This window comes from Cucumis sativus, chromosome 3 (genome assembly GCF_000004075.3).
Source record: "Cucumis sativus cultivar 9930 chromosome 3, Cucumber_9930_V3, whole genome shotgun sequence".
In the NCBI taxonomy this organism is placed as follows: domain Eukaryota; kingdom Viridiplantae; phylum Streptophyta; class Magnoliopsida; order Cucurbitales; family Cucurbitaceae; genus Cucumis; species Cucumis sativus.
The window spans coordinates 15,874,881-15,935,828 of NC_026657.2; the positions used below are offsets into that span (position 1 = coordinate 15,874,881).

Here is a 60,948-nt window from a genome sequence, read left to right on the forward strand (position 1 = left end):
AAGTAACAACTATCAGTCATAGAACAGCCACCGACTTTCCCAGCCTACCATTTTCCATGAAGCAAAGATAAAAGAAGTCAATCGTGAAGAACAATACCCTTTGAACTTTATGAAAAGAAATTGCAAAGTAGTGGGCATGAATTTATGGTTAGCGATCTGTATCACTGTGCTGCAATATTTCAACCTTGTTGTGTCCCTGTTCAATTGTAGGAGACAAGTTATCAATTTGAAAAGAGAATAAAACTTTCCAATGGAAGCTATCTTTACCTGCAATTTGTTTTTATACTTTTACTACTTTCTTGAACCAAAGAATCGATCTTGTGTCCAGTCCGACATGAAATTCAATTATACATTGTTGACTGCCATACTGGTACCAGCTTTATGGCTTCTGGATGGCTTACAATTTTGGTCTTCATGATCTTAAAATTTTTTTGGCTCATGTGTCCTTTTCCTTGCAGTTCTATCATCAGTTTCAGGTTTACAAGTTACTGAAGCAAAATTGACCAACGGTAATCTATTATCTTTACATAGGGCTAACTATGATGCTTAAGAGTAAGTCATTGATCATAATATTCTGTTCTGATTCTCATTTAAGATGATCTATACTGTAGGGACACTCCTTCTGATTGCTTGTGCCATATTGGTTGGTCTGTTTGCTCTGCAGCATTGTGGCACCCATAAGGTTGCATTTATGTTTGCTCCAATAGTTATCATCTGGCTGTTGTCAATTTTCTCTATTGGCCTGTACAACATAATACATTGGAACCCAAGTATTATTCGTGCAATCTCTCCTCATTATGTTATCAAGTTCTTTAGAGTCACTGGTAAAGATGGGTGGCTTTCTCTCGGAGGGATTCTTCTGGCCATAACTGGTATGTGGAATTTGGAATTGTTCTATGTGTCTAGTTTTTTCTTCATTAGCGTTATGGGCCTTTTCCTTGCCAATTAGTAGAGTTTGGTGTTAGTTTTGTTAGGAAGCTGAGTGCTATAGGAATCTTGTAAGGTTTTGTTTCTTAGATAAGATCGTAATGTTAAATATTAGTCTTTTTTCAAGCTCATTAATGGGAATTCTTGCGGTTTCCATAGGTACTGAGGCGATGTTTGCGGATCTTGGTCATTTCACTGCTTTGTCGATCAGGGTGAGCTTTGCTTTTTGACCATTTTGAGTGTTCTGCAGCAGAATATAGACATGAGATTGGGGAATCGAATTCCACCATGAGTGGAGGAGGAGCTTATATATTCTATATTCACCTTTTTTATTTTGCTTATAGAATAAAAAATATTGTAGAGATAATTGGGTCATCCATGTCATTATACAAGCTCCTTTTTGCGGGATTTTTGGAATATTATAGTCCTCTAGTGACAATGACTTGTTTTTAGATCTGTCCTCTGTGCATGAAGCCAATGACTAATTGTCTCATTTATCAACAACTAATGAGTGTTTTAAGCAACTAATACGGAGTCTATACTCTTGCAGATTGCATTTGCATTTCTTATCTACCCTTGTTTGGTTGTACAATACATGGGTCAAGCTGCCTTTCTGTCTAAGAACCTTAATTTGTTTCCAAACAGTTTTTATGACTCGATACCTGGTTAGTTCATCAAACTTGGTTCTCCTCCACTGTGGTTTGAATTTCAAGTATTCAAGTCTTAACCATTGTCATTACCGTTGTTTCCTCTTGCAGATCCTGTATTTTGGCCTGTTTTTGTTATTGCCACTCTTGCAGCTATTGTGGGGAGCCAGGCAGTCATTACTGCTACTTTCTCAATTGTTAAACAATGCCATGCCCTTGGTTGCTTTCCAAGAGTGAAAGTTGTCCACACCTCTAAACACATATATGGGCAGATCTACATCCCAGAAATAAACTGGATATTGATGGTCCTCACTCTTTCCATTACAATAGGATTTCGAGACACGACACTGATTGGAAATGCTTATGGTAAGTGCTTTAGACTCTTGCTCATGCACATTGCACACCTTCATCTGCAGGCGTCCCCATACACTGCAGATTAGTTTTTGGTGGAGCTTTATTACTGACAATTTTAGGTCACCTAACAGTAACACTATGTTTATAAGTGGTTATAATTACCAGCTTCTTTTAAGGGAAGTAATGTTATGACTTGTTAAGTCATAGCGTATTAAGGATTTCTTTACAGAATAGTATTTTTAAGCACAACACTTTTCTTTTTTCTTTTTAAATGTTGCCAAACCTCATGTAATTCTGTAAAATGTTCTTAATTAATTAAAAATACTTTTGAGATATTGAAAGTCTATTTCTAAAACATTACTAGTCTCTAATTTGCAATTGTTTTGGCCACCTGAGATGAGTTTTAAACTACATACATGAGGATCAATGCACTGCATTTTTTTAAAACCTTGTTCCACTTGCAGATTTAAAGTAATGGGGTCACTTCTAAAGTTTGCTAAGGATTGCTTTTAAGAATAGTGTTTTTATGTACATCACTTTTTAAAATGTTGCCAACGTCATATACCTTTTGTTAAAAAATAGTTAAAAACCCTTTTCAGATATTAAAGATCTGTTCTTAACACATTACAAGTCTCTCTAAATTGCACATTCTTTGCCACTTTTGATATTGTTTTAAGTTACAGAAAGGTCATTGCATTCTTGTAAACCTTTTACTCATTTGATATGTTTTTGTACTTAAAAGGCTTACACTTGAAATTGGAAGCCACTTTAGTTTGCATCCAAACAAAGTGTTCAATGATATAATGTTTTCGAAGCTCATTAAATGAGTCCAGCATGCAGCCTTTGTTGGGCATGGGTATTAATATGCCCTTCACTAAAATCTCTTGCATTGATTTGTGAGAGAGAATTCTGATTTTGTAAGTAATAATGAAAATGAAAAATTTTATATAAGAGCTGCACCCTCTATACTTTTTTTTTTCCTGATAATCGGGTGTGACCTAGCCAGCTTATGCGTCCCTCAATTAATCTTACCAAACAACCCGCTTGATCCTACAACATTTGGGTGTCAAGAAAACTCTTAGGATATTAATTCCTAGGTAGGTGGTTGCTATCAATTGAACACATGACTTCTTAGCCATCTATTGAGAGAGACTGTCCTTCCTTTTACTACTAGGCCAACCAAACCTGTGATGGTTTATTATACCTACTAACTTCTCACTCACTCTCACTTCCTCCCCTATATTCCCAGGTCATTGGTGAACCATTAGCTCCCTGCCACCTTTCTTGTTCTAACTTATAACCTTCCGGCTAGAAACAGTTCATGTAACTTGGGTTTCTAAAACATGTCGGTGGTGATTCAAATTGACCTCTTTTAATTTAATGTCTTTAAAACCTACCTCAGTTTATTTTTGCATTAGAGGTATTTTAATTTCTTCGTGCTTGCAAATGTCATGCCTTTCCTGTACATAACTTTGTTTTTACTTCGTGGTTCAGGACTCGCCTGCATGACAGTTATGTTTGTAACAACATTTCTTATGGCACTTGTCATAGTATTCGTTTGGCAAAAAAGTATCCTGCTGGCTGCACCTTTTCTTATCTTCTTCTGGTCTGTCGAGGGTGCCTACTTAACAGCAGCATTCATAAAAGTGCCTCAAGGAGGGTGGGTTCCGCTTGTGCTATCAGCCTTTTTTATGATTGTTATGTTTGTCTGGCATTATGGCACTCGCAAGAAGTACAACTTTGATCTACACAATAAGGTTTCACTGAAGTGGTTGCTTGGACTAGGCCCTAGCCTCGGTATAGTTCGTGTCCCTGGGATTGGTCTCATATACTCAGAATTGGCTACAGGAGTACCTGCAATATTTTCTCACTTTGTGACAAATCTCCCTGCATTTCACAAGGTTTTAGTCTTTGTTTGTGTAAAGTCTGTTCCCGTTCCATATGTCTCCCCCGAAGAGCGTTTTCTCATTGGGAGAGTTTGTCCTAGACCATATCGGATGTATCGGTGCATAGTGAGGTATGGCTACAAGGACATTCAGAAGGATGATGGGGACTTTGAGAACCAACTGATACTAAACATTGCAGAATTCATTCAAATGGAGGCAGAGGAACCACAATTCTCAAGCTCCGAAAGTTCTTCAGTCGATGGGAGGATGGCAGTAATAAGCACTCGGAATATACAATCAAGCATAATAGTGTCAGGGCATGAAGAAACGGGTACCAGCAACTCCATCTACAGCAGCAAATCTGCCACACTCCAAAGTTTACGATCTGTTTACGAGGACGAGAATCCACAACTAAGAAGGCGCCAAGTGAGGTTTCAGTTATCTCCCATCCCTTCAATGGACCCAAGAGTTAAGGAAGAGTTAATAGACTTGATCCAAGCCAAAGAAGCTGGTGTAGCATATATAATGGGACACTCATATGTGAAGGCAAGACGATCTTCGTCATATTTGAAAAAGCTTGTAATAGATATCGGATACTCATTCCTCCGTAAGAACTGCAGAGGCCCGTCTGTTGCACTCAATATCCCGCACATCAGTCTAATTGAAGTGGGCATGATATATTATGTTTAGTACTGTGAAGAACAATATATATATTCTGATTGTTTCAAGTAGGGATGCCGTGGCATCTGTAGGCTGTTCGCAGCAGAGGGTAGTAGGGGAAGAACCAACAGCATGATATTGAGATATGTGGTAGCATCGTCCTGAGATCGACTGTAGATAAGATTCAAGACTCAATATTACGTTTATGCTATAAGCTGGCTAAGATTTGGATAATGCTTTTTCCAAAATGAAGAGTGGATATGATGTTTGTGGGAGCAGACATTATTGTGAGTTGTTTTAGAAATTAGGAAAAGGCTTAAACTCAACATCTGAAATGGGTTCTTCTTACTTGGAAACGGGAAAGGTTTGGAGTTGGACACCTTTTTTTTTTCTTTTTTCTTTTTTTCTTTTTAAATTTATTATTATCTCTTACATCTTCTGTAATCGAATTGTAGGACAAAGTATAAAATAAACCAAACTGTTCGTAGTTTAATAAACTTTTCAGTATTGCCAAATGATTAGACTTGGTATTTATTTTATTCATTAACGATTATGATAGAGGAGAATTGTCAAAATGTATTATAAAATCAAAATAATTGCCCTGGATGATATCTATCCCTTTAATTTGAAAAAATATTGTATTATTTTATAATACATTCTTCTCTCTCATATTAAATATGTTTATTATTTTAGTATCTATTAAGGTCGGTTTATATTCCGTCAAATGCCAATGTAAGATTTGTTTACGACAGTCATTATGAGCTATTGCTTTCGAAGGATATTTTTTTCCACTTAATTTTCTATATATGTTTAAGATCTCTAATTTCAATGGATTTTGTTTAATGCAAAATTATTGTTACAGATATTCGTTTCTATATATGTTTATACGAGGTTTAACTTCAAGTATATATAAAGTTATTTCAAATATATCAAAGTTTATTCCATAAGTAGAACTCAAGGGAAATTGTTGTTCATCAATCACCCATGTCCTTCGCTCATTCATGGAGCACTACAATGTCAGATTTGGCACAACTCATCAGATCTAACTTCGCCAGCCTAGATCTAGTGTTGATCAACCCATATCCATCGTGAATGTACGTTCGTGGAGCTCTGCAATCTAGGACACAACTTCATATCCATCGTTCTGACCTTTGAACCTGCTTCCTCTATTTGTAATTCGTTAGTATCATCTATCATCTGTTCATCTTAGGTCCACCCAGTGGATGGCTAGTAATTTTGTAGGGGCATAGTTCATAGAAATAGAATTTTAGGTGACATTGATATAATATTCAAATCATATAATATTGTCAAGGCAACCAAAACTAAATGACTCGCACAACTTCATGTAAAGTTAAAATTTTAGTCCATTGATGTTAAATTTTTTTTTTGTCACGTAGAGTTCTTAGAGCTTTAAAAAATATATACTAAATCATTAATATCTTGACTAGTACTAGACATTTTTTTAAAAAAGAAATAATGTAATTGTTGCTTGTTTAATTAAAAACAAAATTATTTTTTAGTTAGTTGTCAAGTGTTTTAATATTTTATGAGATTTTTAGATATAGATAGTTTATATATCTATTATGAGACATCTTTAATGGTTAAAATTGAAAGTTGGGATATTTATTAGCTAACCATTAGGGTTGTACTAACTTGAGCATTACTAACTTGAACATGTAATGCTAAAAAAATGAATGTGATTTAAAAATAATGTTTAAATACTTTATTTTTGAAAAATTAAAATATAATAACCAAGAGGCTAAAATTTTAAAAATAAATTATACAAACATAAACACTTAGCTTATTCCTAATGAGTGGTGTTGGCGTTACACAAAAATGGGTGTCTCTACGTGCAGTGCCTACCACGTTTTTGTTAAGCTTAGGGATCATGCTTCTTCTTCAAGTGGGAATTATCATGAATTGTGGTGGAAACAACTATGGGGCTCCTCCTCTCCCTGCCAACGTAAAAGATTTCCTGTGGAAGTCTTCCTACAAGTTGTAATCTTGCAATCCCAAAAGTCTCATGGCCCCTTGGTTATTGTACTTCTGAGATTGTCGGCCATGAGTTTGGGGGGAAGAGTGTGGGTGGCCATTGGGACTATGACTGGTGGTGTGGTTCGGAGGCAGAGCTTTCATTCTGCGTTGTTGAGGTCATGTCGATGGTGTCCGCCGAGGATGGGTATTTTTAAAATGAATGTGATTGGAAACAATGCTAGTGATCTTATTGTTGCATATGCCTGCTTTCAAGAGGGTTTTACTAAAAGAAATTTGACCTTTTTGTTGCTAACCGACATCTTTACTAACGTTATTAAAGACATTTACTGTCGGTTTAAAAACAACATTAAAGAGCTCAACAATGTCGGTTTAAGTCTTGCTTATGGGTCCGATTTTACAAATTTATTTTTACTAAATTGTTGCATTATTGTCCATTTTTTTTACTTCGTCAAATAGTTAAAAACAAATTAAACATTATGAATCCGTATAGGTAAATATTTTTTCTTCTGCTAATAAATATACAAAATTAATATTGTTTTATAAACTATAATATTTCTCTTTTACATGTATATATACATAATGAAATCTTAATATTGTATTTTGATTTACATTCTACAACAATACATAAAACAAGATCTTAGTATAAGACTTAAATAAGAAATCTTAAACGTTTTCACAGTCTTCAACCTTCAACGATCACTTGGCAATCTATAGAATCACTTAGCTTTCAACCCGACATGACTTCAATCATTCTACAAACAATATCTAAATCAACCATTTAATCTTTAAAATTTTAACGAGGCAGCTTTGAAAAAAAAAAAAAAGTGGAATAAAAATGTTTCTAAACACTATTATATAATTCAAGTAAAAGATAAAAACGTTTGAACCTAAATCAGTTAGTCAGGTACATGTAACACAAATTAATGTTTATCTATCAATGTTTGCTTTTATGTATACATTTTGTTAAGTTGGAAATCTCATAACCAACTTCTTAATTATATATATTGTATTTCAATAATTCAACCATTTATCTCTTGATCCCTTGGATTTGAATCTTCCCATGGAGACTTCAATTTTATACCAAGATGACTAAGTAAATAACCCTCACAAACTCAATATACTAAATGGAGTGCATTAATATATATCTACAAAATGCACAAAACGTATATAATGTTTGAGAAGAAAAGAAGTAAACCCTTTAAACAATCTATGATATTAAAAAACTACTCAAAGTACATAAATTGTTTACCATTAGAAATATAGTGTAATTCGGTAAAATAAACCATACAGTCTAAATTTGGCAAAAATAATCCTTAACGATTATATTAACTTAATATATAAAAATTTGTAATATGATAAGGAATAAAAATTTATTATATGACAATCCCTATAAAATAATAAAAATCAGGTCAAAATAGTGTCATTTCGAGGATATTTGGTTGAAGGAAGAATTGAAACTCTGAAGAACTGAAATTGTGAAGAATTGAAGACTCAAACTTCTAAAAGCTTTCAACACGTGCAAGTTTTTATCAACTTCGAGATCATTATTTTCTGAAAGATTAAAGACTCGGAAGATTAAGCTTTCCTTGAATTTTAGAAGATTGAAACTCAAATAAACTTGCAACTACTTCCTTAAGATTGAAGATCGAAAAGTCATAAGTATTAATTTGTATTTGAGAGAAAGCATCAAATGAGTAAATATTAGAGACTGTATCCACTGTATAAATCAATATACAAAGTTCAATTCCAAGAATTATATTTTTTTGAAAATCTTGTGTGAACAATTTGGCATGCCCAGTAGGACCATCTCTACCTTTCATCTTTTTCTCTTTTTGAAAAAAATTTAAAGAAATTATGACATCTCAAGGCAACACTTCTAAAGCTCTAAGCAAGCGGTCAAAGACTCGCAGCTGCTCAAGGAAAATTCAATCATTTGAGGAAATGTCATCCTTTAAAGTCGCAAAGAACATTTGAGAACAACTATCCAAGCCACCAAAAGGTGGAATTATAGTAAAAGAAAATCATGTGATTGACGAACAAATTTCCTTCTCTGAACACTCAAATGAGGAGATGCCTCATCCAAATATAATGTCAGTTATGGTGACTAACATGGATACAAGTGAAGATAGAACGACTGAGCTTGAAAAGAAAATCAACATACTCATCAAGGGCATTAAAGAAAGTGATTATGAGATTGCATCTCTCAAGAATCATATCAAGAGTCGTGACGCTACTAAATTAAGTCACACACATTCCATCAAGAATACTAACAAAGGGAAGGCAGTTATGCAAGAAAGTCAGCCACAAAATTTGACTTCAATTGTATTGTTGTATGTTCAGCAGTTGTAGAAGATGATTGCAAACTCCATCAAAACTCAATATGGTGGACATGCTCAAAGTCTCTCTTTGAATTCCAAGCCATATACTAAAAACATTACAATCTTAGAATGTCGAATGGATACCAACCACCAAAGTTCCATCAATTTGATGGAAAGGGTAACCCAAAACAACATGTTTCTCATTTCATTGAAACATGCAAAACTTTTGGTACGAGAGGAGATTTGTTGGTAAAACAGTTTGTTCAAACTCTCAAAGGAAACGCCTTCGACTAGTACATCGACCTTAAGCTTGAATCCATTGATAGTTGAGAGGAGTTGAGAGAGATTTTCTCAATCGCTTCTACAGCATCCGATGTATCGTCAACATGATGGAGTACTTGACAAACACCAAACAGCGGAAGAGGGAGCCAGTCATCTATTACATAAACTGATGGAGAGCTCTAAGCCTGGATTGCAAAGACAAGCTTACAGAAATGTTTGCAATTGAGATGTGCACCCAAGACATGCATTAAGAATTTCTTTATATTTTGCAGGGAATAAAACCCCAAACGTTTGAAGAGTTGATGACTTGTGTCCATGATATGGAACTGAGTTGCCAACAGAGGAGCAAAATATTTCTTGGTTCCAAAAATTAGGAGTGACAAGAATGAAATTGATGACACTAAAAAGATCACAAATAGTGTCATAAAAGAGTTTATGGTTGTTCATGCAACTCCTTTGAAATCTTTATCTAAAAGAAAAGAAACAAAAATTTAAAGAAAGCGTGATGGCGACGAAAAGTGATGCCCAACTCTTAGAGAAAAAAACAGAAAATTTTATCCATTTCCTGACTCTGATGTTGTAGACACGTTAGAGCAGCTACTAGAGAAGCAACTTATTCAATTGTCAGAATGCAAACGACCCAAACAAGCAAGAAAAGTAGATGATCCTAAATACTGTAAGTACTATCAGATCATTAGTCACCCTATTGAAAAGTGTTTTGTGTTGAAGAAGTTGATTCTAAAGTTGGCTCATGAAAAGAAGATCGAGCTGGATATTGATGAAGTAGCTCAGACGAATCATGTTTGTGATCGAGATGACTTCAAATGTTCTACCATCAACGTAGCTTTATGATCAAAGAAAAAGCTTAATTCAATTTGGGACTTTCGAACCTATAATTGTCCAATTTCAACAATAGATCGTGATAGACTCCTAAAACAAAGTAGAGCATGTTAAGGATGATAGTGACGGATGGATGGTCGTGGCTCATTGAAAAGGGAGACTAGAAAATTTCATTGAAAAAGAGTCGTCATTCTATCAAAAGCATGCGAAAGGAAGCATCTCTTATAAAAAGAAAGGGAAAAAGAAACAAGATGTGAAAGCCTAAGCCTATCAAAGGAAAAGACAAGGACTTCCTCCAACCTAAACGATCGATAACTTAGACAGAATTCGTTCCAAGAAGCTTCCTTGATTATCATCCAAAGAAAGTATTAGAAGTCACTGCATGTCATATTGTCAATATATCAGAAGTCGACAACAATTATGCATCTTCTGAAGAAGTCGATAATTCAAATGAAATTAAGCAAATGACTTCTGTTATTAATCGTATCAAGATTTCAACTACTCGATCTTCAATATTTTAAAGATTGAGTATGGCCACGAAAGAAGAAGAAAACCAATATCCAATGTCTACTTCTAACTAGAACTTCAGCTTTCAAAGGACTAAGTATCTTCATATCAAAGAAAGATCAACCTTCAACATCTGCTTTTGATGGATTAAGGATGACAAGTGATCAACATGAAAAAGAGATGAAAACTTTGAAGGCAAACCCCATTTCATGAGGAAAACAATGGCGAGAAGGTTCACAGTCGTGTTCCATCACGCATGAAGATAAATTTTTCTATTGAAATAAATACAGAAGATTCCTTGACGGTGAAGCTAAGACTTATTATATTCACCAATTCTACAAACGAAGGAGATGAACAAATCCTTGATATAAATAAGAGCTACTAAATATGCAAAACTCCCTATCGCAAAAGCCTAAACTGCATGATGCTCCTAGTCCACAAGAGCTTAACAGGTGAATAGTAAAAAAAAAAGTTGAACTAGAGACCTACCCATTCATTTTGAGGATCTTTGGTTGAAGGAAGAACTGAATTTGAAGAACGGAAGATTCAAATTTCTAAAATCTCTCAATGCATGCAAGTTCTTATCAACTTCGACATCACAATCTTTTGAAAGAGTGAAGACTTGGAACATCAAACTTTTCTTGAATTCCAGAAGATTGAAGCTCAAATAGACTTGCAAGTACAACTTCCTAAAGACTGAATATCGAAAATATTTCAAGTCTTAATTTGTATTTGAGATAAAGCATCAAATGAGCAAATATTAGAGAATATCCATTATATAAATCAATATACAAAGTTCAATTCTACGAATTATATTTTTTTCAAAAATCTCGTGTGAACAGTTTAACCAGCATCTAAAATAATAAAAAACAAATATGGTAAGAAAAATGTGAAGATATATTATAAATTAAAACTAAAAACGTGGTAAACAAATTAATTACTAAATAATTCTAGATACTTTAAAACATTAGCTAAATCAAAACAAATTTGATATCAAACCAAGAAATTAAATTTCAAAATAGAGAAAAAGTCGATGGTTTTATCTTAATTCAATTATGTTGAAATCTCATCAGCAAGGTTTGAATCACCTCTTGCATCTAAACTTCGTTAGGTTTGAATCACTTATTGTATTTTGAAAAAAAAACAACCAATTCAAACCTTTTTGGTGATATTTTGAAAAAAATAATTAAATCTTCAAGTCGGTTAAATATGTATTTTCAGAAATTGCGACAAAAACATTTTTAAAAAAATAGTCTATGACACCTCTTTTTTGCATATTACCAATATGACAAATATGACAAACAAGTAACTAGTGATATTAAACGACTATCATAAGGTTATTAAAGGGTTATTGACTCTTAAATTTGCTACTTCTACTATTTAGAAAAGTGGTGTGACATGGGTCCTTCAAACAAATCAAATTATTTTAAAAAATTAAAATAAAACAAATATTTTGATATTTTAAAGATCAAAATAAATCATTTTTTCGATTGAAGTAAATCAAATCTAATATGAAAAAAACCAATTTAAATTTTAAGTGGGAGCAAATTACGACACCAAAATCTCAAATTGGTTAGATTACAAACGCATATTTGAAACTTTCTATTAGGCTATGCATGTGTTGAAAACTGATGCATAGACTCGTTTTGAATGATTCTATCAAATCTAAATATGAATATGGCATTTGTATAGAACATGTTTTTGCTATTAAACTTAAATTTTGTCACTTCCTCCAATTTTTCAAATTTTTATTTATTTGAACCTAACTCAAACAAAACAAAACCAACGAGCGTTAGTGAATTTTCATACCATTTTGTTTATGAAGGGTCATAAATTTTTTGAATCATTCTTGTATTTATTTCTTATATGTTAGTCTTTTAAGTCCATATTATTAAAGAGTTATCAATTATGTGATTGACTAACATTTAATTATTAAGTGTTTGGTGAATAGTAGTTGAAAAGGGAATGAGGGGAGTAAATTATTAGATTTAAAAAGTTTATCAGACCAAATCTAAGAATCCAAAAAGAAGAAAAAAGACTTGTAAATTTAATTTAAATTAATCATTTAAGGGTGCATTTAGTAGACCATTTATTTTGGAAACAAACATTTAAAAAACCCATAAATACTATTTCATGTTTTTAAAATATGTGTTTTGACAACAAATTCATAAATTCAAAATATGATTTAAATGAAATCTTAAAATGTGTTTAAAAATAGATTAATTTTCATAAATATAACAAAAATACACAAATATAACAAAAATACACAAATATTTACTGTTCATCTAACAAAAAGTAAAAGGTCATGATTGTATCGTAAAAGGTCATGAAGTCGATACAATGTATTTAATAATTTTTAAATTTGTCCTCGAATATTGGAGACAATTTGCCTTCTTTCTTTCTTCTTCTTTTTTATTTATTTATTTTCTCTTCCCAGATTTCTTAGTCTTCTCTTCCCAGATTTCTTCATCTTTTCTTTCAGATTTTATTTTTTCTATTTTTAAACGGTTTATTTTTCTGTTTAAATCTTCTATTTCATTTTCACCGTTTTGGACAATATTCTTTGAAGCTATTTCATCTTCCACATATTCGAGAATATCAAGATCATTTAAATATCATTTTGACATGATCTAAACGATCGTTTAAATTTAAAGCCATATTTTCATCGTTTAAAACTAACTACGAGATCATGTCTACGAGATCATGTTGATATGATCTAAACGATCACTTACTAGTCAACACGATCGTTTAGATTTGAAGCCATTTTTCCACCGTTTAAAAAGAACTACACGATTGTGTGGATATGATCTAAACGATCGCTTACCAGAGATTAAGCCTATTTTAATGAAATGATTGTGTTTATGAATTGTGTTCCAAAAGGTTTTCTTAAAACTTCACTCACTTGAGTTTATTGACATATGCTTTAAGTTTTTCTTTCTCGAGGTTGTAAGAACTAAGCAATCAATTAGAAAAGTAAGCGATCAGGTTGAAAGCTAAGCGACCGTGTTAAAAGGAAAGCAATTGTTTAAGAAACTAAACTATCATACTGGAAACTAAACGATCATTGAAAGTTGAAAACTCTAAGGATATTTAGGTGAATTCCTTATTTTCCTGTTTAAGAATTTGTATCTTGTACTATTGTAGAACTCTTGAGCTTAAGTGAAGTATTGTGTTTTGTTTTGGGTGCATGGAGAAGGAGGAGAGAGAAGGAAAAAATGGGTAATCGAAAGGGGAAAGGAAGAATATGAAATGTCATTTTTTAGTTGCCTGTACGAAGTGCCTTGTACGTTTGAATGAATATGGTTAGTTTTAGTACTTCTTGAAATCTCTCATTCAATTATTGAATTTTGAAAGCAACTTTATATCAGATAAACTTGTTTGCATTTGAACTCAAAAGAAAACAAATATCAGAACACTGTACCAAAAATCTTAACATCGAACCAACGAACCAACCTTGTATATAATACAATAACTAGTATCAAGTCAAACCTATCATTCGATAGATAAGCATTTATCTATCATTGTTTATCTATCACTAATAAACAATGATAGACTAATATCAGTGTCTATCTGTGATTGACAATGATTGAACTCCATCAATGTCTCTCTTTGATAAGAGTGTGATATAATATGATTAATGTGTCTGTGACTTATCATATTGTCTTTTAGTGATATATAATGATAAAGCATTATATATCACGTTTATCACAAGTTTGTTTTTACTTTAGGTTGAACTTTCCTTTGTTTCTATCACTAACAGACACTAATACACTTCTATCAGTCTTTATCAACGATAAACTTATTTTTGTCTTAATCATTAATAGACTTCTATCAACCTCTATCAATGATAGACGCTGATAGTAATATCTATCAACCTTTATCAATGAAAGACTTGTATCAAATTTTGTTACTATTAAGATCAATCATATACTTCTATCAATTTGTATCATTGATAAACGTTGATATTGATTTATCAGCATCTATTAATGATAAATATTGATAACAATGTCTGTCACAAATGTCAATGTCTAAATGTGTATAATTGATGGCAACAAAATTTTGAACAAAATCATCATCTCTTGATAGCCATTGATAGTAGTAGTCTATAATTGTTTATTACTCTATCCATGTCTATCACAAATGGATAGTGATAAAAGTGATTAACTTTTTATTGCTGATTAACTTCTTATCTATCACTATCTATCGTTAGAAGAAAGTTGTATACTTTTATTATTGATAATCAACAATAGATTTCTTTCAATTTCTATCTATAATAGAGCAAAGTTGTAAACTTCTATTATTTATATATGTTGATAGACTTTAATTTATCACTATTTATCACCGATAGAAAGTTATAAACCTATACAATTGATAAAATTCTATGACATTCTACTTTATATAGGTTTCCTTTAATATTTCAATTTCTTGTACATCATCGTAACATGGGATTGGAGATTACTTTTGTTGCTTGAAAAAGAATGTTTTAACGAGAGTGACAATCATATGTGTTCTCTATTGGTAGACACTAATGTCTATCATTGAAAGACCGTGGTAGAACATTATCGATAGAACACTATCATTATATTTCAAAATTTCCTTTATTTTCTTAATTCTCTCTTTCTTTTTTCTTTTTTCTTTTGGCCTTTTTTCATCTTTCGTGTGTTCCATTTTCTTATGTGTTGATTAACATGAATTAATGTGTAGATTGTTACTGAGTTAGAATGAACATGGTGTGAGTTAGGTTGTTTGAAGCTCATGTATGTGGATTGTTCTTTTGCTAAGAATCGTCACTACTCTATCGTGTTGGAAAGCACTTTTTCAATATAAAGGAATTATTTTCATAATTTGTATTATATAGATCATAAAATACGGCATTAGGAAAACACAATTATTCATTCAGATTGTAAGCAGAACACATTTCTTACTTTTTGTTTATTTGAGAATAAAAAGTTTCAAGAAATGGTTCTCTTGCTTCCATTGCATATATCTTCTTCAGCTACGTACAAAAGAGAGAATATATAAAAAGAAAAGCAAAAAGGCGTAGGTTGAAAAATAGGAGAAATGTAGAAGAAGAAAGTAAGAAGGGTTAGCTTCACCAATCCAATCTAACAACCATGAGATCAGAGTCATCAACAATCTCAAAAGTCAAAAACAACAACAATAATCCCTCATACAATTCAAAATAATTAAGTTGGATCACCCACCCCTACACCCTTTCTCTTTCTTTAACATAATTCTTCCAAACATATGTGTATATATACATATTGTTATAAATTAATCCATAAACACACACAGAGAGAACGAAGCAGATCATCAAATTGAATGGAAATTAGAAGAGAAATAATGAAGAAAATAGTAGCAGCAGCAGTAGTAATGGTATTATTAGGCTGCGGTGGAAGCATTGGAACAATGGCTCAAAGTGAAGACACATCGTGTGTGAATACATTAATTCCATGCTTAAATTACGTAAACGGAACCAGAGATCCACCGGAGAGTTGCTGTAATCCACTGAGATCCATCATCAATTCAAATCCGGAATGCCTTTGCGGTTTAATTAGCAGAGAAGGAAGCAATAGAGCGGAGGCGGCAGGGATAGATATCAACGAGGCTCAACTCTTACCCGCTCGATGTGGAGAACATGTTAATCCTCTCTCTTGCCTTGCTGCTAATAATACTTCTGGTAATTAATTGACTGCAAAAAACAACTTCTTTTAAGAGTATAATTTAGAGTGAGAATTTGTTAAAGGGCTAAAATTGCAACCTTCCATTGAATAAATTCATACAATTTGATAAGCTAATTAGAGTAGACATAATATTTTCTCTTCTTTATTATTTCTGGCTTCCAAATCCGTTGGATTTGTCCTTTGTTATTTGGTTTCTTTTTCCCTTCTTTTGTTGGATTCTATTTTGATTCATTCTTGATTTGAATTTGCAGGCTCGCCCTCCATGTCTTTGGCTCTTCAAGTAATTACACTTGCGATTTCCACAAAGCTTATCATGTCTTCAATTCTTCACTTTTAGGTTTTGTTTGCACCCATTTATCCATTATGTGTCTCTCTTACCATTTTTCATTATCAATATATTGTCACCTTTTGTTTTAAACGCTGAAAAAGGAAATTTTATCTTTTGGTATCAATGTAGGTTCAAGATTAAAATGACTATTAGTATTTAATATTTGTGTAATTACATATCACTTTGTTACCACGAAAATAAAATTTAGCATCACTATGAGAAATAAGTCCTTTTCCAACACATAAAATCGTCGAAAATGAGTTAAAATGGCATCGTAAGAGGATCTTTCAATGTCGTCCGTCTCGTCGAAAGTACAGTCAGTAGATGTTCATAAGGAGAGTATCTCCCTACGTGTAGTGGAAGATCATATGAACCCCCGACGCTTTACATACACGCGAAGAGTTCTCATAGTAAAGAAGTATGTCCTAAGTTTTAGAATAATTAGAGCCAATAAACAATAAAAGGAATAAAATCAATAAAAGTTTTGGGATGATTTTTATATAGCTTTAGCTGAAAATGACCCCAAACATATTCAGAAGGGATGAAATAGTGAAATGGAATCGATTTTGTCTGATAACACTTAGTTTTTGACTAACTAAACTTTCATGTAGCTGCAAAGCCATTGGCTGCAAATAGATTTTAGGGGAAAAAACTTAAAATGGCCCCATAGATAAATTCAAAGCTGATTAGTTGCAGAAGGGGTTTAATTTAGTCAAAAGGAAGGTGTTAAGACTTTTTTGATGCATACTCTCATATTGCTAGAATGACCACAATTAGAGAGCTAATTTTGATTCACATTGCTTCTATATGCTTAAGTTAGAAATTCATCCAACGGTCGTTAAGACAACTTTCTAAAATGGTAAATTAGAAGAATAAGGCCAAACGGAAAAAATTAAAACCCCTAAACAATGACATGATCAAAATTTTGAGTGTCATAATTTCTTATGCTTTTGTAATTAATGAGTCTGATAAGTATGTATATTAAGATGGTGGAAAATGGATGTGTTATATTTTATATGCTTTGTAAGTGACGGCATCTTTTATCCTTGGTATTAACATGAAAATTATTAATGAAACCAAGCAATTATTATCAAATAATTTTGACATGAAAGGTTTGGGTGCTGCTAATGTCATTTTAGGGGTTAAATTGACTAAACAGTGAAATGAACTTTTGATGACTCAATCACATTATGTAGAGCATCTTTTGAAATAATTTAGCTATTCTGATTTGAGTTTTGTATCTACTCCTTTTAATCCTAATTAGAAGCTGAAAAAGAATGTAGAACAACCAATTTCACAGCATAAATATTCTCAAATAACTCGCTAACTACACTAGGCCAAACATTGCATATTTTGTGTATGATACTCGTAGCCCAGATGAATTTGATTGTTGTGCAATTGAAATGATTGTGCAGAGTACCTCTAATCTTGACAGTGAGTTTCCTTCTCCAATAAATGAGTATAGTGATGCCAAATTGGATAGCTTAATTAGATGAAAGTAAAGCAAGTAGGGAGTATGTCTTTACTTTGAGTGGTGGTGGTGTTTCCTGTAAATCTACAAAACGAACATTAATGTTTACATCCATTAATTAAGGAAGTTGGGCTTATTACCTTAGATTTAACCAGTTTGGAGGCAGAAAGTCTAAGAAGTCTTATAACTCATATCCCTATTCTTTTGTAACTTCTAATTTTGTTGCGCCTTTACAGTTAAAGGTACTTTAGCTGGCCTGATTATAAAATATATAATAGGAAAAAGTAGACATATCACACCTAATTTTGTTAAGCAACTATTATCTCTTGATTTTGTTAGTATGATCTCTTGATTTTGTTAGGTCTTGATTTTGTTAGTATGATCTCTTGATTTTGTTAGGTCTGAACCTAACTTCTATTAACGTCTGTGACACTAGTAGAATATAAAATTCCTATCAAGTATATAAGTGTCTATTAGTTTTTACGCACGATAGAATCTAAAATTTTATTATATTTTATATATAATTTGGTTTATTTTACTATTTTTGAAAATGCTCCAACAAAATTTAACTAATTTTATGGTGTTGGTTGACATTTTTGTTTAATTTTGTCAAAAAAAACTATTTTTACAATTTTATTTGGGAAATTAGAGTAATGAATTTTTTAGAAATTCATTTATAAAATAATTCATTTTAGAGAAATCAATAAAAACCAAACTTTTATGAAATGAAGTTTAGGTGATTGATTGGAAAGTTGTCAATTTTTTTATGTTTATGAAACTTACAAAATTGTAATCCATACTACCTCTCCAATGTTCAAAGAAATAAAGTATTGTTTGAAAAAATATCTCACATTTTTCTCTTTTTTATTTTAAATAATTACTTAAACAATACAATAAATCAAGCTTGTGTGTTTATTTAGAGTGACACTATTAAATTTTTTTTCTCTTATTTATTTATTTTTCAATATACTTCTACTTCTAAAATGAAACTATCTAAAAAAATTTAATAGGAAAACAAATAATGTTTTTTGTTCTAATTTTACTAATTTTAAAATTTTAAAACAATTAGTTCCGAGATATTGTCTCATTAATTTTTTTAAGTACTCTTTTAAAAAAATTAAAATATATATTTTTTTATGAAATTGGGTCATTGTATTTTAGTAGTCTCACTCATATAAATATAATAAATGGACAAAATATTTTCGACTCATGTCAAAAAAAAAAAAGTCCATAAAATTTACCAATTTTATAAAAGAAATTATAAGTTTGCTCTTCCTTATTATTTATTATTGTGTTTCTTCTCTTGTGGGATCTTTTTTCTTTTCCTCTTCCATGATATCTTTTCTTTCCATTGTCTTTTTCTTTTCTTTTGCAAATTTTTTAAATATTTCAATTTGTCCTTCTTTTTATATGCAATTTTTCTTTTTCTTCCCATGGTCTTTTTCTCTTCTCTAACTTTTCTTTTCTTTCTCATTCGATCGTCTTTTTCTGTTTTGGTAATTTTTTAATATTTTTTTTAAACTGTTATTTAATTCAAGATCATTTTTTTTTCAAACTGTTACGATTGTGTATCAAATCTAAACGATCGCGTACCAAAAAGTGAAAAAAAATCATTTAAATTAGGCTACCCAAATTTAAACTATTAAATTAAACGATCGTCTCCCAAATCTAAAATATCACGTACCAAATTTTTTTTAAAAAAAATCAATGATTAAATCTAAAAAATCGTATGGTAAGAATAAGAAAATATAAATTGTCATTTTCTAAATATATTACTCGTTGGATGTCAATTAATCACGAGTCATTTTTGGTATTTTCTATTGTGAACTTTTGGACTTTTTCCGTTTTAAAAATTGTTTGTAAATATTTTGCCGTTTTGTTATATTTTTTTAAAGAAAAATTTAGACAAAAGGCCTAAACATACTAGGAAATTTCACAAATATCCTAAATTATTATTTATTTTCTTGATTAGGTTTTCATACATTTTTAGGACAATTATAACATTATCATAATTATTAATTATATATGATTTTTGAAATTAAATTCAAATTATTTCCTTATTTGTATTATACTCAGTTCATTACGTAAACGATAACTTCATTAATTATTAATACATATATATTTGTATTTATTAATGAAATATTTATTACCTTTGCAATAATTTAAACATGATATAAATCATTATCTTATATGGTAATAATATTTTTAATTATAGTACAAAATAATTATCTTCGATTTCATGCCCAAACCAAAAGTTTTTTTCTCACGATCTTCAATTTCGACATCGACTTTCTTCTCTAGTTTGTATTTTAAAAAATTGTTTTCTTCCCTCTCGATTTGCTACAAAAATATATAGTTAGTCTTTTTTCTTTCATTTTTCGTTTCGTATATTCTTTCTTCTTCCATTTTGTAGCATATATATTTTTTAAAAAAAAATTGTTCTTCTTCCGTTTCGTAGCATATATTCCGATCATGTTCTTTTATTTTGTTTAATTTTTTATCATTCAATTCATCTTCCTGTCATGCTCAACATAAATTTTTTATTAAATATTTTGTCATTCGTATATGGTATACCACTAAATAATATGATTTGTTACATATATACTAATATATATATTCAATAATACATACACATTTTTTTTCATATTTTGTGATTTTTTTCTTATTGCATATATGTGTCAATATATACATAGATTATATATCCATTTAATATTTTTTTTATTTCTTACATATATGCTACTGAATAATTCATTTATGTTTCGTGATTTGTTACATATATACTACTGCATATATTCAATAATACACATATAGATTTTTTTTTTCATGTTTTGTGATTTTTTCTTACTGTATTTATGTATCATTGTATACACAAATTATGTATTCGATCAATATTTTTTTTAATTCTTACATATATATATACTACTACATAATACATATATTTTATATGTTTTGTTACATATATACTACTGCATATATTCAATAATACATAAATGATGTTATCTTCAATATACTCAATATACTCTAATGTATTTCAAATACGAAATATAAATTCTTATTAACCTTAAATTTTTGTCAAATTTTTTCTCAAACATCACTTTACCAGTCGGTCGCCGATGTTCTTCTTCTTCACCGCTTATACTTTTCCCAATCTTCTATTATTTGGCGTCTTTTATGAAGAAAATGGAATCAATATTCAACGTATTCGAAGAAGAAAACTTTCTTTTTTTAAAAAAAAAAATCTAAATCATAACTCAAGTCTCTGATTTCTCTCTTTATCGGTCTACCTTCAATAAACAAATTGATATAATAACTTTTCATTCATAAAATATACACTCTATTATTTAATATACTATAATTATGTGCAATATATGAAAAACAATGCAAAACGAAAGAAATAATGAACGAAGAGAGATATTGGGAAGTGAGTGAGAGATTGGAAAGTGAGAGAGAGATCGAGAGGGAGGATTTTTTTGAACAAAATCACCAAAATAAAAATAATTAAAGAAATTTTTTTATCATAATATTACCACAATAGAATTAATCATTTATCATATTTACATAAGATATCTAATAAATGCAAGTATTAATCATGGTTCATTTTCTTTTTTCTATTTTTTTAATATGTTATTAATAATAAAGATAAGTAAATTAGTCATTTGAGCCTTATATTTGTGTAAAATATTAGTCAACTTAGAACATTTTTGAAAAATTTGGGTTAATATTATAATATGGTATACCATTTTAGACTATCTTAATTAAAAACTCTTTTCTTTAAAAGACTCCTAGAAAGAAAATTGCAAAAAAGAATTTAGAAAAAGCCGTCCATAACGCCTTTTTTCTTTTTCATATTTGCAAAAATGACAAGTAATTAGATATATTATACGGCTATCAAAGAGCTATCGTAGAGTTGTTCACTTTTAAATTTTCTACTTTTGCAATTTAGAAACAGTAGTGACTTGGTTCTTTTATCATAAAATGTTTTGCCAACGCTTCTAAAAAATGATAGAAGATTAAATGATAAGTTTTGAGATAGTGTTGAGGGTAATTAATTAGATAATTATAATAGTTCAGACATATTTTGGGGTTATTTTTATAATTTAATTTTTTTAATCATACTAATTACAAACAGAGGGAGAAAGTTTGTAATGAAAGGACTCAACGTATTGCATTTCTTAGGCTGTTGCTGACAAAAACAACCTCTTCTCTCTTTCTCTCTTCCTCTCTTTCTCTCTTTCTCGACCACTTCTCCGTCTCCTCTAACCGTTCCTGCAGATTCCCCATCTTCTTCTTCAACCTACTCGCGGCAGCTTCCTCCGGCTCGTCTAACAAACCACTTCCGATCTTCTCTTCACCAACTATGCCCTAAAACTCCACCAACTATCCACTATGTTTCTAACCTTCCGGATCTGAATCAGACCCTAAATCTGAAACTGGCTTCTCTCTCTGTATTCTGAGAGAGAGAGAGAGAGAGAGAACAATGGCTGCTATGATCATCCATGTTTTCTCATCCTCGGCGCTCCTCTCCCTTGGCCTTTACCACATCGTCTCCGTTACCCTCAATTTCCTTAAATCCCCTCAGTCCTATTCCTCCAGGCCCTACCATCCTTTCCCGCCGTCTTCCTCGCATCAGCTTCATCATCCTCATCATCAACATCACCATCACTACGGCCTCCGTTACCTGCAACTTTATCTCTCAATCCCATGCCTCATTATCGCCTTTGCCCATCAAGCCATTGTCGCCGCCGACCCTGACCCTCTTCTCAAGGGTAGCACCCCTGTTCACCATTTCATTTCTCTTCAATCAGCCGCCGTCATCTTCCTCTTTCTCATTCTAACGCTCGCCATTCTCCTCTCCGACTCCACCTCTCTTCTCCCTCTCCCTTCCGATCTCTTCTTTGCCCTAGCCTCCGCTCTTTTCTTCTTGCAATACTCTGTTTCTTCCTCAGCTGCTTCTGTTCAGACCTCCGATCTTCAAGCCAAATGTGATTCTGTCTCCGGTAAAATCTCCGCCCTGGCCTCCTTCCTCTGCCTGGCTCTTGCTTGTTTGCCCAGGCTTTTCGTCGCCGATGTGGGTTTGGGGGCGACGTTCTTCCTCCAGGGTCTTTGGGTGCTGCAGACGGGGCTTTCGCTCTATGTCGAAGCCTTCATTCCTGAAGGGTGTCACAGGTTGCTGGATGTGGTGAGTGGCGTGGAGGGATCCACCAAGTGCGATTTGGAGGAATCCCGGCTCAGGGCTGTTGCCATTTTGGATCTGGCTTTTCTGATTCATGTTATGTTTGTTCTGCTCATTGTAATTGTCATTTATGCTGTCATTGCCAAGACTGTTGGCGTTCGGAGAGTTGGGTCTTATGAAGCTTTACCAGCTGCTGCTATTGGTGGGGACAACAATCATATACAGATGAAAGCATTGACGGGCACTCAAGCTTAATCTCTTTATTTGGTTGGTTTATCCCTTCTTCTTTTTTCTTCGACTTTTTGTTCTTGTTGTAGTTGTCCTGGTCATTGCAATCAAAGATTCTGTGCATTTTTATTATCTGCTTATCAGTATCAACAGATTTTTCTTTGTATAATCTGACCCCCCTCCCAAATGAACCTTTTACAAGATATTCAGGTACTCCTACGTAGACAGAGTAGCTATCTTGATTTGACTGGTTTCAGCGCTTCAATTCCTCCTTGAATATACCAAACGTGCTGTGGGCCTTCATACTTGATTATATCAGAGTGCAAGATTTTGTCCTTACTTTACTGCTGTTTGAAATGTATGCTTTCTGTGGGGATATCATTGCTTTATTTGAATCTGATCCCTATTGGTAGCCCTTCACTTGAATGTGATACGGGAATCACAGCATATGCACTGTAAAAAGGGATAATACTTGAAATTTGAAAGATTATCTCTCTCTTTCTTGAGTTTGCACTTATGTTTTCTTGTTGAATTACTTTGACTACTAGAACTTTAACATGTTTGGTTTCTCAAATTTAGATCTAAGTGTGAAATGCTGAGGGAAGATGTTTGTTTTCTCTAGGAGCTTGATTTATCATGTATTTACCTTGGAAGTGTAAGGATCAGTTGATAAATATGTACCCTTGTTACTCTCTGGAAACCCAAATTAGGTAGGTTTGTTAGGGTGGGGGGAGAGATTGCTTTTGTTCAAGCAATCATTTGTTCCTTACATATCATGTTAACCCAAATCCTCCCTGGATGGATTTGGGAATGGGATTCTCTTTCTTGTTAAAGAAAAATTCAATTTCAGAATGAAATATGGCATTTCCCATCCAAAAAGAAAAGAGAATGAAACCCAGCTCTTATTTTCTTGGTAGTTGAATTGGTTAATGCCAGTGAGGAGATGTTATGGTTAAGAGTAATGTTTTGTTTAGGGGTTGATGTCTTCTATGTGTGGTGGAAAGTTCAATTTTGGAATATAGAGAGAAGGAAATGGAACCAGGTTCCACCCTCCCTCTCTTATTTTCAAGAGAATTGTTAGAGCTTGAGACTACTGAGTACTTGTGGATGTGGTCATGTGGGTGCAATGGAGGATTTATGAATTCACCAATGTGAATATAGCTTAATTAGTATAAAATATGCATTATCGACCTGAGAGGTTAAAAGCTCTAAATTCTCTGTCAGATATCAGGTAGAGCAATTAGAACATTAGGCACCCCACTTGTTTGGTTGTTAGTTAGGGCTGGGAGGATCTACTTTTCAAATGAAGATGTGTATTTATATTCAGCTTTATGGGGATTGTTTCAAGTAGTAACTGTCTTGCCCTACTCAATCTTTGTCTATAAAATCCAATGCGATGATTGCTTTCTTTCTAAATTAAGTCCATGTTTGATTTTGTACAGTTGCATGGTTTTTTTCAGAGATTTTGGATTTCACAAAATTGTTCCAACTCTTTTAAATCATTCCCAAACATATTTTCAACTTCTAGGGCATCTTTCTCTTTAATCATAGATTTAAATTAAATAAATGAAGGAATGAGGGCAGAAATATCATCAAAAGTCTTCTACCTTTAACTAAGAAGGCAACTTTCGTGTCAAGATTTTAGATGAATCGTTTTGGTGCCATCAATCGATCTTGAGATTGAAACAAAATTTCAAATTTTCATGGTTTACCTGCAGTTTCTTGGTCATTCGCAGGTTTGCTTTAAATGTTTGTTGGGAGAAGGAATTGTTTTCTTTTCTTTTCTTAGTCATTGGTGGTTCAAATATCAAATGTGCCAAATTAAAGTTTTTGTTTTAGTTCATCCTTTCAAGATCATTAGGATGAGTCACTGAAACATTTGACCAAAATGTTCTCTTTGTCCATTTTTCAAAATATTAGGAAACATTTTTCGATTTTGGGTTTAAATAGTAAATACTATAACAAACGGATTTAAATTAACAATATTGTAGTTGAGTGTAGTCATTTTAGTTTTATACCTCAAAGTCTTGATGCTTTTTCCCTTGAGATTTGATTTTGGTTTCAAGATAGCACTTTTTAACCACAATTTTCATAAATTACTTCATTTCATCTTTAGTGTTATTGTCTGTTGTTATTTTAAATTAATTAAAAAAATTATAGTTAATTAAATTTCACTAAAAGTAAATTTAAATTTTCACTTCATAAATAATTTAAATTAGTCCATAGACGTTAATGTCAACGACTTAGAAAGTAATATTTTGTAAAAAATTAAGGTGAAAAGTGTAAATTTGGAACGAAAGCTGAAATGAGACTAAAAGGTATAAAGATTCAAAGATTCGAAGTGTAACCATTTGAAATGTATATACTGAATAAAAATTGTACCCAAAATCCTTCAAATATATATATTTTCTCCAAAACTTTAATGTTGTTTCTGACAACTACCCTAAATAGATAGACTAAAATAGTACGAGCCTAGGCAATGTGCATGAGAGTTTCAACTAGTACTACTCTTCAATTCTTTCAAAGTCATGGGAATGGATTCTTTTCATCATTTGGGGATTTTTTTTTCTAATAGGTTTTATGAGTGATGGAGATCAATTTAGTCACGCTTTAATTCATTTAAAATATTTGCAAGTTAAGTTAAAAGTCTAAGAACATTAAATTTGAAACTTGTTACGTTTTCAAAGTTTAAAGCTATGTTCAGGTGGAAGTTGTTTGAGAGGTTGAATTATAATCACGATTATTTTAAAATTTGAGAGGTGTTGGAATGAGTGAGAATTAAAGGTGGAATGAAATCGTAAAATAAGAAAACGGTTAGAGAGGGAGTTGAATTCAAAATTATTGTAGAAACCAAATGAATATGACATTACAAGTTGAGTCCAAAATGTTCAACCCAAACATGAACTTTTGATCACATTACCTTACAAGTCTATTTCACTGCAGGCTCCCGAGCTGCCTTAAAGTTTAACTTCAAGTACAAATGCTAAAATGGAGCTTTTATGAATTGATTGAAAAGGAACCCCATTATAATTTGTTTGGAGGTCACATATGTGAGAGGGAAAGGAGGTGTGCTCCTTTGGGATCTAAAATGTTTATTTCGACGACGTTGAATTTTATGTCCTAAAATTTGTTCGTTGGTAAGCAATAAACATATTTCTATTTACAATAATATTGCTATTGAGGTTTATCCAATAAAGTTGAATATATGAATTACTTATTCATATTAGAAAACTCCAAATTCAATAAACAAAGATCGATGGCTAAGAGTATGAGTATTTGAATTTTATGTAGAGACATAAAACTGAATAAAGTTCTAGTAGATAGTCAAAATTGTTTATAATTTATGAATAAGGTTGGGTACCTTATTCTCGAGACACAATTATATATACGATCTACTATGTGATTGTTACAAACAAATTTGTTGCATTTTTTGTCTAATAATTTAAATAGTTTCTTTTTATTTAAATGAAAGGAAGATAAAAGATCTTTTTCGTGTTTAGAGAAAAGATAAAAGATCTTTAAATATTTAAAGAAAAGGTAAACGATAAAAGATTCAATTCTCCTCATCTTTAGGAAATTTTTTATCTTTAAATAATTGAAAAAAGGCCTTCCATTTCTCTTAGCTTCTCGGCACTATCAAAGAAGAAGACTCTTGGTCGTCTAATTATTCTGGCGGTTGTAGTTCTCGAAGAATGGGTACAAAGGTAAAACAAATTACCTTCTTTAATATTTTATGAAGAGTTCTTGATATCTTCATTATTGGTTCGAGTGTATATGATAAGAGATATAAAAAAGATTGAGATAGTTGATTTCATGTTATCTACTTCAGGAGGAGCTTGGTTTATCTTCAATAGATTCAAACATAATTCAGGGGGAGCCTGATTATTTTTAGTTCTTGTTTATGACTAAAAACAGTTATTATACTAGAAGGAATCTCTTCTAAGTTATCATAAGTTGTTTACTCATTTGAATCTTAATAATATATTCTTCTCTAAGCTAAAAGCTCTCCAGACATAGATGTGTTTCATCAAACTGAGTTAACAAAGCTCTCTATGTTATTTGTTCTTAGTGTTCCTCTAGTTATTCTCATAGTTAACAACTAAAGTAACAACTAAAGAAAATTTACACATTTCTCACCTTTTTAGATGTAAGTGGGATGTCCTTGTGGAAAATGTTAATGAGTTAAGCTCGTATATTAGTTTGATCCTTATACTATAAACCCTTTAAGCTGATCTCGAACATTGATCCATGTATGTCTCTACATATTGTTAAAGACTCATCAAACAACTTAAGATGTTATTTTCTTGGATTTGGGTTATGAAGACAAAACTAATCATATAATCAATAACATTATTTATTGAAATTATAATAATAACATTTTATTAATAACGGTCAATGGATTATATTTACAATCTATGAGTTTTAGGACATAAATCCCAACACTCGGTAAGTTGATCTGTAGATGTGGTGAGGCAACCATCGTCCCAAGAAGGAGAATGGGGTTGTTAGACATGAGCAGGTAGGGGTGAGCATCAACACCCAAAAAACTGATCAAAAAGATCAAAATCAAATAAACTGACACTCGACGGTCAATTTTTATGAAAAAGCGGTCGACGATCGATTGATTTTCGAAAAATGAAACCAACCCGATCAAATTTATATCATCACCAACTAATCTTGATTGAAAATTTAAAAATATTTAAAATATATAAAGTTTTCTCATTCATTTAGAATTTTGTAATGTATTACATCAATATTGTGTTTAAATATCATATAAAATTGTTTTACGGTGTCCCCAGAATAAGACGCCCAACCTTATTCATACATTATAGACCATTTGGGCTATATATATATATATATATATACACTCAAACTTCATGTCTCTACATAAAGTTTAATTCTACACTAGATAGTCTCGTGACCTTAACTTATTGGATTTAAGATTATAGTATTATATTTTTACTAATAAGTCCTCAATAACCACTTTATTGAATATAATATAATTTAAATTACAAACTATTAAAACTCATAAATTTCATCATATCACTTCCCACCTATAAATAGAAACATCTACTTCAGAATAAAGAGTGCAAAATTTAGATTGGAGAGCAAGCTCACGATCTTCCGTTCTTTTTATCTTGAGTTTTAGGTGAGAGCTTAGATCAAAAAGAGAGAAAGTGTTCTCCCTTTACCATTTTCCTCACAAAAAACAGGCAAAAATCAGAGCCATGGTCAAAAGGCCTAAAGTTATGTTTATGATATTAATGCATTTCTTCTACCACTTTTCCATCTCACTTTTCATATCTACTCTCAATCCATTTAGTTAGTTTATGAGCAATGCAATGTGTTATTAATATTAGAGAATCTGAATGTATGTTTTATAAGTTTTGTTTATCTAAACACGGATGTCAAAGCATTGTTTATTAGAGAGAAGATTGCAATGATAGCAATCGCCTGACAAGTGAGAGCACGTATTTAACTAAGCGACTGACGAAGAGATTGTAGCAATCTAATCTCATTGTTGAGTTCATCCTTTGCGTAAGTTGCAGAAATGTTAATGTGTGCGGCGAAAGCACTGAAAGGTTGCTCGCCTTAAATTAGGACAAATTACTTACAATGCATACAAACTAATTAGATACAAATCATAGCTTAATTTTAAGTTTGGATCCCAAGAGGCGAGCAAGTATGACAAAGGAGTCGAAAGGACGCTCTCCTTAATTCTGAAGTTAATAGATGCTTTGTATCTCCTCGAACTATTATTAATACACCATACATTGTGATTAGATAGTTAAATGTTCCTTCATTCCATGCTTGCAATTGAGTTCACTTTTCTTTACATCCTATCCCCATGATCACCTCGCACCTTTGTTTATATAATTAGGATAAAATATATTATTCATATTCACACTGTATAGCTTATATCACGTGAGTTTAGCTACAAGATAAATTTAATAGGAACATTAATTCCCTAAGTTCGACCCTAGACTTACTAGGAAACCTTTTTTCGCTTGCACTTTGGACGATAGAGCGAAAAACTTGTATTACATGCATATCATGAGAAGATAGCTAGCAACACATGGCTAGAGTTTGCTCATTTTAGTGCATATCCTATTCTAGTCGCTCAATTATAGCTTAAATATGACATATCCACGAACAAACATTGCATTCACACGAACAAGCAATTAGTCCCGAGATTTCACTTCTTCCTTTATCTCGGCTGAAAAACATCAAGATTAGCCTCGATATTTCACTTCTTCCTTCATCTCTACTGAAGAACATCAAGAATAGCCCTAAGATTTCACTTATGCCTTCATATTAGTCAGGAAACATCGAGATTAGCCCTGTGATTTCATTTCTTTCTTCATCTCAGTCGGAAAAACTGAATCGACCAATGATTTATGATTCAAAATGTTGGTAGTCAGTGGTCGGTTTCTCCTCTTGTAAACTAATCGAGTCGATTTTTTTGTGGTAGTTTTTGCACAAAACTGATCCAAACCGACTGATGATCAATCCTACAAGCAAGGGCAGGAGGTGCTGGACGTGAGGAACAAATGGTGCTCAACATAAGTGCATGTAGGGGCATGCTCGACCTGATGAGGAGAGGGGGCATGCATGCCTTTCTCGTAACCTTCTATCATCGAAATTTCAAGACTTTAATCCAGGTAAGCATGGTCGTCACCTGTCTAATCAATCTCATGTATGCGGATCTAAAATTGGAACATCATCAGGTGCTAATCAAGACCTTAAATCTTAAAATACTATTTTCAATGTGGAGGAAGAAAATGAATCATAACGTACCATTTGAGACTCAAAGACCTGTGACTCAATCACTTTCAACCTAGGTGAGTAAGTGCAACTCCACTGCATGATGCGTGGTATTGCATCGTGCAAAGTCTGACATAATGAACAACACTATCTTGTATGCCAAATCTACAAGTGCAATGATATCGTCAACACAAGCATATAACTACAGGAAAAAAACATATTACGCATAAAATTGAATTACTCACCTCAAAGTCGAAGGGAAAACCATATAAGCTAAAGGATTCTGGAGACTTATTGTTTGAGGTCTTCTTCTTATGCAATGCAACCTTTTCCCCCACAAGCTACCCAGGGTCTTGACCCAAATCAACTTACCTTAGACGTAGCTCACAAGTTCTCCAAGTCGTTTATGAGAACTAACATGGTTCAGTCTATGAGTTGCCTCGTCTCCTTCCTCATGCATCATGGCCAATTTGATGAAATAAAAGAACGACAACTTTACAACATCCTTGTTGCTCTCTCCACTTGTCAAGGAGAGAACCACCAGATCCATCAATCGATTCCCTGGGGTGACTTTGCTCCTTTCCCTCTAATAAAGTCAGACTTCGTGGTCAAGTGAGGGAGTGGCCTCAAACTCCTTTTACCCTCTTTCGCGTGATTAAGCCTAACACCTTTAACATTCTTTGTCAAACTCCGACCCATTCATGTTAGTCCTATCGCTCAGGTACAAATTTCTCAACCTCACGGATTTATCTTGTTCAAATTGAATGGGACGTCTCAGCCTAAACCTCAACCCCATGATGGTATCAAAATCCTTCCACCCAAAGAAGACATTTTGACCGAGTAATTTAAAATTAATTACGTCATCTTATTCATCATCCACCTCTTTCAACAGAATGTAGTGGCAAGGAGGTCCATTAAACACTAACTTAACGTCCAAGAAATGATCGAACAGGGTTTTCCTAAACATATATATCTGCTTAGGTGTTAGCTCTCTTTTTTTAATGTTTGATACTGTCTTCACTAAGTGCAAACAACATGTCAAGTTTGTTAGGAAGAAGTCTTTAGATTTGATCTTGGTGATAGAGACATCTGTACAACAAAAAAACACATGTAACAAAGCAAAATCAGTAACCTATCCTAAAACTCGAAAAAATCTCGATCGAGAACAACATGAATTGTCAATTGAACTCGGACATCTTGCATCAGGATGCCATGAGATAAGGGTTTTACATGCATTCTATGATGTATCTCGACCTGAACTTAAGCAAAATCGTCTCCAAGATTACTCTACAAAATGCATGTGAAACACAACAAATCTTGGAACTCCTTCAATGAATCTCGGGGGAAATTTCATCAATCACAATTGAGATTCTTCATCTGCACAAGCTCGGATTGATGAAATAGTTGAGATTATAAAAGGAAACCACATGCATTAACGTGAAGTATAAATCTACATCCAACCACAACAGAAAACCAACTACATATTTTTCATCTTTCTAAGATTTCACATAAAATACTCTAATATAAACTAAAATCCATCCCTAAACTATAAAATCGTTCAAAGTAATTCACCTTCACAAATTTAAGTTGGGGGATGACTTCTTAAAATTAGTGAACTGAGATGAACCAAGAAATTATGTTGAAACAATTTTTAAAAATTTGTGAAGAATTAGGTATCACATTTGGGTGAATTTGATAGAGAAAAACAAAATGAAGAAAAAATTGAAAGTGTGGAAACAAAAAAGGTGCTAGTTTTCAAAAGGACGGATGTTTTGGACCATTTATCGGGAGCTAACCCAATCCATCCTGACCGACAGATGACAGTTAAGTACGCCGGCCCCGCGGCCATGGCTTTGTTCACAATCCTCAAACTCAACAGAATCAGAATCAGTCAGTATTCTCTCCCCTTCATCTCTAATTGACCGCACAACTTCCCTTCTTCTTCTTCTTCTTCTTCTTCTTCTTCTTTTCTCTTTCTCTTTCTCTTTCTCTTCCTCCGCCTTCTGGCGACGGACTCCGACGGTTCCTTCTTCTCTCTCTACACTCCGAGAATTCCTTGGGGAGGGAAGCTACTCAACACCCGATTCCTCCCTCCCATTCTTCCCATCCACCTCCATTGCATTTCTTTCTCAATGCTACTCTTCCTCTCTTGAGTTCCAACTTCATCTCAACTTCGCTTCATCTCCCCTCACGGATCTTCCCACAGGTAAACCCTCGTTACCCATCCCTCAATTCTTGCTTTTCTTCAATCTCTCTTCCTTTTCTTTCCCATCAATTTTTCTTTCCTTCTATTTCACTCTTTTTAGATTTAGATCCATTGTTTTGTATTCAGATCTTGATCAGGAACTTCACCCTTTTCACCTCTTGTTCCGCTCCCGCCTCCATTATCTTTACTTCTATCTTGCCTGTTTCTTTTCCCCTCCCTTTTGTAAACATTTTCAGCTTTACTCCATTTACATTGCTCGATATCGCCTAATATTACTCTCTTTACGTCCGTTTTTCTTTCTGAATTTGTTCTAGACACTAAGCTGTAACAGTTCGCCTGTGCGTTAATATTAAAAGATCCTCTCCTCCCGGGTCGCAGGGGAGTATTATGTTTCGGAATTATTCTGCTCCATTTCGGAAATCGACATTTTGCTTTTCGCTCAAACGATTACGAATTGGTGTTCGGAATTTAGATATCTGTTAGAAATTTTAGGTTATTTCAACCCATTAACAACACCCGAGATTCGACTTCTGAGTTAGTTTTATGTTGCTTGGGAATTCACGACTTCCCATGCTTAATCTCATGAACAATTGACATTGTCTCATTTCTTTGTCATGTCATTTAATTCTCTGCTTCTTTTTAACGACAGGCTGGGATATTCAGCTGTATGCTGATTCGCTTGAACCTCTCTAATTTATGGGGGAGTGGGTTATTGGAGCTGTCATCAACCTCTTTGGCAGCCTTGCCATCAATTTTGGGACGAACCTTCTTAAATTAGGCCATAACGAGGTTGGCAGAGATCTCTTCTTACTCTTGGTCTACATTGTCTACCTAAGTACTCTTCACCTATGGTTATTGCTGCTGTTCTCTGTAGAAAACGTTTTTTATCCACATTTTCTTAAAGATGCAATGCAGACATGCTATAAGATAAGAGCTTTTGTGGCAGGTGTCGATGTGTCATGCAACATAAAATATAAATGACATCTTCCTTCTCAAAAGGAAAAAAAGTATTTCACTTTTTCGAAGTTGTGTACCTCTTCCCCTAATTAATTTGACATGTAACATCAAACTACAAAGTTTCATAACTAGTTGGAACGGTCTCAATTATACTTAGTTTGTGCATCACTTTCTATTAGAAGTGTGTTCCGGATATCTGGGTTTCAAGTCTTCTTTTTGGTATCATTATTATATGTGCTATGGTTCTTAAAGAATTTATTGTGCAGAGAGAGAAGCATTCCATGCTAGAAAACAATGGCTCTATTGGAAAGACTCCAATGAAGCCCATTATATACTTCCAGACTTGGAGAGTTGGTAAGTTATTTTGTGGTGCTAAATTCCTTGTAGGCATTTATATGATATACTTTTTCTGGAAGAATACTATATTTGGTACCTAAGGCCTCAGTTATTACTTAACTTATAGGCTTTTATTTACAGGTATTACATTTTTCATTATTGGAAATTGCCTTAACTTTATTTCCTTCGGATATGCTGCCCAGGTTGGTAAAAATTACTTTTAACCCATTTCACAATTTGAGTATATTCATACTAAAAGAACATCCTTCCCTGTGATTTTTACTCTTTTCAGTATTTACTAGATGGTTTGCTTCTCTATTGATCGTGGATTTCCTGTTCCACTTTTTCTAATTTACTTTTCTTCCCCCCTTTTCCCCACTCCTACCCATGCAGTCTCTTCTTGCCGCACTTGGATCTGTTCAATTTGTGTCCAATATTGCTTTTGCGTACTTTGTACTCCACAAGATGGTTACTGTTAAGTATGTAAATATCTATAATTGCACGTCTCTAGAACTATGAAGGCTCGCATAACATGTTCTCATCATTTTTGTTTTTAATTTAATGGCCATGACTGTATTTCTTTTTTGCAGGGTAATGGTTGCGACTGCTTTTATTGTTCTTGGAAACGTTTTTCTAGTTGCTTTTGGCAACCACCAGTCCCCTGGTAGATGCCATGCTTTTGATTTATTTATCTTTGAAATTTTAATGGCTTGTCCTTATATATGAGATGTCAAGAATGTCTATTTGAGTTGATGCCATGCTTTTGATTTATTTATCTTTCAAGTTTTAGTGCCTTGTCCTTCTATGTGAAATGTCAAGAATGTCTATTTGAGTTTCCAATGAAGAATCTTCAATGATATCGGTGAAGGGTAAATGATCATTTAAGAAATATTGTGTGCTTAGAGGTTTGGAAAGCAATCCTAGTGAAGTATGGTCCCTTCTACCTTGTTAGATTTCATGTTTCTCTCTAGGCTTTGATTTCGAGACCTTTCGTAAATATCCTATAGGTTCTATTTTATATAGTTGGAGTTTCTTTTTGTAGATGGACTCTTTTTGTGGTCTGGTTTTTTTGTATGTTCATGTATGTTTGTATTTCACTAACCATTAACCAAAGCAGCTTTCTTTTTGACCACTGCTAAGATGAGAATAATGAATGGGAAAAAGGGTTAAGAGCAGGGTGTTAGTGCTGAAAACATTTTATCCAATGCATTATTTGGTCTAATCTGCTTGTGGGTAATGAATGCTCATACTTGGTTTTCTCTTTTCAGTGTACACTCCAGAGCAGCTGGTGGAGAAATATGGAAATATTACCTTCCTTCTATACTGTGTCATTTTGATCTTGGTTGTTGCACTACATCACTCGATCTATAGGTTAGAATTAAAATGGATTCTTTCCTTTGTTTTTTATATGAGGCTTCACATTGATAATAGTATCCGCGATGGAACAATCATGCAGAAGAGGAGAACTGTTACTCTCTGTTTCTGGACAAGATCTCAGGCCGTATTGGCATATGCTACTACCATTTTCGTATGCTATAGTTTCAGGTGCAATAGGCTCTTGCTCGGTCTTGTTTGCAAAATCTCTGTAAGTTTGCTGACTGTTTTATCCTTTTTCCCTGTAGATACAGAACCCACTTATAAGTCTTTTTGCTTTCTCTTTCTGATACCAATTTATCTGTTTTAGCTCAATACTGCTCAGATTGGCTATGTCTAGTGATTATCAGCTGCATAGCTGGTTTACATACTCCTTGCTGCTTTTATTTCTCAGTACTGCTGGATTTTGGGTAAGGTCATTATAGGACTCTACATTTTCTTCTTGTTTTCTTATCATCATTTCGAGTAATGCAAATAAACATCATTTATTTAACTGTTATCCCCCTTACCGAATTTTTGTGTCTGTTTTCACAGATGGCCAGGTTAAACGAAGGACTTTCCCTGTTTGATGCAATCCTTATTGTTCCCATGTTTCAGATAGCATGGACTTTCTTCTCCATATGTACAGGTTTTATATACTTCAAAGAATTTCAGGTTCTCTCTCTCAGTCTCTCTCTTAGTGTGTGGGTGTGAGTGTACTTTTTTGGGGTGTTCTGGTAGTTTTTGAGCCTAAATACATGAAGAGAACCACATGTATGACACTGGTTAGGACCTACTGAAGCTGCTAAGTAGTATGCCTATTCTTAGGAAAATGGCGTACATAGCATTGGATCAAAGCTATGTCAAATGGGGTTATACCATATAAATGGAAATAGTATTTTTTCTGGAAATTGTTAGAAATAGCACAGTTTAGTTTTCATCTTAAAAACCTAGCACCCTTTCTGGAAACTTGTCACAGTAGTTGTTCTCATTACATCTCGCCTGAGATCGATCACCGAGATTTATTGAAAATTTAATTTTTTCAATGTTATCGATCGGTTTGGCATTCTCTTTGTAATCTCAGCCAATATTAACCACGGGATTCTATAATTTTTCAAAACATTTTATATAATTCTTCCAAATCATATATCAAATCTTAGCTAAATTTTAGATCTTCTCAAAATTTTACTATCTCTAACAAATCTTAAGTTCTTTCAATTAATTGCAAACTTTCAAAAATCCAACTGCAAATGGCATCCAAGTCACAACAATTTCTCTGTTTTGAAAAAATTATATAAATCTCAGTGTTAATCCCAGGCAAAATAACACCGAGATTGTATATATTTGGGCTTTCTCGGTGAAATCTCAGGCATATTTAACACTGAAATTTGATATGTTTGAGCTTTTTTAGAGAGGCAAGATCAACACCAAGATTCTATATATATTCTAAATCTTATTCAATTTTTCCCAAAATTTAAAAATGTTGAATCAATTTGGAAAATTTATTTTGATAATTGGAAAACCCATTTGAAATTTTGGAAATCCATATAATTTTGTTAAACCATAAATTTTACTGATTTTGAAGAAATTTTGAAAAGATAAGATTTAGATTAAGATTTGGGAAAATCACAAATCGTGGTGGTAATATGGCGAGATGTACAGAGAAGACCCAAAACAATCTATTAGTTAGAAAAAATATAATTTTAAACTAAATCTCAGTATTGATCTTGCCCTAGATGGATTGAGAAAAAAGTATTTGAACAACGTTAAAAAAGGAGGCTAGTTTTTTACGGTCAAACCTCATGTGTTATTTCTGACTAATTTCCGTTTATTTTCATACAAGATATCTGTAGCATTTTGTGGACTGAGATGACTATTCTCTGTTTATCACCTTAACTCCTAAAGAATGACTCAACAAGGAACCAAGTAACCAAGTTATGTTTAAGTTTTTCCCTTTGCTTCACACAACTATTATGGCACCAGCCATGTATTGGAAAATATTGATGCTATTTTACTGTTTGTATGAAGCAGTAAAAAAGTGAGTTGTTTAACCGTGCACTTTTTTAACCTTTGATTTCAAGGTCATGCATCTTGATACACTTCAATCAATAACTCACCATACCTCCAGTGTGAATTCAATTTAGGTAACAAGCTTAGCCTTGTATTATCTTCTAAACAGGTGCTTGATGCTTTGAGGACGACGATGTTCATATTAGGAATGATGTCTGTTTTCATAGGCATCTCTTTGCTAGCACCTGATGAGCCGAGAGGTATTGTAATTTAGGTTTAAAGTAACTTTGGGGTTTATGTTGCAAATCTGAGAGATTGATTGGAACCTGAATTTCAGACGGTGAATTCAAAGATAATTCCTCTTTGGTTTCTGGGACATCCACAAGCTTCACATCAGAAGAAGAGAGGTACATCAATAATTTTGCATGCTCATATTACATTAATTTTTTCAAGAAATCTTATGGATTTTGAGTTTAGAACCACTTCTGATTGTACTGAGAATATCTCGTATTGTACCATTTTTATTCTGGGGGCATTGTTAGTCCTAAATTTTAATTTCTCGGGATTGAGCAACAAAGGTTACTAGAAAGGTTTCCCTGTGGGATTTAGTTTATGGAACACAGAGATTGCTGGAGAATGAAAAGTCTCTGATGGATGATTTGCTTACACTTTGTGTCATTTGATTTGGACCTCCTTACTCATTTGTGTTGCATATGTTTTGCAGACTAATTGTGTCATCCAAAGAATTAGAGACTAGGGACGCAAAGTCATTTTCACAAGGAGTCTTGTTAAAGATTACAGATGTAGTAGCCAAGGCGAAGGTACTTAACACATTGGTGATTTGGGAAGCTTAGTTACTCGATGGTGAACATGTTCGAATGGTAACTGTAATACTGTGTTATTCTCTTTGCAGGCTGCTTTAGCACTTTCTCTAGGTTTTGGAGAAGACTCACTCAATGCATCTGCAATACTTGTGATGCCTATGGTGTCATCAAGGATGACTGGCTTTAGAGGAACCGGGTTCGAGCGATCAAAGTTTTTCTCCATGAGAAAGCCTGATTGGAGTAGGATCTCATTGGATGAGGAGGATACGAAGGTGCTCGACACGGACATAGGTTTCTCCCAAAACCTTTGAATAGAAGTAGAAGTAAGAAAAATTGGGTTGGAGTATTAAACCAACGCCTTTCTCTATAGATATAGTAGTTAGAATTCAATATACCAGTAACTGAGCATGTTGTTACATAGAATTATAAAAGACAATATTGTATATTATGAACAAAAACAAAATTCTTATAAAGCAAGATATTGTTTTTTCCCCACCAAACAACTGACTTTGTTTAACTTTCCTAGAATCATGCCCCATCTTTCGAACTTCTCAAACTTTGATACATGGAATAAGAAAATTGTATAATAATGATAACATCATCTCAAACTTTGAGCAATAATGTATTGAACGTCTGTCATCAAAGGCTCTTCTTTAGGAGGATAACAACTTGTTTAAAGATCCCCATCTTGAACTCAATTCATCTTTCCAATCTGTAGAAGACAGAAGAATATAGTAATAAGAATTAAGAAGAATTGTTGAAAATTTCACCGGCCGGGAAGTGAAAAGATGAAATCCACGTTTGTTTCGTTGAAGTCTTCGTGAAAAAAAGAAAAAAACTATATATGAGGTATAGAATCGTGCCACTGCTAATGTGGCCCATCCCTCCCAACCCACATACACAAAAACACACTCACCTAATAATATAAATATACGTATGGACAGATGGACAGGGAGATTACAGCTAATCGAAATGGTGACCTTTTAACATATCAAGAACAAGGGAGTTCTTTTTTTCTTTTTCTTTTTTTTGTTGTGGATCGGATGGAGTTATTGCAAATGTTGCTGTTAGATAGGTAACCCAAGGGGGGTCTCGTTGTCTGCTGCTTTCTCTATTAGGATATCCTAGATGTACATTCTTACTTTATAGACGTCGTGTGAGATTTTTAAATTTAAGAATTATACACGTGTACCTTATTAATATAATTCAACTAAATCATAAAAGTATTACACAAATAATTAATCAATTTAAGCTGATGTATTAGGGTAAATCTACTTATATCATATGTACACGCTTCAGTACTTGTGGGTGTGGAAATCAAGAGAATAAATTACTAACTCTTGCATTGAATTCATATTAAGTCATTGATCAATCCAAAAGCTTAAGCTAATTTGTTATGATAAATTTAATTATATCAATGCTTCAACGACGATTACTAGATGTTGTAGGTGAGTATAGTCCAATTATGTGGATCCATAGTTAAAATAACCCAACCAAGTGAGACTGGAAATTCATTTTCAGTTCATAGCTTCCATTTAGAAATGTGCAATGGTATTCTATATCATGTGACAATGTGGTTACAGCCACAAGTAATATATATGCACACAACCTGTTCATATTCTAGCAAGTCATCATTGAGTTGCAATGGTAACTTCTATCAAGCTGTGACAAATAACAGTTGTAGTGTTATACATTCTGTATCATATCCAAACTTTTTTCAAATTCAAATCTTTGATTTGAATTAAGGCCACGTTTCCCCTGCCGAAAACATAATAAATCAAACGAACTCCATTTGATTATTGCACATTGTAATTATCCATGTTCTGTAGTCGTGGTGAGATATATCATTTCCTTATTGGTACACTTCTAAGGTGATAATCAAAACCCACAGTCTGATTGAGTTTTGGAAGGTGCTTAATTTGATTAAAATTGAAAATTACACAAGAATATCATTTCCTTATTGTTACAAATCAATGAGATAACTATGGATAGGCAGCGTCTAGCACCTCTTTCATTTGCAATTAACCTCGAATCAATCTCTCCTAACCTTCAAATGTTTGGTGTGAATGAAATCTACCCAGCTATGTTGCACAAACAACTTTTGGTGAAGGCTATATGGTTAAATCAGTTAGTAATTAATTTATTACTTGCTTGACCAAAATCACACAACTATTTCAGTAAACTTGGCAGCAAGTATGTTCGAGCTTTAACAATAACTTATAACATATAGAAATAAATTAAATTTCGATCTTGTATCGGTCCCTATTCAACTAATAGATTTTAATGAGAGGGAGTTGGTGGAATTGTTGAATTGAAGCTCCATCAAAACATGAAGAAAACTATGTATAAACCACTCCATTGATACTATCACTTTCAACAATACCTTCTTAAACCAAACTTGGAAACAACTCATCATCTATGAAAGATATATCAACCTCAGTTCAGTTCAAATAAAGAAAAAACCCTTTCTTCATACACAGATTTATTATATTGTCACAAGTACCATTGAAAGAATAACATGTTGGGTATTCTGTAAACCACACATCAGGAAGGAGGAAATGAATTAGCTTAATTAAATTAGTTGTATTGTAGTAATTGCAGGCGTTTTTGCATCTTCAGCTGTTCATAGAACCTCCTGATGAATTCCTCAGCTTGATTATCCACTTGTCCACTTTCACTGCTAATTTCATTTTCTTCTTCAGATGAATAGTTCGAAATCCTTACATTAAACGGCGAAACGGCCTCCATTGCAGGACTTAAAGCAAAGGTACAACCATTATACTGCAAATGACTTAATGTGTTCTCAGGAGTCATGAGTAGATAAGAATCTGCCTTAGCTTCTTGGTACGAATCTTCTTCCTCTTCTTCATCCTCGTCCTGTTGTCGTCGTCTTGTTTCGATCTCTACTGGAAGGTTTATACAAGGGAAGTAAGCTTGATATTTGGTGGTGCGCTTTGACATGTGGGAAAAAACAGAATTAATGGGAGTGTTGCTGCAAGAGAATTCATAATCCTGTATGCCGAAAACACCACGTGTCATATCTCTATGGCTCGAGTGGTTGTGATGGTGATGGAACATGAAATAATTGGTAACAGATTTTCTGAATAGCTTCCCTCTCTTCACCATCAAATTCATGTCCATGATGAACCTTCTTTTTGAGATCAACCCTTTTCTTGCCATTAGAATGAGTGTCACCTTCAAGACATTCCAAAGCCTCTTGGCTCTTACACAAGATTGAAGACCCATGATAAACTTTTGGGAAAAAAACTGGGATTGGGTTTCTTTGTTGCTGCGAGGTTTGGTGGACCTCGCAGAAGCAAAGAAAACCCAGAAAGAGGAGGAGGAAATGGAAGAAAGAGAGAGAGAGAGAGAGAGAGATGAGAAAAGAGAGAAGGGTTGTGTTGGATTTTTATAGGAAATTACAATGGAGGGTTGTGGGATGTTGGACAGAGGAAGCAACGCTCCTGTGTATTTGAAAATTGAGATCTAACCACCGCTCCATGGTCCTCTCTTCCTTCTATATTACTTTAATATGTTTTGTTTATTTGAATTAAAAAAGGAAGTAAGCTTTTACAAAGAAGAATGTGTTTTCAATGGAAAAGAGTAAGCAATTGTTAGGAAGTTGCTGTTTATGTGTGAAAAGCAAGAAAGTTAAGCTTACTCTATATGTTTTTCCAACGGTACATTACCATTTCCATTTGTGCTCAATTATTAGGCCACCCAAGAGCGAACCTATTGTTTTGACATGTTCCCACTCCATTATTTTCAGGTCTTTTTGAGTGTTTGTGACTAATCTAAGTCATCCAACTTGAGTTGTTATGTTTGGGAAGAGACTTTTTTTAATACTTCTCTCTTGTCTCCTACCTAGCTACGTTGTCTAGCCTTACCAAAACAAAATAAAATAAACTTTTTGCTTATTTACTTGTAACCATAATCCATCCCTTCTAAAATATACAAATTGGGGTCTATTTATTTACATTTCTTCTTGCTGTTTACCCTGTCAAACGTATTCGTAATCAAATGTGGGTCTCATTATGAAATATCCTAATTTAATTGTAGAGAAGAGAGTCATCCATTTAGGTTTGTTTATTAGGTGGGATTCACCATCTTTTCCATTTGAGATACTATTAATTACTATGACAATATGAAAATTATAAGTTGGTCACATTTACTGTTGTCTTTATCCTTAGGGTCATTCGGTAAATGTAATCATAAATGTGATATATTATTAATTATTCTAAGTAAACATGATATAAGACAATCCCATTAGTTTACAAATTGAGACCTATTACTATTTATCAATCAATGAAATTTCATTATAATTACACCATTTTAAATTAGACTGATAAACATAACCTGAAAATCAATTTTTCACATGGCACAACTTTTATATAAGTAACAATTTTTGTCCATGAATGTTCAATTTTGTAACATCTTAGTCCATAAACTTTACGTCGCGTTTCAGAGAAAGAAAGGAAAAGACTAAGTCCTTTCCTTGTTTGACCTATGGACTAAGGGGAGAGAAACGAATATCCTTAATCCTCTTATTCCTTCTCATTCCTCATTTATTACTCCACTTTTTCCACTTAATCCTTTCATTTTTCAATATAATTCTTCTATTTCCTAATATAATCCTTCTCTTTCTTCTCTTTCTTCTCTTTCCTCGCTTATTTTTTCCTCTCTCCAAATTAATCATCTTATTTCTTCTTTTTCCCAAACAAATTAACAAATTAATTCACCTCTCTTCTTTTTCTTCTCGTATGTTGCTTATCGTTCTCATGAAGAAAAAATATTAAAAACGAAAGAAAAAATATTAAAAAATGAAAGAAAAAATAAAAACAACATAGTACAATTTTTTATTGTATAGGATTGATGATTCAAATTTAGAATACAAAATTTATTTTTGTATTCTATTTGTGGTACAATTTGAATAAACATATTTTACATAAATGAAAAAAAAAACATACAATTTGTTTGTATTATGTATTGTGTGTACGATCCAATTTTTTTTTATACAAAATAAATTTAAAAATTAATACATATTTTTTGTGTGTTGGGTTATAGTATAAACATTATTTTAATACAATTTTTCGTCGTTTTGGAAAATAGTACGAACAAAATAAATAAGTTTAAACAAATGCAAAAAAAAAAAAAAAAAAAACAATTTTTGTTTGTATTCGGTTTAGAGAAAACATTCCATGAGCATTTCTTACCCATGGAAAAAAAATGTAATTCAATTTCTTTCTCATATGGGGTTGCGGTAGAAAAACAAATATTTGTCATAAATTAAAAAAATAGCATATTTTTTTAATGTATTGGATTTACGGATCAAATTGAACTACAAATTGAACACAAATGAAAAATTAAATAATACAATTTCTAGGAGAATTGAATTTACGGTATAAATCTCATAAACATATTTTACACAACCAAAAAAAATTAATACACTTTATTTTGTTCACTTTGATTTAATGTTAAAAAAGAAAGAAAAAACTACTTTACAAATTAGAAAAAATAGTCTACTTTTGAAAATATATTAGGTGTACAAATTTTTGTTTGTCATAATCATTCTCCTAAACAAGGATTATAATAATCTTTCATAATCCTTTCACTTAATCTCCACTTTACCTTCCACTGATATAATCTTTTTAATTTGTTAGCTGAATTTCAAAAACACAACCAACTATTTTAAAACTACACAAAATAGATTTGACAATGCTTTTATTAACTCAGTGCTAAATGTTTAATTTCTAGTTGTTTTGGCCAAACAGGCTAAACTGTTTACTCAACAGGTCAGTTTTGTAGTTCATTTGATTTTTATAAAATACATTGCTCAAAAGTAGTCTAAAACTATGTAAAACTACTCTTTGCAGTAGTTTTTAAATTTTAGTTTGGTTTTTAAAATCATTCAAAAAAATAGATATCAAAAACATGAAATATAGAGGTAAGTTATGTTTATGGACTTAATTTTAAAAAAATTAAAAATAAAAAATCAAATGATTACTTATGAAATCCTCATTTTTAGCTTTTGGTTTTTGAAAATTAAGTTTATAAGCCTTACTTTCACCTATAAGTTTTTTTTATTTTACTATTCATTTACAAATAATGTTTAAAAAATCAAACCAAAATTTAGAGGAAAAAAACTACTATCCTTTATTGGTGGCAAAATTCAAATAAAAATACTCGTCTAACCTTTACGCACCCTCAACGGTAAACTTATAATTATGAGAAGAGATGACGACTTGCAAAGATAAAGAGGAGGAAAACATCAATTTGGTGCCTACCAGAGTATGGATTTAGGGTCTTCCTCTTCCGTTTTAGGATGAAGATCATCTTATCTCCTTTATCCTATTGAAAATAGGACGCTTGAAGGTTGGACTGAGTCACAATGAATAATCAAGATAAAAGGGCTACCTATAATGGGTCGCATGCATGTTGGCCTCGACCTCGACCTCACAACAAGCTCGAATGGGCCACATGCATGAAATATATTATTCGAAACTATGGTGGGCTAGTGGGTCATTCAATTCAATCTCTCTCTTTCCATACTTCAAATGGGTATATATTTGGTTTTTGAATTTTTTGTTTTTATCTCCTCATTTTAGAATGATACGCATTTTTTTTTTTTTGAGTTAAAGGAATGAATTCTTAGTCAAATTTCCAAAAGAAAGGAAAAAAAATTAAAAATAATTTTTTTATAGTTGTCAAATTTCGCTTGATTTTTTAAATCAATAGTAAAATGTAAATTACAATGCAAGAAAAATTTAAAGGTAGATGAGATGGTTGTACGCTTAATTTTTTAAAAAAGAAGTAAAACTCAATACCAACCAATAGTAAAAACAAAACTGTAGCCTAAGAAAGTAGTTTTCAAAGGTAAGAAATTAAAATAACGAGAAAACAAGTATAAATTTAAAAACAAAATTGTTCCTAAAAGTAGCACTAATTTTTAAACTTGGACTAAGAATGGAAATGATTGTTTAAGGAAAGTGAAAACTATAGCCACAAAGAAATTTAAGATGAAACAAACATGAAGCTTGAAGGGTAAAAATTAAGAAGTGTTTAGCACTATATGTAAGTGATAAAGTCATATTCAATGACTTTAGAAGAAAAGTGTGGGGGTGGGGGGTGGGGTCAAAGGAGAATGAGAGGAATGTTGAAAGCTTTTTTGTTTCCATTCTTTCTATTCTCTTTCTTAAGAAAAAGATAACAAAACCAAAACAATTACTGAATAGTAGGGTAACGTAAATCACAATGCTCATCTAATCCCTTTAACTTATGTCTATTGTGCCTTCCACATTAAGTAAAATTGAGAGTGACTTCTCCTCTCATCTCTACTTCCAATCATCTTCTCCTTTTTTCATATGTGATTCTTAATATTTGCCAAATCTTTACCCTATAACTTTCACTCAAAGAAGACACTAACCATATTTTCATCAACAACTACACAAATAGATTTGGAGTAAAACTCATTATTTAGAAGGTTGGATGGAAACTCAACTTAACAGTAATGATGTTGAACCACGTTGATGTGGATTCAGTCTGTATGAATGTGATACTTTTTGACTCTCTCTCTAACATTCTAATGGTCTTCCTACTCTAATGACAATTTTGAAATTTTTATTCAATGTTATTGCAACTTTTTGAAACAGTATGAGTATCCTTTTAAAATTTTTAAATTGTGTCTATAATTTTATTCTTTTAAGAAACAAATGTATTAGCTAACCATTTTTGTTTTGTTTGTTATGCTGTGTTACGTGATAAAGTTTCAAAAGAAGAGAATAATGTGATGTTCATTGTAGTTGACAATACAAATCTAATTGTCATTAGTTTACTAGGTGATGCTTTGGGTAGCTTTGGGTAAAGACTCCTAGTTATTTTGTTTGAGAAAATGTTTGATTGTAGAACCCATAATGTAAGAAATTAGTAAGTCATAATGTTGAGTACAAATGGTGGAGCTCACAATGGCTTAAAAAGTCACATTAACAATCAATTCTTTAGTAATCAAACAATATAAGTTAAGGGGTATGAGAACCTTAATTAAAGAATAGTGCTCAATGCAAGGCAAAAATCAATTATTGTTTTTTATTTGGTCATTAATTAAACATGCACTTACAAACAAGAGGTCAAATGTTTAAATCTCTTATCTCGACGTGTTGGTGAATTTAAAATAATAATAATTATTATTATCATTATTGTTAATATCAGTTATCAGCTTTCTATTGTAGTTTGTTAGAGTTTGTTTTCAACGGTTGTTCTAAGTTGTAATTAATTTGTAAATAGTGTATTGTAATCTTTGTTGGCTTTTTGGCCCTTAATCTCAAATTAATTTATTTTAATTATTCAATTAATTTATGTTTTGATGATAACAAATTTGATTTTTTTATTGACAAATTTATTAATTTGAATAGACCATATCGTAGAGCTTGGAAAAATGATTCTAACGCCTCTTGAATCACCCAAATCGAAGTTCAAATGAAGAAAATATTACTAAAAAAAGCTTAACAAAAAAAATACCCGAGATGGTAACGTGGCGACCAAGCATTCAATTTGAACCAATTAGAGAAAGCCACTTGGAGCAATGAAGAAGTAACAAATGTGGCTTTTTGTTATGTTTTATTGACTTTTATAAAGAAAATGAATTTAAAAGAAAAATGATTTTAATATATTATTTTTTCTTGTGTCTAACGGCTAGTTTTTTTAAAAGAGGGTGAAGTTGCTTTATTGATTTCTTTTTAAACAAAATATTTTTGAAAAGACATATTATTATATTATTATTTGTATTTGTGTCTAACGGCTAATTAAGTTTAAATCTCAACCATTCATTTTTCTTTTACTTATATCTAATGACCCAAATGATTTTGAATTTATCTTTCCTCTCTTTTTAAATACTTCACATTTACACAAGATCACAATATCTTTACAATAATCCTCAAGCAAAAAGCCAACATTGTTATTCTCTCTAAAGCTTCCAATTTTTATTCTTTTCATCTTATTCTTGAGAGCTTCTTATTGTATTGTGAGGATTAAATTTGTGAGCTTCAAATTGTATACTCACTCTTTTAGAGAGTTTTCTTTTGTGTGATTTAAAAATTTCAACATATTGTAACGGTTGGATCCTAACCCGTGGAAAGGATCGGGTTTGCTCTTGAACCCGAAAAAGGAGCAAGAATCGGTTCGGCTCAAATCCGTGGAAAGAGTCCAAAGAAGATTTTCAATCAAAATCCCAAGGGGTGCTTGGGAAAGTGGATGTAGGTTGAGTTTAACCGAACCACTATAAAATTACGGTGTCTTCTTCTCTAACTCTTTTCTAATTATTTTTTAATTTAATTTTAGTTACATATTCTTATTGGTTGAGTTTGATTGCATACTTCCATTCATATCTTTTTATCAATCTTGTTATTTAACAAAGTTTACAAAGTTCTTTATTTAAATTTTAGAAAATATCTAATTAGTTGATTTTACTTTTTATTTGTCAAAAAGTTTATTTAAACCCTATTCACCCCCCTCTAGGGTTGCCATACCGATCCAACAATTGGTATCAGAGCAAGGTTGCTCATCTTGAAATTTTAATTTCTTGATAAACTTTATTGTTAGAGCATTATGGCAAACCTATTGGCAAATGGTATTGTTGAAGGTCAATCTACTTCTAGACCTCCTTATTTTGATGGTTCAAATTATGCATATTGGAAAGCTAGAATGAAAATTTATTTGCAATCTATTGACTATAATTTGTGGTTAATTGTTGCTAAAGGTCCTTATGTACCCATGAAAAATGTTGATAATGTTGATACGCCTAAATTAGAAGAAGAGTATGATGAAAAGGAAATGAAAAAGTGTTCATTTAATGCTAAGGCTATTAACTGTTTGTATTGTGCCTTGAGTAAAGATGAATTTAATAGAATATCCATGTGTTCTTCCGCTCAAGAAATTTGGAATACTCTTGAAATTACTCATGAAGGAACAAATCAAGTTAAAGAGTCTAAAATTAGCATGTTTGTTCATAATTATGGATTGTTTAAGATGGATGCTAATGAGACTATCACCGATATGTTTACTAGATTTACTAACATCATAAATGCTTTGAAGGGTCTTGGTAAAGTTTATAAAACTTCCGAAAATGTTAGAAAAATTCTAAGGTCTCTACCTAAGACTTGCAAGCCATCCCAGCGATGTATTCGATCGAGACTGAAGGTAGATAATTTTTTTAAAAGTTTTCGATCAGAACTCGAGACCATTTTTGGCCAAAAAAAATGGTAGATCCTGGTGGAGCTCAGGCCAATCTCAGTGGGGAACATTAATGGACACATGGTGCACGGTTAAAACCTAAAATTCTTGTTGGTGAGAGTTAGCATTTTTCAGATATAAGATTTAGTTTAAGCTCAACTGACCTTTATTACCCTCATTCCTTATCATTTTATTTTGAGAAAAGGTTAAAATAAAGAAAAAAAGAAGTGATGGGTTTAAGGGTTTGAAGATGATGGAGGAAAGCTCAAGGAATGACAATCATGGAAGCTTTTGGTTTGAACTGTGTTATCTCTGGTTTTTAATTCTATTTGAACTACACAAGAAGAACCGAAATGTTAGACCTGATCTTTTTGAAAGTTAATTTGTTTTCTCATGAACTCCATGAAGGAGGTTTGAGCAAATTCTGATGATAGGTAACTGACTTTTGAAGGGGAAATCAGGTCATAGAAATTTCAAGCGAAATCGGGAAGCCTTTGGTTGTTTGAGTAGTTTAGAGTTTGCCAACTGAGTTAGAAGCTATATTAAGTATGGTTGGAAAGCTTATTCAATTTGCTATAACTTTCATGAATAACTCATGAGCAAAAAATGACTAGAATTAGGATTAATTTCAGAAGCAAAGCTGAGAGTGGCAGGAATCGAGAGTTTGGATTAGTTGTGTTTAAGGTAATTTCCATACAATTCCATTGGAATCTTGTTTTCTTACTTCAAGTTGTAGATGATTCTAAAATGAAGAGTTTGATATAAAGTACGACAGTTTTGGTTAAATATTGAGAAAGTTATGAGAGTTCGAAGTTAAGGTGTTGAATCTGAAAAAAATTCTAAGAAAAATGTGAATTGAGATTTTGTTTCTTAAGTCTAGAATTCATGAGCGTCATTACTTATGTGACATCTCAAGCTTATTATAGAATGATAAAAATATTTAAGATTCTAATGCTCAGTTATGATTGTTTGACAAGCTGAGAAGAAATAGGTCGGGTTTATTGATTGAGGAATTCGCTCAAGATAGTGAGTGACAAGGCGAATTTCAAAACTGATTTCTAAACTGTGATTTAAGATTAAATGTTTATATACTTGAAAGTAAATTTACAAATGCTTTCATGAGACAATTGAAGTTTTCTATTGATTACATGACTGAGTTATTGAGTCTGAGGCTGTATTGAACTATGTGCACATAGGTTAAATTTCGTTGTTAACATTGAAGCCCACCACAACATGACTGAGTTATTGAGCTCGAGGCTGTCGAGAGTGATAGGCAAGCCCACCACGACAAAGACGATGGGGGTGATGGGCAATGCCCACCACATCGTAAAGTTAGTAATGATATTGAATGGTGGTTGTGTTAGGTGAATCCAACACAATGTAGAGAAGTTATGTTAGTTATATTGTGTTATAAACGAGAAATAGCTTGTTAGATTGTATAGTTATAATTACTAAATAGTTGAGAAAGTTGTTTTTATTTAATTACCTTTATTAATGTTTTTCTTAACGGACATGGCTTAATGTTTGGTAAATTTATTGCATGCATAGATCCATTAGAAAGTTAGGTTGAAAATTAGTCACTCACCAGGTTTTATAGCTCACCCTTTCAAATGCTTTCCTACTTTCCAAGTAAAGATCAAGCTCCTGATGCTTGATAGGCTGCCTCAATTTGCTAAAAGCTCCCAAATCTATTGTCAATACGTGGGTGGAGTTGTACATTGAGTCTAAGAATTATGGTTTATGTAAGCTTTAGGTGTTAAGGTTATGTAAATCTTGGTTGGATACATTTTTTTGTTATAATGCCTCTATCATGTTTATTTTTTAAAGTAGTGAATTATTTCAAGGTTGCACTTAATGTATGACTATGGGTTATTTAGGTTCCACGGTGTGGTGTTGCATGTAAAGTATTTTATACAAAAAATTAGAATGTTTGTCAGGTTCAAGGGTTCAACAGAGTCGACGTGTATCGTTTGAGGGGAACGATGTCAGAGTTGATGTTTGTTTATATTGAGTTAAATGATTTACGAAGCATGAGTTTTAAGTTTAGAAAGAGTTTGAAAAGATTTATAAATAAGTATGAATGAGTAATTTCTAAAGCATTCGAGTAAAATATGTTCCTTGAACATGAAATTTCTGAATAGATTATTGAATGATGAGTTTATAAAGGTAAATAAGTTAATGATATGTTTAAGCAAGTAGGATGCGAGAGTAGCATCGAGTTAAAGAGCTCTAGTAGCTAAGTACAAGTTAAGCTAAGCGTTGAGTTATAAGCTAACATTTTAAAGTAAAGCATGATTAAATGTCTAATATGACTGAGATTTGAGCATGAGGCTAAAGTAGTGTACCTATAAATTAAATTTTGTTGTTGACGTTGAGTATACTCTGTGACAATGATGTTGTCGGGAGTGTCGGGTGTGCTCCACAGCAACAAATATGATGGGAGTACTAGGTGTGTCCTACTACATCATAGACCCTCATATTATATTTCATGCTTGACATTGAGTGTACTCTATGACAACGATTCCATCGGGAGTGTCGGGCGTGCTCCTGCTCCACTACGACGAAGACAATGGGAGTGTTAGGCAAGCCTCACTACATCATAAAGATTAAGAATGTTGTATTGTCATGCTAATTAATCTTAAGTCGTGAAATGGCCTCACAAGAAATACTTTCCTAAAGAAGTGTTTATTGAAATTTTTTTCAAAGTTTTCACATACTTATTTCTTTAGTGAGCATGTTTTGTCTTTAAAAGTTGTCACTCATAGGGCTTTATATCTCACCCTTCCATGTTTTAATTTTCTTACAAGTAGAAATAGTGGTTCTGACACCTATTAAAGCTTTGTCTACTCTACTAGAAGTTTTATTAGATTTTGTACGACTCATTCCATATATGCATGATAGTTTGTAATTAAGCTAAGAGAGGAGTACTTAGTTGCTACTGTCTGTAATAGACTAGTATAATAGCTTTGATTTGAGTTTTGTAATAGGTGTTGTCTGGTTGGGACTCTGAACTTCATTTTGTCCATATAAAGTTGTTGAGCAAGTTGTCTATTGGTTAAATAAACATGAGAATGTTTTGCAAAGATTTAAATTATTGTCTTTAAGTTAGACTTTTTTTTCCGCATTTTATGTCTAAGTTTATTTGGAAAGAGATAGATAAGAATTACAAGTTAAGCAGGGTTGACATGCATTGTTAGAAGAAGAACGATGTCAATCGACTTTACTCCACATCTCGAGCCTAGTGACAAGGTGCTCCGAGATGAGGTGTGACATATGAAACCTTGTATCGATTCACCTTGATTTCATTAACTTTGTACTGTAGAATTTTTAAATCACGTCAATTTTAAAAGGGCATAAACTATTTGGTTTCATTGTTGAATTGTGCCTTAAACCAAGAAGTTCTTTTGTGCATCTTTCTTTGAATCTTCTTCACAAACGCAACTACTACACAACCAAGTTCTAATCTTGAAGATTGTATTGTTAAAGATCATGCACTCATAGTGTTAACCACTACTTCCCTATCACCTTCAACCGTGCTTATGTCGTTGGTTGCAAATCTTCGAAAGAAATGTAACGACAACAACAATTTAACTTAACCATAATAAAAAAAATTGAGATTATTTAGCCATAATTGAAATGTATAGATAATAAACATGATATTGTTCATCTTGGGTGTAAACCTTCGTAATCTTCCTTTTAGAATCTCTGAAAAGGCTTCCTATCATACCTAAATTGTCTTATGCTTATCTTATTTATGTTATTTACAATTTTAGCCCTAGAGTCCAAAGTATGCTATATATAAATCCTTTAACTCCAACGAAACCTTTTGATTTGTAATATGATATTCTTTATCAAATAATGTTATGGGTGAATTTTGTAACCAAAGGTGAAATGGTCAACAAACAAGAAATTTAGAGAAGCGAAGAACAAGAACAAAAGGAAAATGGGCCTAATCGGCCACGACTAGCAGTGGCCCAAGGTTGATGAGTTGAACATCAGCTTAGTAAGAAAGAGATGAAACCTTAAAAACTCTAGGTAAGAATATTGGGTTGGTCCTCAAGAAAAATCTAAGTACAAACGACCTAATCGTAAATCCTAGCCATATATGGAATAGAAGAAATGATAAAATCTATAAATAAGACCAAGAATAAAGTATATAGACAAGTAAGTTCTCCATCCAATATCAAATACCCTTAGTGCCTTCCAATTCTTTGTCTGACTTAAGCGTAAGAGTGAATGTGACTTTACACCTCACTAATGTCTAGGTTTCTCTTACTTGCACGTGAGTTTTCTTCTCCTATAATACAAATTTACCATTGTTATCTTGCTCTTTCCTCTTTCTATGAACATATCTAACACGTCATTAACTAAACATATTGTAAATTTATTTATTGATTATCTATCATTTATGTTGTTTTTAATCTTTATTTCTTAACCTATAGTTATACCGTTAATGTGAGGCTTTGCACCTACACGTTTGCTTACATAGCAATATCCAATTAGAGAGTACAATGATTTGATGGAAACATTTTAAAAAATTGTGAATAGTATTTGTTCTCTTATTAAGTATTTCTTCAACCAATAATTCACAACCCCACTGCCCACTACCACTTTAGTACTCTCCATTACACAAATTTGGCTGCCTCTTTCATCTCTATACTTTTGTTGCCCCTCCACTCACACATACTTCTTTTAATCATATATTAAAAGCACTTTTTTCTTTTAATTCTATCCTCTTTTTGTCATTTATACCCACACACAAAGGGAAAAAAAAAAAAAAGCTAAAGTTGTTATCTCATTTTCAAAACCAACTTCTTTTTCTTGGCAATTGATCCTAATGCATTTTCTTTCAATCACTCATCATCCCTCTCCCCTTAATTCATGCTTTAAAAAAATGTTTAGTGTATGTACTCCCAATTTTAGTAATCTACCTTTAAATTGTTTATTATAATTTTGGTCTATTAACTCTAGTTATTTTCATTTTTACCCTTTTAAAATGTCAGTTTAGATTCGTGTAATTTCATAAGGTGTGTCCTCCATTTTATTTGCTAGAACCAAAGCGATCATTTTTTAAGATTAAAGAAAATAAAATAGAACTAAAGTTTGAGTAATTAGAAGGACAAAAAAGGAACAATTTGAAATAAGTAGAATGACCAAAATGAACCCAATCAAAAGTATAGATATCACCTTACTAATTTAGGATAATCATTTAAATGACAAATGTGTTCAAATTATTTTGAATTAGAGCAAAATAGCATTCACTCAAATTTTGATATATTTACAAATAAATTGAATCACTCACCATATTTAAAAACAATCCTAGCATTTAAATGAAAAAAAATCCAAAACTTTGTCATTTATTTGGAAAAAAGAGAAGTATTTTCATTTTGTTTTAGCGATTGCAATACTAACTTTTATCTTTAAAAATATGATATTTAATACAACATGACATGATAATGAAAATTGAATTCAAAACATTTGTTATAGGTTTTAATTAACTAACTAGAATAGTTTTGAAAGATTTATTAAAGGTGAAATAATGTTACAAAGATATTTTTGAAACGTGGTTCACAATATTATTTTTATTATTAATATAATTACTTTATAGTGGTTTTAATATCTAAGTTATTTTTTAACAGCCTCGTAATTTGCATCAAAGTTATTCCCAATTTGATTAAAGTTGTTTTAGTTAAAATGATGCCACCCTTCTCCTTCTCCTCTCCTTATTCCTTTTTTCTATTTTTTTACCTCAACTTTATTCTCACATGTCATTGACTTGGCTTGCAACTGCCTTACTTTGTAAACGTTTCTCCCTCTACACCCAAACACTCCTCTCTCAATAACATATTAACCTTCTCTAATCATGGAAGCCCTTTTTTATTATATCTCGTGAGCAACACATTCCATTTACTATCGTTTTTCATTTACTAACGACCACTTTTCTAATACAATGGAGTGGTTTATGGTTATTTCCTCATCTTATTCTTCTTGTTGGTTTTCTTTTCTTTAGGCAACCGACATCTTTTTGCCAATTACATGTCTCCCAATTTAATTTCACTTTTTCTACTATGGGATTAGAATGAAGCGTACAAAGATGGGTGTCAAAGTATTATTTGTATCCATACAAGTAAAAGTGTTGATAATACTTGATATTTTCTCCCAACAAAGTTACAAAAACATTTGCCACTTCTTCTCATCTTCCACTTTTTTTATTTTTCTATTTTTGCTTTTGTTTGTTGGCATCAAACTTATTCCACTTGATTATGTAGTTGTCCTTCTATTCTGCCACGTGTCTTCCCTTTTTTATTAGGTTTTGAAATATTACCACCAACTTTCATAATGAAAAAATGAACCCTTCCCCTCAGCCCCAACCCCACTCTTTACCTTTTCTTAATCACCACTCTTTCTATTTCTCTCTCTCAACTCTCAATTCTCAACTCTCAACTGTATTTATATTCTGATTACCACCAAAGTTCTTAAAACCCACATTTCCATATATTTTTCCAAATGAAGGAGGAATCAGTAAGCAACATGGTGAAGCAGATGGGAAATGCTTTAAGAAGTATGGTGAAAAGAAAAGCTCGTGCTCTTAAAGCTCGTCTAATAATTTACTCATTGTTAGCTCAATCAAATTTCTTTGTTTCTTCCTCTATTCCTTTAACAACAATCTCTACTCATCATCACAATCAACAACATTCTCAGTTACAAGCAGTAGTTGAAGATCATCAAGTTGCTGAAACACAGCAAGAAACAGAGCGAGAAACAGGGGTGTGTACAAAGTATGAAGAAGCAGAGGCAGAAGCAGAAGCACCAGCAAGTGGTTCGGTGATTGAGATGGTGAAGAATTCAAAGGAGAAAGCTGGTGAAGAGTTTAGTCTTGAAAAGGATATTGATCATGTTGCTGATTTGTTCATCAGAAATTTTCATCAGCAGATGAGGATGCAGAAGCAGAATTCTCTTAACAGATCTCACCAAGAACTGCTTTTTCGTTGAACCCTCCGATTCTTTTTCTTTTTTCGAGGCTTATGATTGTGCAGTGGAAATCCAATTATGTACGTTTGGGAATTGGGATGGAAATTGGTAACTTATCCACGGACCACGTTGTTGGGTTCAGATCGGCAACATAAGCACTACTCTGCTTCATGTTCTTACTTGCTTCTTGTTTTTTTCTTTTATCATATTCAATCAATTGCTATTCACACTATAATTCAATAAACTTTTGTATATATTTTGTATTCATGGGCTAATACTTTGGCTCTTGTATCTAGCTGTTCAATTAACCTAACACTTTGTATAATTCAATCCAAATTATAATTTTGGATTGAGTTGGATTAGGTTAAAAAAAGTTGTTATTTGTTGGGTTGAAAAGTTTCATTTTCCTACCCAGCCATGCTTCTATGTGGATTTTGTAGATTGAAACTATCTAAAGTTTATGATTCCAATTCAATTGAAATTTTTAATATATATATATATATATATTTTTTAATTTCTTAAATGAAAACACCAAGAAATGTTTTCTTAGGTAATCTACTTTGTTGAGCAATTGTTGAGTGGACTAAATGATGCATAAAATAAGATATTGCAACTAAAAAAAGATGCTGAAAATTAAAAAGAAAATGCAAAAGTAGACAAATTGAAGACAATAAATTAAGATTTTGGACCAAATTCCCACACTCGTTTCAATCTCTACTTGACTCCTAATTTTTCATGGAAAATCAAGCTACTACGAATCCAACTTTCCATCTAACACAATTTAACATTTGATTAGCATGCTTAGTTCCTAATAGTACAAGATGTTCAACTTATCACGATCAAAATCATTATTATGTATTTTCAAGTGCAAAGAAAAAGAACTAGGTTGTTTTTATACTAAATTTATGAATTAAATTGTAACGAAATTGAAAGTTTAGATACTAACTTATTAGGAATTAAAGTTGGAAAATGTTACTTCAAAACTTGTAGTTTTATTCTAGTAAGACAAGAATATTATTTCAGTCATGATGAATGGCATTTTAAAAAAAATAAAGTGGCACAATGTGTGAAAGTGAAATAAATAACAATGAAAAATACCCAATTTGGGATATTGGAGAGCCTACGAAAACAGGTAAGGGAGAGGGCGGCAACGAGTTGTAAATCTTGTTATATTCAATCCTCGTTTTCAAATTCCATGAATCTTGGCGAGGGAGTGATGCCATTTAGTTAAACGTTGTTGTTGCAATTCGTCTAGAAGGAGTGTTGAGAAGTCTTCCATAGATATATACAGATGTCAATTGAGCTAAGTTTACGTTACAACATATACAAATTTTAAAAACCCTAAATTACAAATTTTCAATTCAACTCATTAAAGTAGAACAAAACAACTAATTTAATTTTGATAAAGTCGCTTATTTAAATATAATTATAATTACAACATTTAACTTTTAAAAAGTAATATTGTATTATTGATGCATAGACAGTAACAATTGGAAAAAAAATATTAAAGCTTCCAAAATATTATTGATGAATATCGTGTTTTCTGAATCCGTTAACGAGGGTTCAAATTTCATACTTTGTAGAAAATAGTTTTTTTTTATGGATAATTCTCATCGAGATATCAGTTTTTTATGGGTTTGCCCATGATCTTATCCTAAAGCCAGAATTATATTTTTTTTTCTTGATAGGCAATGCTCATCATGGATCTCGCCCATATCCTTTTTTTTTTTTTTTTGCCTTTGTTCATCAAGAAACCCTAGAAAATCAAGAAATTTATAAACCCATCAAGAAATTCGAAACAAATATATTAATTTTTTTCGATGATGACCATTGCAAATCAAGAAAATTCATTCGTTCATGAGTTTCGTCCATCAAAAAAAGTCTATCTAATTTGATGGGTATTATCAGTCAACTGAAATATTATCTTTGATGTTTATTGTCCATCAAGAAATAGTTTTCTCGACGTTTTTGGACCATCAACAAAATTAAGAGAACTTTGCCTATCAAGGAAATAAAAAATCTACATTTTTTTAAAGTTTTTTTTGTACTTCTTCAACAAAATAAGGAGACTTTTCTTGGCGTACATGATCGTCAAGATAAACATTGTATCAAGAAAAATATGGTCCTTTGCCACCATCAAGAAATCAAAATTTGTGTGCGTCAAGAAAGATCAAATTTGTAGTAGTGATATGTCTCGAGATGTGTAATGCAACGAAGAGGAAGTTCCATTGGGTCAACAATTTTTCCCTCCATCCATGGCTCATACACCATCCCCACCTATTTTATTTCAGTAGTAAACATTTTACGAAGCCCCAAAATTAATTCACCCAATAATCCCTCTGGAAGTCCAACAATATGGTCAGCACATCTAATAATCCATCTCATTACCACCCTCCCTCACTTTTCCCAGCCCCACCTCTAATTACCCAGCCTAACAACTTCCCCTCCAATTTCGAAGTAGGCCCAACCTTGCTCCACCTTCGCCCCACAATCCAACCACCTGTAGCCTATCCCCAATTATACCTAATCTCCTATCTTCTTCATCCAACATGCCTCCCACCTCACACTCTTCATCACTAAATGCCCAACCATTTCTGTCCTTTCAAAATGCTCCTCCATCAGACCCTCCAAATTCCATTGCCGACTGCGCCTTATAACTCTCATCCTATGACCACACGTGGAAAATCTAACATCTTTAAACCCAAGGCGTGGATCTCGAAAATTAGTCCTAATTGGACAGTCATGGAACCGGTGAGGGTGTTTATGTTCTTCGAACTCCTTAGTGAAAATCTACCATGAATGAAGAATTTGTTGCTTTGCTAAACAACCGAACTTGGGATCTTGTACCGCAAAACTTTGTTGGCAACAAAGGGGTATTCTAAATCAAACGAGTCGTTGACGGCTCCATACAATGCTACAAGGCTCATTTGGTGGCTAAAGGGTTTCATCAATATTCTAGGGTAGATTTTTTCGAGACATTAAATTCGATCGTAAAGTCTTCAACGATTCAGATAATCTTAAGCTTGGCATTATCAAATTGTTGGGTTCTTTGTTAGCTTGAGTTCAACAATGCTAGCTTTTCTCAATGGAGCACTGATGGAGGAAGTTCTCATGTCATGGCCACCAAGGTTTGTTGATTCGCAATATCCCGATTATGTCTGCAAATTAAGAAAAGCCATTTGTGACCTCAAATTAGCTTTCTGAGCTTGGCTGAACGACACTTAGGAAGAGATACAACTCCATTGTTCTTCTTCTTGTGTATGTCGATGACGTTATAATCACTGGAAATAACACTGATATGATCTTTAATCTTATGCGCCATCTTGATGTTTCATTTTCTCTTAAAGATTTGGGACACTTGAGTAATTTTCTGGGCATTCAAATGCATAATCTGAATTCTGAAATTTTACTAAATCAGCTCAAATATGTAGATGACTTATTGTTTAAACTTGAATTACATAATCTGAAGCCTGTCCCCTTTCCATGTGCTGTGGGAAAACAATTGTCTACATCTAATGGATCCTCAATGCACAATCTGTCTCTTTATCGAAGCACGGTTGGGGCTCTCCTTTACCTTACGCATGCATGCCCCAATATTGCCTATATTGTTAACCATTTAAGTCAGTTTCTTTGTGCTCCTACTGACACTCATTGGCAGGAAATTAAACGAGTATTGCAGTATCTCAACGGCACCAAGCATTATGGTATTCATATTCAACCTAGTTCTAATTTTAATATTGTAGCCTACTCAGATGCTGATTAGGCATTCAACATAGATGATTGAAGGTCTATTGCTGCTTACTATGTATTTGTGGGAAATAATCTTGTGTTGTGGTCATCAAAGAAACAACAGGTTGTTGTTGTTCAAGTACTGAGTCTGAATACTGTGCGTTGGCTCATACTTTTGCTGATATTACTTGGATCCAACAAGTGCTAGGTAAGTTGGGTATTTCTCAATCCTGTACACCTATCATATGGTGTGATAATATTATTGCCAGTGTCCTTGCATCAAATCCCATCCATCACGCCCAAACCAAACACATCCAGATCAACATACACTTTGTCCGAGATAAGGTACTCGATGGCCAACTTGAAATTAGGTATGTTCCCTCTATTGATAAAATTGTTGACTGCCTAATGATATCATTGTTTCACACTCAATTTAGTCAGTCTTCGAACCAAACTTGCCGTTCTTTCACTCTCCTCCTTGTTTGTGGGGGGATGTTAAGAAAGAAACAAAGACCAACAACAACTAAGTCAACAATCCCATATGTACCAATTCATCAAGACAAATGACCACGTAGGAAAAATTTCAGAATCCTTTATTTGTTATTTTTGTTATTATTTTGGCAGATTATGGACCTATAGAATTTTGCCATGTGTAACCCTATTTACTTCTTCTTCTTGTTTGTTTTGCCCTAATTGAAAAGGTTTCCTGAAATATAAATATAGACAAAAGGTCCATCATATTGAATGAGGAATACGATACAGAAAATTTCCACAATATTTTGGTTCCTGACTCTCCTTTCTCCTTCTCTCTCCTCTTTTTCCCTCCCAGCAACCTGAAAAAATTGGAAGTGAGATCTGTTTGTGGAAGAAATGAAGAAAAAAATAGAACATAAACTTATTTCGAGAAAGAAATAAAATGAAAATTTCTAGATCAAATACAATAGACTAAAATGTTTAGAGAGATAGTTTACCTTGAGTTTGTGTATCGCCATAATAGCCCACCACCAAAGATTTTAGAAAACTAAGGGAATGAAGGAAAGAAACTTCGAATTGAGCATAGTCAGAGTTTTTGAATAAAATAGTAGTTTTTTAAAACGATAAACAACAAAAATTGATATGAAAAGAAGAAGCTGGGGAAAGTGTTTGTCTACATGGAAGAGTTTAATTTCAATGTCAATGTCCTACGATGTTTTACACCTCGAAGAAGAATTCAAAAGTCCATGTTCTTGTTCAGGTACCATTAAGGTAAAACGTAATTTTTTCTTTTTCTACTTCTTTGATTTTGTTTTTTATTTTTTTTATTTTTGTCTTTTTGTTTGTTTCTTGTTCAATTTGATCCTAAAATATTGTATTAAGAGGCGATTCAATGAAAAAAGGTAGCATAATTTGTGAAATTTGTCTTCAGGTTCGATTTCTTTTTTCAGTTTGCTCATAGAGCTAGACTGTATTCAGACTTATATCGAGATTTTTGTGAAAAACGTGTTTTAGAGAAACAGATGTAGGGAGAAAGGAGGAGGGAGGCGAGAAATGGAAAGAACAAAGGAAAGAAAAAAAATTCACCTCAATAAAAAAGTAAAAAAGATTACCTCACTTAAAATGTGCCAACTCAACATGCCATGTCATTTTTTCATTGAAAACTAGATATACGCAGCGAAATTATGGATCAATTCTACTTTAATTGCATCTAAATGAATTTAGAGTTAAAAGAAAACTCGTACCTTTATCGTTTTTTGTTTATCGATATCTCCTCCTTATGAACTTGAACCATGGACCACCAATTATTATTTAGACTTGGAACCAGGTTGTGGGACCAAATAATTGAAGAAAATGGAGAGAGATATTGAACTTGGATGTAGAATTTTAGGGTTGAGATAGAGAGAAAATTAAGAATTTAGTATAAATTTGAAAATAATAAAATTTACCAAAATTTTCAAAAGTCTTTCAAAATTTGAAAAAAAAAATCTTTAAATAACTTAATTACATGCAAAAATGCATATAATCAGTACATCAAATCTCAACATCTAACATTCCACTAACCATCTAACATTAGAGAACTTAGTTGGTTGGGTGTTTGCATCTCGTGTAGTCACTTATCCCACTAAGTATTAGTGGAACTATCCAACAAGTTGAACTTTTTTACTAACTCTACTCCGAAGGCAATATGGTTATTCACTTATTTGGTCATTCAAGTCAAAGTCAAACTTTGACTTTTTACCATTTTGTTCCTGACTAATTTTGACCTATCAAGCATAAATCTGCATTCATTTTTTAT

The 60,948-nt window shown here is 32.6% G+C and overlaps 6 protein-coding genes across 9 annotated transcripts in view; 5 read left to right on the plus strand and 1 right to left on the minus strand.

Annotated features, from left to right (window-relative positions):
• The window catches only part of LOC101208973 (potassium transporter 4), an 8,199-nt gene extending 3,119 nt beyond the window's left edge, over positions 1-5,080 (plus strand). For both annotated transcript variants that reach the window (XM_011653028.2, XM_031882438.1), the window contains exons 4-9: positions 459-509; positions 612-872; positions 1,087-1,139; positions 1,478-1,592; positions 1,686-1,940; positions 3,423-5,080. In XM_011653028.2, coding sequence (XP_011651330.1) covers positions 459-509; positions 612-872; positions 1,087-1,139; positions 1,478-1,592; positions 1,686-1,940; positions 3,423-4,504 — 1,817 coding nt within the window. In that variant the 3' untranslated portion in view covers positions 4,505-5,080. The remainder of the gene's footprint in view (positions 1-458; positions 510-611; positions 873-1,086; positions 1,140-1,477; positions 1,593-1,685; positions 1,941-3,422) is intronic.
• Positions 5,081-15,681: 10,601 nt separating this feature from the next.
• LOC101222654 (lipid transfer-like protein VAS) lies at positions 15,682-16,647 on the plus strand. Its single transcript, XM_004145571.2, has 2 exons — positions 15,682-16,096; positions 16,352-16,647. Exons 1-2 carry the CDS (start codon positions 15,739-15,741, stop codon positions 16,435-16,437), a joined length of 444 nt encoding a protein of 147 aa, XP_004145619.1. The 5' UTR covers positions 15,682-15,738; the 3' UTR covers positions 16,438-16,647.
• A 5,384-nt stretch (positions 16,648-22,031) lies between these two features.
• Positions 22,032-23,847, plus strand: LOC101222896. 2 transcript variants are annotated; one of them, XM_011653029.2, is made up of 2 exons: positions 22,032-23,339; positions 23,511-23,847. In XM_011653029.2, exon 1 carries the CDS (start codon positions 22,377-22,379, stop codon positions 23,325-23,327), a length of 951 nt encoding a protein of 316 aa, XP_011651331.1. In that variant the 5' UTR covers positions 22,032-22,376; the 3' UTR covers positions 23,328-23,339; positions 23,511-23,847. The 2 variants fall into 2 exon arrangements, with proteins under 2 accessions (XP_011651331.1, XP_004145620.1); XM_004145572.3 differs by having other exon boundaries at positions 22,035-23,339; positions 23,503-23,847.
• Positions 23,848-31,930: 8,083 nt separating this feature from the next.
• Positions 31,931-38,251, plus strand: LOC101223129 (probable magnesium transporter NIPA8). 2 transcript variants are annotated; one of them, XM_031882934.1, is made up of 14 exons: positions 31,931-31,955; positions 32,921-33,060; positions 33,495-33,582; positions 33,706-33,767; positions 33,958-34,043; positions 34,155-34,228; positions 34,833-34,935; positions 35,021-35,149; positions 35,249-35,348; positions 35,473-35,592; positions 37,097-37,187; positions 37,265-37,334; positions 37,652-37,748; positions 37,841-38,251. In XM_031882934.1, exons 2-14 carry the CDS (start codon positions 32,968-32,970, stop codon positions 38,060-38,062), a joined length of 1,335 nt encoding a protein of 444 aa, XP_031738794.1. In that variant the 5' UTR covers positions 31,931-31,955; positions 32,921-32,967; the 3' UTR covers positions 38,063-38,251. The 2 variants fall into 2 exon arrangements, with proteins under 2 accessions (XP_031738794.1, XP_004145621.2); XM_004145573.3 differs by lacking the exon at positions 31,931-31,955 and adding an exon at positions 31,962-32,271.
• A 2,077-nt stretch (positions 38,252-40,328) lies between these two features.
• LOC105434869 lies at positions 40,329-40,997 on the minus strand. The gene has a single exon (XM_031883320.1). It carries the CDS (start codon positions 40,995-40,997, stop codon positions 40,329-40,331), a length of 669 nt encoding a protein of 222 aa, XP_031739180.1.
• A 13,327-nt stretch (positions 40,998-54,324) lies between these two features.
• On the plus strand, positions 54,325-55,435 carry LOC105434868. Its single transcript, XM_011653030.2, has one exon. It carries the CDS (start codon positions 54,483-54,485, stop codon positions 54,966-54,968), a length of 486 nt encoding a protein of 161 aa, XP_011651332.1. The 5' UTR covers positions 54,325-54,482; the 3' UTR covers positions 54,969-55,435.
• Positions 55,436-60,948: the final 5,513 nt, after the last annotated feature.

Coding starts and splice junctions, on each gene's coding strand:
- LOC101222654 (XM_004145571.2), top strand. CDS start 15,739: ATGGAAATTAGAAGAGAAATAATGAAGAAAATAGTAGCAGCAGCAGTA. Junction 16,097..16,351: donor TGCTGCTAATAATACTTCTG/GTAATTAATTGA, acceptor TTGAATTTGCAG/GCTCGCCCTCCATGTCTTTG.
- LOC101223129 (XM_031882934.1), top strand. CDS start 32,968: ATGGGGGAGTGGGTTATTGGAGCTGTCATCAACCTCTTTGGCAGCCTT. Junction 33,061..33,494: donor TTAAATTAGGCCATAACGAG/GTTGGCAGAGAT, acceptor TTTATTGTGCAG/AGAGAGAAGCATTCCATGCT. Junction 33,583..33,705: donor CTTCCAGACTTGGAGAGTTG/GTAAGTTATTTT, acceptor TTTTATTTACAG/GTATTACATTTTTCATTATT.
- LOC101222896 (XM_011653029.2), top strand. CDS start 22,377: ATGGCTGCTATGATCATCCATGTTTTCTCATCCTCGGCGCTCCTCTCC.
- LOC105434868 (XM_011653030.2), top strand. CDS start 54,483: ATGAAGGAGGAATCAGTAAGCAACATGGTGAAGCAGATGGGAAATGCT.
- LOC105434869 (XM_031883320.1), bottom strand. CDS start 40,997: ATGGGTCTTCAATCTTGTGTAAGAGCCAAGAGGCTTTGGAATGTCTTG.